Genomic DNA, 72,089 nt, shown 5'->3' with positions numbered 1-72,089 from the left:
ATGAATTGATAAGATAAGAAGTTGGTTGAAAAAAGAAAGAACAGCAATTAAAAAAAAAAAGGCGGGGAGAGAATGTGATCAGGCAGGAGACTAGAACAAAGCCATACACTAGAGATTTAGGGTATATTTTGGTCTGTTAGAAGAAACTATATCCCAAAATTTTAAAGAGATAACAACTTATATATATATATATATATAACAACTTATATATATATATATGTTAACTACTATGAAGGGACAGAATATGACTCTAAAAATATAAAATAAAAAAGATTTTTAAAAAAGGGATTGATAAGATGTCGCTTGAAAAAGGGGAAAAGAAAAATTCAAAAAAAAAAAGAAAGAAAAGAAAATTTAAAAAATTAACTTTGAAAGACTAACGAATCTGGAGGAATAAAGCCATGAATTATATTTGCTGTATTCCCCAGTTCTGGGGTTCTGCCATTCTCATTGATCAGTAAACTTGGTCTTTGCTGGATGTTCTTGCTGATCTTCTGGGGGATGGGCCTGTTGCTGTGGTTCTCAAATATCTTTGCTGGAGGCGGTATTGCCCTGCCCTTGCTGGGTCTGGGCTAAGTAATCTGCTCGGGTTTGCTCTCCGGAGCTTTTGTTCCCTACAAGCTTTCCACACACCTTTGTAAGATGAGAGTGAAAATGGCGGCCTCCCAATCTCTGCCCAGGAGGAGCTGAGAACTCGGGACCCCACTCTTCAGTGTGCCCCCAGAGAAACGGAGGCAGTCACTCCTGTCTCCCCAGTCTCTAGCTGCACTCCGTGCTCACCCAGCCTGTGACCAAGCATTTCTCTCTCTGGTACACAACACCATTTGGAGTCTCCAAACCCAGCAGATCCCTGCAGTGCGCTCCGTTGCCGCTCCTCCTGGGGGAGGAAGGGGAGTCTCCCTGGATCTGCTGCTTGTTGGGCCCCTGCTGGAAGTAGAATGGTCTGACTATGCCAAGGATCATGGTTTATGGGAACCCCAACCTGAGAGCCCACTCCGCAGCTCCATGTCTGCAGCCAGCTTCCCTGCTCCGATACCTGGGAGGTCTCCCGCACTCAGGCACCCCCTGTCTTTCTGTGACCCCAAGGGTCCTGAGACCATACCGTCCCAGTGAGTGTTCCTCCCCTTGCTTAGCCACTAGAATGACGTCCCTCAGCAGAGCAGACTTTTAGAAGTTCCAATTTTGTGCTCCACTGCTCTATCACTTGCCAGTAGCGCCTGATGGAGGCCCCCTCCCCCACCATCTATCTTCCTGAATATCGCCTCAGATTCACTTCTCCACACATCCTACCTTCCAGAAAGTGATTGCTTTCCTGTTCAGAGATTTGCTGCTATTGTTTCTTCCATCTCCTGCTGAGTTTGTAGATATTCAGAATGGTTTGATCCCTATGTAGCTGAATTCCTGGGACTAGACCTATTTAACATTTTTTAATGTTGACACATTATATGGATCTGTAATAAAGGAAGGAAAACATTCTCTACATTCATTTATCAGACATTTAGTGGGGTTGCCAAGATATCACTCTCATAATGAAAGAGCTGACCTTAGGAAAAGGGTACCATCTAGCTCCATACACACAGCATCTGCTCCTAAAGAAACAACAAAAAATCTTAGCTCTCTCAGTGAATATCACATGAGGAAACCTCACAAAACCTGTACTAAGACAGTACATGGAATAAATTATTTTTTGTTTCATGTCAGATCACTTGGTACAACTAGCCAAATATATTTTATAAATAAATGTGTTTCTGTTAAAACCCTAATGATTTTTCACAGACGGACTGACAGTATCATACCTACCCTCCTCTGCAGATAGGTCAATTGTTCATCAAAATTCACCACCAAATTATTAGGCAAATTATTTTTCCACCACATGCAAGGTTTGTGAATGTCTGGTATACTAAACTTGTAATGCTAAAGATATTTGAAGAGATCCATGTTGTGATGATCTTCTATGATTGTTAATTATGCCATTATAAAACATTCACTCTTAAAAATTACTGTGATTAACATCCACATTTCCATGAATGATTGCATCAGTGATTTTCATTTGAAAGGACTCTCTTTCAATGACTGATCTTTACTTGGAAAAATATAATAGAAGATGATAACTAGTTCAATGTTAATTGAGTATAATGTGGTTAACATGATTAAATAATTGTAGTAAATGGAAGCAGTGCAGGAGTGCAGAGGTAACATTTTAATGAGGCAAAATTGCTGAATTCCAGCCATGGACTAGCTTTGTGACCTTGGGCAAATCATTTTCTTTTTCTGTGTATCAAATCCTTCTACTGTGAAATGGGGCAGTTTTTTTTTAATATAAAGTTGACATAAACATCAAATGAATGGTAGATGTGGCAGCATCTCAGATGCAAATGACATGATCCATTAGGATTTGATAAGGACATAATAAAGAGACTATTTGCAAAGGCAAGAAGGGCAGGGACCAGGAATCATGGATTTTTACCATCTGGAGGCATGAGGGGGGGAATGAGTACTAGCACCCAAAGACAGAAGGAGCTGTGGGGAAAGAGTGAATTGTTAGAAGCTCTGACCTTCCTTGGAAGGATACAGCTAGTCCCTGGTGAACACTCCTGTCCTCTGCTCATGCCAGTACTCCCCAGGGATTGAATTTTACAGGCAGCCAGAGGCCAAGAGACCCAGCAATATGGCCCCCGTAGGTCAATCTCCCAGGACAAGAGCAGGATGCAGAAGGGAAAGAGTAAAGTTAGGGGAGCAAATGGAAGATATCTAGGGCAAATGAGGTATGCAAAAATACCTTGAAAATATTAACCACCAGAAAATATTAACCACTAGCTAGAATTCAATGATAGAAGCTAGAAATTCTGAATTATCTCGTTTCCTCTCCTACTGTGTAACTTTAGATAAAGTTCTGCCATGCCTCGGTTCTCCCCTAAAAAGAAAAGGGGAGAGGGGCACCTGGGTGACTCAACTGGCTAACCATCTGACTCTTGATTTTGGCTTGGGTCATGATCTCAGGGTTGTGAGATCAAGCCCTGCATTGGGTCCTGCACTGGGCATGGAGCCTGCTTAAGATCCTCTCTCTCGGGACACTTGGGTGGCTCAGGGGCTTAAGCATCTGCCTTCAGCTCAGGTCATGATCCCAGGGTCCAGGGAGCCTGCTTCTCTCTCTCCCTCTGCCTGCTGCTCTCCTTGCTTGTTCTCTCTCTCTCTCTGTCAAATAAATAAATAAAACCTTAAAAAAAAAAGATTCTCTCTCTCCCTTTCCCCCCACCCCTCCTACACCCCTCTTTCTCTCTCTCATAAAAAATAATTTTAAAAGGAGAAAAAGAGATAAATAATATGAATGAATGAAAGAAGGAATGAAGCTTTGAGGAAATGTAAGCCCATGCTTACATTTCATTGACATTCAGTCATATGGCCTCATCTAACTTCAGACACTGAGAAATGAAGTCCAGCTGTACGCCCAGAAGGAAATGGAAGCCTGGGCTCTTGAATGTGCAGTGTTATCTCGGTCACAGTGGCTTTTAGAGCTTTCTGCATATCTTCTGTGTAACAGAGAAGAAAAGTACTGAAGAATGATAGACACAACCTTTAAAAAATATCTAAGGGTCTTCTAGATTAAAAAGTTCAGTAGTCCAAACAACAGCAACATTTATCTAATAACTGGGATGACATGCTCTTCAGATCCTTGGTGGAGATATGAATGTGTGTTGTGTACACATATACTGAGTGCTCAGCAATGCACAAAAATAAGATGGGGCTTTATCTTTGGAGAAACCAAAATGCATTTAGTGACATGCCGGGAAGCTGCAAAAGAGCCCTTCCCCCACCCCAAAATCTATTATTACACAGTGACTCAACTGCTATTGAGACGTTTTAAATCTCCTAATAGTAACTGCATTATAGAAACATTAGACTGTTCTTCAGTATTACTAACTGATCATTGAATTTGGTTTTACAACTGTAATAAATTTGTTTTAACAAAATAATCTACTCTCCTCATCCAGAATCACAGGAGATATGCATATAATATACTAGATATCCCTACCATGTCTTTATCAAATAAAAAATCATAAAGCAATGAAGGTATTAGTACCCTATAAATTTATCTTTGTCATCTTTTTATATCCTTTTTTAGTCCATTTACATGAGTTAGTCTGAATTATCAAATATGCATCTCCCAAAGTTTAGAATAGTTTACCAAACTGTCTGCCAGTATAATGTGCTAAAAATGGTGTAGCACCAAATTTGATTTGAAATCCATAGGTGTCTGTCTTGGCTCTCCCATTTACTGGCTCTATGTTAAGGAAGTAACTTGGTAAAGACAGCAACTTAATGAAGATAAGTATTATTATTGTTACAGTTATGCTCTTCTTAATGCCTAGTTTAGTTTTAATAATCAGATATGACATTGAAAATATAAGTAACTTCAGCCTAGAATGGTAGCATTATATTAAACACAAAAGGGCCTAATTTCTTAATTTTTTCAACAATTATTTATTAATCCCTACTAAAATATGGAACTTTATATACAGAAGTTCTATGTTAAAATATTAGTTCTATGTTAAAATGTGTAACATAAACTCAATTGTTTCTCATGATGCTTAGCTGGAAAAAAAGCAAGAAATATACTTTTAAAACTTTGGCTCCTGTCTTTTTCTCCCACATAAACACAATGAATGTACAATAATTTTTAAAAGTTAAGGCATTTATCAAAAGTAAAAGATATGAAAAACTGTCATGAGTTGCTTTTAAAACAACTACAAAGGAATACGTTGTGATATTTATAAATTTCTGGTACAGCCATCCTAAAAACAAGAACTGCTTCTGAATCAAGATATGTTTGAGCTTTATGTACAAATAGTACTAAAGGATGATGGTGGTGGTGGTGGTGGTGGTGGTGGTGGTGGTGGTGGTGGTGGTGGTGGTGGTGATGATGATGATGATGATAATAATAATTTAACAACCAGGGCGCCTGGGTGGCTCAGTTGGTTAAGCCGACTGCTTTCGGCTCAGGTCATGATCCAGGAATCCTGGGATCGAGTCCCGCATCGGGCTCCCAGCTCAGCGGGGAGCCTGCTTCTCCCTCTGATCCTCTCCCTTCTCATGCTGTTTCTCTCTCTCTCAAATAAATAAAAATCTTTAAAAAAAAAAACAAAAAAACAAAACTAAAATGTAATTTAACAACCATTGAGAATGTCTCTATGGCAAGTGCATAAGTGATCTGAGGTCACATAATTGCACTCAATTAACTCTCACCACATCTTGATGTGAGGTCCCCATTTGGGAGATAATAAAGTTGAGGTTCAACATGGGTAATTTCATTGTGCTTGCTTATTTATCTTTAGAGTTCTTAGATAAAATAGCCACATTTGGGGAGACTTTTAGGTATACAATGTTTCCAAGAAAAAAATGCATTTGATTCAAAAGTGTTATTTTATTCATCTGTGTTGAAAAATCAAAGCCTATCATATTAGAAGGTTCTTGATCTTTAGCGTCAGAGAGATCTAAAAAATAACCCAGTTCCACTCCTTACTAGCTGTGTCATTTATGGCAAGTGAAAAAATATTTCTGAACCTGTTTTCTCAACTGCAGAATAAGATAATAAAATAATGAATTCTTTTCTGGGGGAATCAAGATATTACATACAAAGAGTAATACTCAAGAAACGGAGGATGGTATTATTTACAACAGCATTGAGGCCAGGTATAATGGAGATAAAGAAGAACTCCTTAATTCCTTGCTCTTCATAATTTTTCCAATCATGTGAGATAGACTGATGTACCAAGAATACAGTTAAAATCCACAACTGAGGAAGAAACACTTTTACAGAAGCAGAGTGTACAATGAGAGCACAATACAGGAAAAATTAATTCTGACTTGCTAAGGTTTTTGTTTAATAATTTTGTTGTAGTAAATCAACTAAACTAGTTGGTAAATGATCCAAGTACTTAGTCATAACATTTTATGATGAAAGTCATCTACAGATTTCAATATATACCCATGGTTATTCGACAGAGTTAAAAATAATTTCATATATTCAGAGACATTAGGGCTAAGAGGGAATTACATTTCAATGTGTCCAGTATCCCAATGTTCAGACAGTAAATATGAAGACAGGATAAATAAAGTTTTTTGCAAAAGTTTGCCAAGTGAGTTATAACTCTTTTTATAACTTCTCAAGCCCAGATTGGACAGCATTGAGTCAAATAAGGTTTTCAAAAGAGAGCAAGAGATGAGAAGTTCAGGCACAACTGTCCCACCTGGTTTAAACCAATATAGGCCAAGGAAGGTAACACAAGACTGAAGGCTTAAATATAAATTATTTCTGTAATAGAAATAAAATTCCATATATCAAAACTGAAATGCACCTATTGTAACAGGCAAATCAATAATTCCTCTTCAATAGCAATTTGCCTTACTTACTTGACTCTACATTCCATAAACCATGGAAACATTTTTCTGTGATTCCATTAGCAATAAATTACATTTGAGCAGGTGAAATCATGTAATTGGGTTTTTTAGATTGTTGAAAAAGCTGATGTTTTATACTTAAAGACTAAACAATAAACAAGAAGAAAATAACACCTTCCTTTCTGTGCACTGCCATTAGGGATCTAGTTTATCCCTAAGGGAGTCAGAGAAAGAAAAAGTCCCCTATCAAGTGACAAACCATGGGCATTTCATAAATTGGAAATAATTCCCATACTGATATGCTGTTTATTTTACTTCCAAATTATTCCACAGTTCCATGCTCTTTTTACATTTATATTAAATTCATTATATAGACAAAGACCATAGGCTAAATTTTTGGCCATTTTTTTCCCAAGGAACTTATCTTCAAGAGCAAATGCATATAATACCCTACTGACTCTTCTTTGAAATTCATAGTTACATGGAAGCATTGTTAAATGGTTTACTGGAACTACAAAATTTTAGCACTTATTTATTTTACCAAAGGAGGATTATTTTATGGAAAGTTTATCATTATTGATTCCATATATTATTATTAGACATGCTAGTGTTTCTCTTTCTAATCTTCCCTTCCTCAAACCCAAATGGTGGTCATATTTGGGGTGTTCTATTAACTGAGTTTTTGTCACCCTATCCACATGTATGCAAGAGTTCAGATGAAGATTTTTAAGTGTTTGTATTTCATTCTGCAAGAATCTATAACTTTATTAACTTTTATAAGTAAATAATCAAGAGGAAAATGTAATAGAATGCTACCATGTTATAGTAAAGTAGTTAAACCACTTTAATCTAAAAGCTGCTATGACTAAAAGTAGATATTAGAGACTTAAAAATGAAGGTAGAACTAAAATACTTGAGATCCTAGTGCTTGCCATTTGTTTCTCCTTTAAATGAACATAAACTCCTCGCCACAGTGAATTACTCTCTTTTCAACATTCGATGAGGTTATGAAAGTTAAAAATTCACCTTCAGATATCACAACTCTACCTTACAAAATGAATAAAGATATTTCATTAACAAAAGAAATAACTTGTTCTCTCAAATTACCATTTGTGTGTATGTGTGTGTATGTGTGTGCACAAACGTGCACGTGCATAAAGGCAATATACAAGAGAGTTTCATATTAAAAATTGAATTTCATAGTTTTCTCCTTTGTGTTTAAAACTCTGTCATAGACTAATGAACTTACTTACTCTAAAATATCTACTCAGCCACTGGAGAATAAGGGGGAAGACAGGGAAATTTTCTTTTCAATATAAATATTTCTAGTTATGGCCAGGAACAGCTAATATTCTTTCTTTAAACTGTTAAAAAATTATTTAATAAAATAATCCCTTATAATATAACTTGTCATCAATAACCAAATTTTAAATGTATAAGATACAATCACAATATTTTGACCCAAATAATTCTGCATAAAATGACTTCCTTGTTAGATTAATGTCAGCATTTCTCAGTAATTGGATTCAAATCCAATTGTTCCCCTCTTTAGTGTCCTTTATTATGCTTAGCATCCTTCTGGGCATGTAGTGGAGAAATAATGCATTGGAAGCCTTTTTCTTTCTGTCTAACACTGCCTCTTGCAATAAGAATTAGTTGACAGCAATGTGAAGATCTCATGGTGTCGGCCATAGCGGGGAAAATGATCCAGGCATCTTGAATGTCTTTAGAAACCGTGTACACTCACATGGATTTGGGCTGTTTTATTCAAACAATTCACTCCAGAACTAAGGAAGTCATATGTTTCTCTGAACCAAAGGATTACATAGGAAGCAATAAGTCAAGAAATAGTTAATGTATTTTTCTACTCTGTGCAAAGGATTGTGGCAGTGTTGGAGGGATAATATGAAGTGTAAAATCTTCTGAGTCAGAAGTATAAGAGCAGAGGGGACAGACACAAGTCCCCTCCACAGCTCTCCTGAGCATTTAGACAAAACACTACATTTCTTTAAGTTTAGGTAAAATTAAAATTCCAGACCTGACTCCCTCTGCCCTCAAGGAATTTACAATCTGGTTAACACAGATGTGATTTCAAATTAATATAATTCAAGGTAAAGCATAATAAGGCTAATATGAGTGCCGTTACTATGTCATTGCACAGGAAGGGCCTAAAATTGTTGGTCATCCTGTGGACACATCCTTTACCTCTATTTTCTGAGGTAGTAACATTCTGTGGTGTAACTACAGATTTTTATTTAACATTATAAAATTATTTATTGAACACCAGCAGGGTGCTAGACAGGTTTCTTGGGGACAGGGTAAAGAATACACACACACACACACACACACACACACACGAGTGTCTGTATACAAAAATCTCTGATTTCATGGAGCATGTAGTCTGTTGAGAGGAATCAATAATCAATAAAGCAATCAAATAATACAGAAATAACTAAGTGAAACAGATAACAAGTTAGATGATGTGATGAAAAGTGCTATGGATAAAAACAATGTATGCAGAGGGAGACGGGGAGTACTGTGGGAAAGCGGAGGTGGCTTTGCTGTGGCCATTTCAAATACCAACACTTTTACTCTCAAGGAAACCGCTGTATTTATATGGAAAGGGTACATGATACAATTCAAAAGCATGATTTTGGCTTGGTCAGCATCAGAGGGACCTGTTTGATGGCTGTTGCAATATTCCAAGTTTATGACAGTAGAGATGTGAGACGTAGTGGGGATATTTTGAAAGTAAAGTCACCAGAATTACTGATAGATTAAATGAGGGGAATAGGGAGAGGGAGGAGTCAAAAATTACTATATGGTCTATTGGAAGCTGCAGTTGCCATTATGACTATAGAGTAGCAGGATTTGAGCATTGAGATCAGAAGCAAGGCTTTGGAAATCTTGAGTGTCAGGTTAGAACATGAAAATCTTCCTGCTCAAGCTATACGTAGCCTCATCCAGTTCTCTTTTCAGCAGTGTTGTTTGAATGAACTGGGAATGTGTCAATGCCCTCAAGAGGGAAGAAGGCCATTCCTCATTCTGCATGTGCATGAGTAGCTTAGGCCTTGTCTCTTTACACCTTGCACTGTGTTTCAATGATAATAAACAACTAGAAAGTCTGTGTGCTCTATGTTACAAGTTCAGTGATCATATAGGACACAATTGTTCAACAATGATTCACTGAGATACCTAATGTGTCCAACAGTGATTTTGACACAGTACTTACATGTCAAATTCCTGCATATCCAAATCTTCAGAATTAGTTTTCTTATAACTCTCTTGACTTAAAAAGCTTCCCTCACACACATAACTACTTATTTATTGTTCTTTATGAAATCTTTTATGAAAATTATATTTTTTAGTGTATACACTCTAATTCTTAATTCCTTAGAATGAATTTGTCATTCTATATTAAATGGATACTAAATCAATGTTATTCATTTGGAGATAATGTTGATTAATACTTAGGGAGCTTCGGGCGCCTGGGTGGCTCAGATGGTTAAGCGTCTGCCTTTGGCTCAGGTCATGATCCCAGGGTCCTGGAATCGAGTCCCGCATCGGGCTCCCTGCTCCTTGGGAGCCTGCTTCTCCCTCTGCCTCTCTCTCTCTCTCTGTCTCTCATGAATAAATAAATAAAATCTTTAAAAAAAATACTTAGGGAGCTTCATATTATGCAAAATAAATGTCCCTGAGGAGCAGGTTGTTAATGAAATAAATTTGAGGAAACTTGCCAAGTCTGGAACATCATCAGAGTAACCCTAAGATTCCCACATACCTGCCAGCCAGTGCCCAGCTATACCTCCATGAAATTCTGTCACAGTGATTCTAGGATGGTTCCTATGATCTACTCTTCATATACACTTTCCCATATATTCTGATCAGCCAAATACAGGAAATTCTAAGCAAAGAACCGCTTTAATGCCCCTAAAAATAGCCATGGTTGCATGATATGAAATGGACAAGTAAGAAAATTAAATAAAATGTATTCTGTTGAAATCACTATGCTTAGAGAGGCTTAAAAAAACTAGTGTCTTTTGTTCCATATATCAGACTTTATTTGATATGAAAAATCAATATAACTCAATTTATAATCTATATGTAATTAGGTCTCACCATGGATGTTTTTTTAGTCTTTTGTAGGCTATTTTTTAAACCACATATCACTTTTTGGTGGAAAAAGATGATTATTTAGCCTTACATATTTGCACACAAATGTTAATGTTCATAGTGCATCCATTCCCCGAAGCGTGGGAAGGAAAGGATTTGGAATCTGCAACATTGCCTACAGTTCATTTAATTATGATTGCATATTTGGTTAGGGACAAAGTAAATTCTGTGAAGCATTAAAATCAAACATCCCTTTAATTAAACTGGAAAAGAGACTGACTTCGTCTTAAATATTGTTTATTTTTATTAATAGAATGAGAATACTATGTCTCCAAAGAAGGTATCATAATTTCTGTGAACTAAAGATACTTCTATCCAGCTGCATTGTCTGTAAGCTTGAGTTTGACCCAAGTCTCATTCAGTTTAATATTTTCTGAACAATGGCTTTTATAGCAGGAAATGCTTTATTATTATTTTATTATTATTTATTATTGTTACTGATATTTTATGCAGTAATTTGCACACTTGCAGATGGTACAAATGGACTTTACCCAAATCATGAAGGATTTAGGACAATTCACAACCTTCAAAATGATTGGCCCATTCTTAAGCTCAATAGACTAAACAAGTTCTGCTCATATGAGAGAAACTGTACAGCTGCCTCTCAAATTAATTAAAGCAAAACTCACAAAGCGTTATCTCACTGATAACTTCACTGTGTTTTTAAATTTTTTGGTAATTTATAGTAAGAAATCCATTTCACTCTGAATCACTACTTACATACCTCCCCAATCCTAGCTAACTCTCATAGTGAAAGCACTCATCTGTCCCAGTAAATATTTGAATTGGCTATCCATATGTAATATTTACATTATAAAGAAGCTTTTTACAAAGAAACTTTTTGGGCATAAAGAAATACTTCAATTAGTGTCAAATATACTACATACTTAAGAAAAGTCTAAGTAACTATTAGCAAAAGCATCTCTCTGTAAAATGGCAATTTCCCCCACAAAGCCTATTACAGAGTATGTTATGTATGTAGCATGGTGGGTCATTTTCACTGTGGTAATGAATTACCCCTACAATGTGTTCCATGTGATTGAACTGTTTGAACTCATGTATTTACAGACAAAATTAGACATATCTTTTTGTTGATTCATTGGTACAGATTTGTATGGACTGTAAAGAGGTAATTGTTTCTAGTTAGAGGGTATCTGTGACTACTGGTCATCCTTTATTTTGAAGTTTCTTTTGTTCTTTCACAAAAATAAAAATCTGAAAGAAAAAAGACTAATTGAAACAAAATTTAAATTGTACCCAAATATAAACAGCATAGGCAAATGCAAAGGTAAAGAAGAAAGCATTAAAAAGACTAGTATATGTAGGGTTTGTCCCCAGGTGTCAGTTTTTATTCCCTCAGTTTATTTTATTCCTTACCTCAAGCTTTCTATTCCCCTTCTCCCTTCCCACTTTTCTCCAGATTTCTCTAACATCCTAGAAAAACTACTGGATTCATTTTTTTAAATAAAAGGTTTATCTTGTATCTAAAAAAAAAAGTTACAGAATTCAAATTTGCAAAGATAAATGAAGATAGAATGAAGTATTCATCATGAGGTCCATTAAAAACAAACTACTTTTAAATGGAGATTTGATTTATATGCAATTTCAAAGCCTACTCCTGATGCATAAAGTGGAATATAACTCTATCTTCATCAAACTGGCACCTGCTGAGGCTAGCTCAGTAAAATAACTAACCAGAAATATCTTGGCAACCCAAAAATACACTCAACTAATTATTTGCTTTCACCTGTTTTCAATACAAGACTCTCAGGTAATCACAATACAGTGCTATCAGTAAGAAAGCCTTGTGGAAGCCAATAATACTCTCTCCCCGTGTGTGTGTGTGTGTGTGTGTGTGTGTGTGTGTGTGTGTGTGGTGTGTGTTTATATATACAATATATACATATATATTTATACACATATACATGTAAATTAAAATGGTCTCTTTCACTTTAGGCTAAGTCTGAATAAGAGAACAATAAATATATGAATGAGTCATGAGGATTTACTATGCAGTATTCCTACTTTGGTTCCCAGATATTGATTTTTCTGGAATTTACTAGAAGGCTTTGTCCCCATAAAGAATACCTGACCAATGTATTGCTTGAATTGTAAACCATCAAGTTAGCAAAACATAAAACAGAAAGATGGAACTTCTGAAGAATTGAAATGATTCTGTTCACATGATTTCTTGGAACTCCAGTCATTTGGAATCCAGAAAGTCATCTGGTGAAAGTCTTTAATTTTTATTGAAAATTTTGATGTTTCATTGTAAAGTAAGAAGTGTTCAGGTTTTTATTTTAATATATAGTCATTACGCTTTAGTATTTGTCATTAAACCAGTTTTCTATATTTAGAGTAAAATTCCAAGATCTGGACTTACTCCTATCAAAGCATACATTCTTCTAAAATTATCTATATCATTCATGCTTTTCCCCAGCCAGCCTGCAAATATCTTCAGTGCCAGATTATTATTTTCTAGCAGTGTATGTGGAGCACTTAAGATACACAAGCACATAATAATAATTAAAATGGTAGTATATAACATTAAGAGCCTACTATGTGCCACACACCCTTTTAAGTACTTAATGTACCTTAAATCCTACTTATGCTCAGATGTTATTATTATTATTCAATATCAGAAATGAATAAACTAAAACAGAGAGAAATTATGTAACTTGTCCAGAGTTAAACAACTGGAAAAGCTGATATTCTAAACTAGAGAGTCTGCACTCCTCTAAACACTGTTATAGTGCTTTGAATACAAATAAATCCAAAAAAAATTTGCTGATTGCACAAATAAATGCAGCTTTGATATGAATGCAGAATTCAGTCACACAGTAGACCTTGGTTATATAGTAGAAGGGAAAAGAATATGGCTATCTTCTTCTTTTTCTTTTTTCGTAAAATATGTTGCGTTATTTGTTTCAGAAGTACAGATCTGTGATTCAACAGTCTTGCACAATTCACAGCGATCACCGTAGCACATACCCTCCCCAATGTCTATCACCCAGCCATGATAACAGGAGAGGAAGAAAAGGGGAGTATGTCAGAGGGGGAGACGAACCATGAGAGATGATGGACTCTGAAAAACAAACTGAGGGTTCTAGAGGGGAGGAGGGTGGGGGGATGGGTTAGCCTGGTGATGGGTATTGAGGAGGGCACGTTCTGCATGGAGCACTGGGTGTTATGAACAAACAATGAATCATGGAACACTGCACCAAAAACTAATGATGTAATATATGGTGATTAACATAACAATAAAAAAGAATAAGTTAAAAAAAAAGAATATGGCTAATAACTAATCCAAAAAATTGATCTTGAGATAGGTGTTTATTATGTATATAATATCTCCTACTTTTTTGGGAGTGTTACATCCACCTTTTGGGGAGTGGAATATTATCCATAGTGATGTATAAAATTTTAAAATCCTATCAGTAATTGAAAGACATACTAGCTCTCAGGAGCTGAAAGCAGTAGGACTTCCTATGATTCTATTGGAGGAATGAGGGTGAGGAATGATAAACAAGGAATTAATTAAATATGTAAATATGGGAAATCAATTAATTAAGTTCCAAGATTGAATATATAAGTCCGGTTAAATAAAGTTTTGTGTTAGAACTATTTGTAAGAGCAATAGCCTCACTAACTTTGGTTGATGTGGACATGTGTCAAAGCATTAAATAAAGCTGTTATAGAAATTTCTCAAGGAGACTCTTACTGTCTACCTGCTAAATATTCATTTAGTGTGACTTCCTTAATACCTTCCAGCATTAGAGAAATGCTGTTATGTTTAATATTTTTTAAAACTGAAGATTCATAATTTTTTAAATGATGCTCAGACCACAATGAAATAATGCTGTTTTCCTTAAGGTGTGGATCTTGCTAACTTCTCTGTCCTGATATGTGTAATGAGTGACCCACAGAACATAACTGCTGCTATAATTTAATTAGTCTTTTCTTTACGTGAACCCTAAGGTCCTTTTCATCTACTTATACCAAGTTATTCAAATCCTTTGGTAGGCATAATCTCATCCCGTGCATTATATACATTAACAGCCAAAAAATCATATAATATTCAGAAATTTTATGTATGTTTTTAAAAAGCAAGTGCCTGTAAGGTTATACTCAGAAACCTGAGATCTGTTTGTGCTAACTAGATGCCTGAATATGTTAGAATTTCCAAATAATTGCACCATTTGACATCAAAATAAATAAGATAATGGGCCATGAGGCCATTGCACATGCATATGTAACCAAATGCACGTTTTAAAGAACATGCATTCGAATGTGGATACTTAACAAGTAATTCTGAATTAGAACCCCCAAATCATCCATTTACTAATAATTAGACAGTGTGTGCATGTTTGTTTATGTATGGATAGGGAAGGCCAACAGGCCAGTGAGCTGAAATATGTTGAATTATAAATACATTTCATATTCAGAAAAGCCTCTTAATGATGGTCCTCATTTGTGAGTTTCATATAAAATTGAAATAGTCAAAGCATCCTGGTCAAGTACATGCTTTAAGCTGATGATGCAGCATCTATTATGTCCATGAAGTAAAAGCATCTAGGGTTAAATAAACACATACAAAATATTTTCATGCCCACATATTTCAAATATTGATGAGTTGTGTATTCATTTTATATCTGGTTTAAAATAGGCAGCCAATTTAGAATGTGTCAAGGTGAATGGAGAGCTTGAGACACATTGTTGACCAGATATTCTGGCAGGACCAAATTCTGGCAAACTTAGGAGGCAGATGAAATTTAACCAACATGCTTTCTCTTGCTAACTTTCCATCCTCAAGGCATCCCCTCTAGTTGTCTTCATTGGTTTATTTCCTCCAAGCTTATTTTCTTTACTCTCTCTTGAGGTGATCTTATCCAAAAGCTTGAGTAAATACTGATAATTGTTAAATGTACATCTCCAGCCTTAACCACACCCCTTAGGTCAAATGTGGAAGCCCATTCATTTATCCAACTTATTCAGTCAAATGGCATAAAGAGAGCTAAATTTGTCAGGTCTGAAACACAAGTTTTAATTGCTCTTCATTAAAATGGAATAGACACCCATACCATTGATTGCTCAATCCAAACTTTCCAGTTAGATTTACCAAAGATACGTCTCTTATCCAAAGACCTATTACATTCAATCTATCTGCAAATCCTTTCAGTTATACCGTCCAAATATATTTTTCATGAATTCACTTCTCTTCATCCTTTGACTACCCACCTATTTAATTCCACCATTATCTCTCACTGCATGCTACCAGGTTAACCAACTATTCAGCTCTATTCATATATTATGACCCATTGACCAGTGTCCATTCTGATTGATTGATGACTTTTCTGATTGACAGGTGTAAGAGGCTATAGAAGCTAATTAGTGTTTTGAATCTCATTCCTGTCTAATTGTTTTCCCTGATTCCTTTCTTGTTACTGCAAACTATTTTTCTACATCACTGATGAAAGCATCATCTATTTAAATCAAATAATGGCTCATATCACTCTTCTGCTTAAAACCCCACAAAGGCTTCCCCTTGCTTATAGAATAAAACCCCAGCTCCTAGCTTTGGTTTAAGAGCTCTTTGTAATTTTGTACTGCTTATATTGCAGATCTCATCTCTTACTATTCCCTCATTTGCAGTGCTCCAGACACAATAGCCTTCTTTCTATGCCTGGAACACTTCAAAGTCTTATCTTACACCAACTTTCCCTTCTGCCATGGCCATTCTCTCCTTTCTGGTCACTTGACTAACTCCCTCATTCTTCAGGTCTCAGCTTAAATGTCACCTCCTCAGAGAAGCTTCTACAACAGCCTTCCCCAGTCAACCTTTATTTGATTATTTTCTTTATGTTTTATTGCTGTTAAAACAGTTTATTTGTTCTTCACTATTTGTATCATCCCTTGAGGATGCATGTTCTACAAAGACATGCCACTTTGTTTCTGCAGTATACCTGTGTCTACTGCTTAGAATGTACTACAGGCTCAGTAAATATTTGTTGACTATTTGTCAGGAATTCTCAACTGGGGAGTATGTTTTCTAATGAATTTATTTACCAAGTATTTCCTGAGCACTCACTGTGTGCACAGTATTTTGCTAGGTGTTGGGAAACTGAAATGAAAGAAAAATTCCTGCCCTAAGGGCTCTCAAAGACTAATGGGGAGATAGCTTGTTCACCAAACAATGACAGCACTGTGATGGAAATCCTAGTTAGACATAAGCGCAGGTGTTGTGGGAAGAAAGTTCAACTACACCTGAATACTACAGTGGGATAGCAGGTATGAGAAAGGAATGCATGAGGCAATTCCTGCTGTGAGCCTTGATGGCCAAATAGGAATGGCCCTAATGGTATGATTCCTCCCCTGGCAGCAAGGTGCTCTCACAATAGGCAGTTTGATTGGAGAATCTAAAGTCAGGCAGGGATTTGTGACACCCTCTGACCGTGCGATCATGCTGCTTAGAAGCAGCCCACTTTGTCAAAGTAAGAAGCCAGTTCTGCTAATGATAGCTGCCACACTGTGGAGAAATCCAGATTTGGGTACGTCATTGGCCAGTATTGGTTTATGTGTCTCTTTTCCTGTTAAACTGTGGGAGGCTTAAGGGAGCCTGGCACACAGAAGGAAGTAGAGGAAGTGCTGAATGGGTAGACAGGAGGGAAGGAAGAAGGAAGGGAGGAAGAGAGGGCTGAAGCCAGGAAGCAGGGAAACAAGGAAAGAGGAGAAACCAGTACAACAATTTGTTGTTGTAAGGAGTTAACAAAATAGTGACAGAGATTTTTCAGGGTTTGGATTATTTTCTGCTATCAAGTATGTCCAGTGCTTGGCAACTTTACATTTTTAAAATCTGTGTAAAACAGGGAAAATTGCCCAGATTTCTGACTTCTTTTGGTTTTTCTCCTATAACATTTTTGATGCAAACATAAAGCCTTATAAACTGGCAGATAATGCAACAAGGCTGAATGGAAACTGGCTGGCTTCAACTTTATTATTTGAGGTCAGAAAGAAATGAGGCTTGAAATAGCAGCCAGCAGGTCTGAACTCACCAGGAATCAAATGAATCAGATTTGGTATGAGCTGAATTGTTTGGTTTTGTTAGTTCTTTTTACTAAATACAACAACAACAAAAAAACAGTTTTAGAGCAGAGATTCTATAATTGCTTTTTTTTTCAGTCTTATAATTGTCTTGAAAACAGTTATGGCCATTTTGTCATTCTGCTCTGGGCTAAATTTCAGTCTGCATTTGACCAACCATATTAGAAATGCATCAATAAATATATTGATTATATGTGGTATTTCCTGCATCAGTCTTAGGAGTGTCATTTAGAGAAAGCCAGAGATTCTTATTTTAGCACATGTGTATATACATACAATCTTTTTTTAAAGATTTTATTTTTTATTTGAGAGCGAGAGAACCCAAGTTGGGGGGAGGGGCAGAGGAAGAGGGAGAAACAGACTCCTTGCTAAGCAGGGAACCCCACATGGGGTTCAATCCCAGGACCCTGGGATCATGACCTCAGCCAAAGGCAGACACTTAACCAACTGAACCATCCAAGCACCCCAACATACGATCTTATTACCATGTGTATATAACATTTAATGAGGATTAATTAAAAAGCCTACCTCTTTTTTCCAGAAATTCTCAAAGTATCTGTTGCTATCTAATGCCTCTCCCAAGAAAATGTCTACTGTTGAATCAAAGGCATCTATGCCATAGTGCATCATGTAGGATGCACACTGAAGTTGATATGGCCCAATGGCTTTGCTTCCTAAGTATAGATATGCAGGTAGGATCTTATTTTCTCCCTGTTTGCCACATGCTTTGTTTACTAGCCATAGTTCCCTAGGCAATATTGGTAGTTCCCTCCCCCAACCCCGCCTTTTAGACAAAATGCCTACATAAGCCAATAGCTGTCTATTGGTCAATTTACTTTTTCCAAGGTGTGCTTTAGCTTAGATATATTCCATTTCTTCTACTTGACTCATTTTACATCACTATGCCCCACATCACCACCACCCGTTCAGTGTGGTTGACTATGATTCATGATTCATTGTCCTGATTCATTGATTACTGTTGAACCCTTGTCAGAATGATGTTTGTTTTGTCCTAAATTTGCATTTGATAACTTTTAGAGTATACACTTCAAAAATATTATATTCCTTTTATTCTGGAAATATTCCATAGGATAATTTGAGATAAAGCAAGCTGTAGCCTTTTGTTGTGAAGCAACCTAGGTTTTACTCTAGAAACCGTAATTGCTTTCGAAACTCATTTTGTTAAGAAACGATGTGTTCCATTTTTATCAGTCTATAGAGTGGTTACTTAACTAACAACATGTGGCTCTCCTGACGTCTCTGGAAAAAAATTTGTCCTTCAGGACTTCTTTGATTCTATGTAACTGAGGCAGCAGAGTTCCATGTTGGCTTTCTAATCTGGACTACAATAAGGCTCATGACTTTATACAGCATGTAGCCAGCAGTCTCCTTCAAATTGGTAGTCAATAAATGACTTTACTGAGTAGTTAAATGAATGATACTATTTATGCCATGCTACATAGTACAGACAGCGTGAAATCATGTCTGCATAATTGCCCCTAAATCTTACTATAAATGAAAATATTAGTGTCTCAGTTTTTTTTAAATGTCAGAATCTTTTTCACTAAAAATGGAGGATTCTCCTGCATGAACAGAGCAGTCTTGCTTTGACTCTCATCTCTCCTTCTTTCCATGGATCTCAGCCTTGCTAAACAAAAAAAAAGTGAATTGAAGTGTCTTAGAGAGCAGACACTATATAATGCCACTGTCCACATGTTGCCTCCTCTGAAGGTCTGTTTCTTTTAAAATAAATGGCAGTAACTATATTAATAGTGTTATGCTATCCTTTCTATACAAAGATTATTTTTATCACCATCAAGAATGAGGTTGAGTTTGTGTTGTTTATCCAGGTAAGGGAGATGAGTTTTTTCCAGAGTTGTTAATAATCTTGTACATTATCCCATGCACTGGCAGAAACATTGTTTGGGAGTATGGGAGCAGCCTATGTCTGTGAAACAGAATGTAGCTAAACAGGAAACACAGAATTTTAATCCCCAGTTCTCTGGACAGCTGAGCCAAATAACCATATGTTCTCTTGACGTACACTCTAGCAAGTATCATAGTATTTCAAGATGGGAAAGAACTTAGAATCCATCAAGCTTAAAATCCTTTTAAACATGTAGTTAAAACTAGGTTTGCTGTGCAGAAGAGTCCCAAATAAAACCCAGCATAGAGATATGACTAAAAGGGAAATAACAGGATAGTGCCTCTTGATGGTTTAAGCTTTCAACTAACTCAGTTCATAAATTTACTATATTTACTTAATAATTTTTGTTAAGTATGAAGAGTCTTCAATGAAACACTTATCATTGATTTTTGTAATTATGTAGATAAAAGTGAAAAAATAAAAAAGTCTTATAATTGTAAAAGGCTAATGTAACCTCATAAAGACTTATCTTTCCAAAGGAGTAGACTCTGTATAGTGTTGCCTCTCTTTATCAACAAAGCTAGAAATAATATCTGACAGGTAATGATACTCCTCTGTAACATATCATTTCTTTGTAAGAGCTCAGAAAACCAAATGTCACTGAGTGACATATGAAATCTGTAAGTGTTAATAGTGAAGGCACTTTTCAAGCATCTATTTTTTTTTTTCTGAAAGACATGATTAGTATAAGTTCTGTGGTAGACTGGAAATAGGTGTCTCCCTTAACAAACTTCTGGGAACATTAAATAAGTGCCAATAGTGACTATTTTGTTATTCATCAAACATCTCTTGAGTTTATAGACTTCAAGAATCTTTAGCATAATTTATGGGTTGGATAATAAATATTGTTCTGTATGTGAATCAAAAAATATCTGGCTAAGTTCTTTATTTGGATAGAAATTTTCAAATAAGTAAAAATATCGATCACATTTTCATACATCTTTGCTGTACAAGGTCTGTGCCATTTTATTTGTATTTGATTTACCACAAGAAAAATAATCCTGACTTCTTAATAAATGTTTGAACTTAAAAATTTGATTCCTAAAGGTGTTATATAACTTCCATAAGGTTTGTTTTCCTCATCGATAGAAGCAAATAATAATAGCATCTACCTCACAGCATTATTATGACAACTAAATGAAATAATTCATAGAGGTGCTTAATATAGTGTGTGACACTTAATAAACAACCAGCAAGTACTAGCTTTTAGTTATATTTTAGATTCAAGCAAGAGAGAATTTTTAACAATGACACAAACCATCTTGGAAGTATTTAGGCTTAGAAGTCACTATTTATTGAAACATTGTAGATGGGATCCTTGGAAAGTTTGGCCTAGATCAGTATGTCCCAAATCTGTTTCAGAAGAGAATTGTTGAAGGCAATTTTAAGCTACAAATATGAGTGCTATTCTAAGCCTAGTCTATCAGACGCTCCAGAACTGAGGCCTGAGAATCTGGATTTTTACCACCCTCTCCAAATGGTTTGCTTTCATGATTGAGAACTACTTGTCTAGATAACTTCTAAAATACTACACTATTTGGATATTCTGCAAATCAATGTCTAAATCTAAAGAGACAGTTTTTATAATAAATGGAACATGCACAGCTTTCATATTTGACAGCTTTTTATACTGCCCCAAATCTCAGACATGTATATATAAATGAATAATAATTTATGCTAATGAGACACATTGCCTGAGTGCTGCTGAGTTCATTGGAGGATGGTTGTTAGAGCTTTCTAAAGTACCACATGTACCTGATGTATATCATCGTGGTCTCCTTGCAATTACTGATTCAGCACTTCCTAAGCTGATGGTCCCTGGAACACTGTTCTGCAAAACGTTTTTAAGAAGCCACATAAATGACATTTTTCTTCAAATAAATTTGGAGAACAGTTTTCTTCAGTCTAGTACTTCTCTATCCCATGACTTATCAAAGCCTTCAATATGTCATTGTGGATTGTAACTCTCTAGAAGAGGGGTATAATCCGGCACATCACAAGCTATTTAGATCATGGGTTCTTTATGGGCTGTCTACGTACTGGCATTCTTAAAAACTGTTTTACAGAACAATTTGGAAAATGCTATGACTTCAACCAATATGTGCCAAACACAAATTTAAAATGTTGAATAGTTTGAGGTAGAAAACATGACAGAGACTGATTCAGTAGTCATTTAATCTTGAAAAGGAAATATGTTACAGGGAATATTTTTTGAGATTCTGAACCTATATTGGATTTTAGTATGAAGATCTTCAACTTTGTTCTGAAATAGAGCTTCTTATAAATAAATTATAATCCAAAGAGTTATCACTTCACTATATTTACTCAAATTTCTGAGACATTGGTGGAGAAACTAGTCTTTGGTATTGTTAAAAGGCAGCACGTGGAGACTATACCAGTTAGTTTTAGAAAGACAATTAATTAATTGGTTTACACAGTAATTTATAGTCCAACAACAAGCTCAGTAAACCCATAAAGTAATAAACAGGCATAATAAGATAAACTAAAAAATGTTGAACCAATCCATTTCACTTCTACAGAGAATCCAGGATGCCATACTAAAGAGCAATACTGGTTTGGCGGGGTATTTTTTTGTGTTAATGAAGAAAAGATTACAGATCTATCCATTAACTTGAGTGTCTTGGTCTTTCCATGTGACATAGAAATATGTGAACCTTAGGGCGCCTGGGTGGCTCAGTTGGTTAAGCGACTGCCTTCGGCTCAGGTCATGATCCTGGAGTCCCGGGATCGAGTCCCGCATTGGGCTCCCTGCTCAGCGGGGAGTCTGCTTCTCCCTCTGACCCTCTTCCCTCTCGTGCTCTCTATCTCTCATTCTCTCTCTCTCAAATAAATAAATAAAATCTTTAAAAAAAAAAGAAATATGTGAACCTTAATATCTTTTTAGATGAATCCATGACCACAGTTTTAGGCCCACTAACTTTCTTTTGTAGTCATGGGATTAAAAAAAAAAGTGTCATTTCATGTGCATAACGTTTGTCACAAGTAATGGGAGTGTTGGGTTTGTATTTTATAAAAAAATAAAGTGCTCTCATAATTTACTTTATGGTAGAATGAGCCTGTCATCCTTCACTGATCATATGGAATTATGAAAAAAAAAGTAAAAAGGGCACAGTATATTGAGCTCACACTTTACTAATCACCTTACTTGTTCAATCATCAACTGCTCATGCTTGCAGATAACTTCTAGGCCATGAGCACAACCCTGTCATTTCAACAGAGGGAGGCTGTATCTATATGCATTTATGAACTTTTTTCTCAATCTTTTTCAAAAGGTGGGACAGGATGGGCAGAGCTTGAAGATTCTAGTCCCTTTGCATCGCACAGGCTAGTAGAGATAGTTGTTTAGATTCTTGACATAGAGAATAAAAACGGACATTTCTAGAAGATAGATAGGAAGCCATGGCATAACTAAAAAGTTGCTGGGTACTAAATCACTGTGTGGACAGTGTGAAATTGGGCAGGATTTTTCTATTCCAACTTTAACTTCTGCAGAAAATGGTCAGTCAAGTGGGGCTAAATGGATTATAGCTGTTCACTCAACCTGTGAATCCTTGTAGTTTGGGGATCAAGCTCATCATGTATTCTCAGGAAGTCACTCGGTCATGCTAATAAATGAGGAAGTATTTTTATTATCATATAATTTCTGCTAAAAACCTACTTAAATACTTTCATGATGCCATTCAGCTTTCAAATCCTGCAAAGTCGCTGTTGAAGGCTGTAACAATTATTGTTTGGGTTCTGCAATGACCAGAAGACCCAAGTGTGGATGATTCTATAGTCTAAGCACCAGAAGCAGATTTGGCCTGAGGCTCATAAGCTTTGTACTTCAGCCCTTGTCTTGTGTGGTCCTATCTAAGGGCTTGCACCTAAAGTTGTGATTTTAAAAAATTATTTTTCTGACAAAAGGGATCCCCGACATTGTATAAAGTTCAGATGTTACAAAACCTGGATCCACCCTTTCTTGTTCCTTTCTTTTCTTTATCTCTACCATTACATATATTCAAGGTAATCCATCAGTCTAGATGTTCAGGGGACAAATGGACAATGGGACAAATGACAGCCTTATAATTTCTGAAAATACTATGACCCATGACATTACAATTAGTATCAAGCTGTAAAAGTTTTTTTTCTGACATATTAATTAAGAAAAAGCTTCTCAAGTTCACTTTATTCTAGGAAAGTGTAGGGATCCATTCTTTTATTTATTTATCTATTTATTCAGGACACTTTTATTCAGTAACTGTGTTGTAACATGATTTTAGGTAGATACAGAGATAAAGTGTAATTGAATAAGAAGATACTTGCTCCTCAATTTGTTCACCAGCTCTGCCCTGGGGATGAGCAAGGAAAGTACTTAGTGAAATTCTCAAGTATAACGTATTTAAAAATAGCTTATGTGCAAGTATTTTGTGGGGTGTTGCCAATTTATGTTCATATCTCATTTGGATCACTTTATTATGCTTAAGTACAATACATATTATAAGTTATTAAAAATGGCAAATTATTAAGTATAACAAGATGTTAATGAAAGGAGTAAGGCACAATGGAGCTACGTTTTACAAATCTGACACTCCTTTTATACTCAAGAATTAAATACTTGAATATAAGTTGTGTGCACCCTGAAAAAAATTTCCTGAACTCTCATTTGAAAATACATACTCAATTTAGATCAGATTCCACTTGCTTAAAACATACTAAAACTTCACAAAGAACAAAAAGTGCTTCCAAGTTTCTATTCGGTGCCCAGGCATTGTCTTTCTCCAAGAGTCACCTTCCTTTAATATATCTGGGAAGGAGAAATTTAAGCCCATGTCCATCCACTTGCTCCCATGTCGGGCTCTTCTCCACCACTCTGATCACCCCTCAGGGACGCTACTTTATCTGACATACATGTAATGAATTCTTGCCACGGATCAGGCATTGCACGAAGTGCTGGAGAACCAATAGTGAGCAAACTATGCTTCTGGGTTAATTATATAATCACCAACACAGATTACAAACTAGCAAGTGCAAGGTATTAAGATATGATTGAAGAATCTCATCCTCTGGGTATAGGGGAGCATTTTCTGTGCAAATAACATTTAAAGTGAAATCAGAAAGGTGACTTGAATATAATCACCCGTTAAAATAAATAAGAAAAAGCGTTTTAGTTGCATCAGACCTTGCTAAAATGTGTTGAAATATGCAAATAGTTATTCTCAAAATATAGGATTGTTTCCTAGACCAAAGAGGAAAATCTCCCAAATGAAACCCTCTACACATACCCCAATTTCTTACTTTCTTCCCTCCCTGAGGACATTCTTTTTCAATCCTCACTACCAGCATATCTTCTCCCTTCAGGGAGTCAGCAAAACAGAATAACGACCAGCAATGCATTTACCAAAGTCTAAAAGTTATTTAGCCTGAAGTAGTATTACAGACTACAAGTAAGGGAGGTGATGTTTCTATACCCCAGCCTAAGACATCAACTTGAGCTCGGTTTGGTCACTCTAAATCTGGCAGTCTGTAAAGTTTACCCACTGGCATGAGACAGAGATATACCATTTCATAAATACATAGTCTCCTAAGAATAACGCTGACCCTTGAGCTCAGTAGAGTTTCAATTCAAATTCAGGGAGAATATGTTTCCCTAAAAGTCCCATAATAGGCATAGGGGCCTCCACTCAGAGTAGAGGCAGTGTTTTATGTAGTCATTCACCTTTTAGATTGTGCCCAAGGCATAAAAACTGGGACTCATGTTAAAGCCATCCCCCACACACCAATGCCAACCATCTACCTAGCCATAGAAAAATGAAGCAAAAACTTTACATTGATTTTCCTTTATAGTTTGGAGCAGGTAAAATTCTTAATCAGGGGATGCCTTGCTATCTTTGTAGTTGGAAAGAAGGCAGGTGAAGCCTCTTTTACCCCCAGCAATGAATGATTAGGAGTTGCTCTTACACCCTACACTTATATTGTGGATTGGGGTTTGCCAATTATATCAATATTCCCACTGATGATGTGGTTAAGAAAAATATTTAGCCAAGATGAAATTGACTTATTCTTCTCCCTTTAGTCAAATATTTTGGGATGGTGCCTACCTATAGGACCAAATGTTCCCATTGAGGTTTTCTATCTCCCACAAGCCCTGAATAGGATTCTCCCTGTGTAAAAGGCCTTTCCCAGGCTGAGTGTTATAGATGATCCTTATCATTTTACAACTCAGCACATTCATTGTTTCATTATGGAGCCATCAAGTAACAGGGCCCACAAGCAAACACAAATGCAGTCATCTCAACTGTTTGACCATCAATACCCATCCCTGTGGGCACCCAAAGCACTCTGTAGAAACTGAGTGAACGGCATGAAACCTTACAGGCAACACGATTGGCCTATGGTCTGCTTGTTTGGTTTGCACTGACTAAGCTTAGAATGATAGTTTTTGTGTTTGACAATAGAGTATGGTTTACAGCTCTCCTGTTTGCTTTTTTACAACAATCCTCACCATTTTACTCTACTTGCCTGAAACAGCCCATTCATGAAATACATTGTGAACCTGGGAAAGAAATCTGCTAGCTCCTACCCTGAATGGTCCTTTCTTCTCACATCCTCTTGCTCTAAATATCAGACCCTCTTTTGGTGAATGCTAAGTCAGTTGATACCTAATCATAGCATATGGCCATCTGTAAAGAAAACAGGCTTTTTAAAATTTTTCCTCTCTTGGATAGAATTCTTCAAAGTGAAAGATTTGCTACATTGCTTTTTAATATGTTTGGGAAATACTGGCTATTTCCTGGTGGTATCCTGGCAGCGACAATAAGAATTTTGTAGTATCATTTTACATGTCATCCCTAACACTGTTAGAGATCATGAGTCATAATTTACAACACTTTAAAATCACATATCTTATAGGTAGTCTCAGAAATCTATTCAACTATTAATTCCATAAATTTGGGACTGGAGTTCTAGATGTCACTGCTTCAAAAACATCCTTCCCCCCCCCACTACATTTTCTTTCTTTTAGTGCTATAGGAAGCTTCTCAGCTTCCCCTGGTTTTCTGGCCTTAGAACAACTCCATCAAGCCTTACTGTAATACTGGAAGTTCCCTCAGGACAAGATTTCCCTCTTTTACTGTAGTTATTGTATATTTGTTAGTACCTTGTGTGTGGTCACTGCGCATTAAATATCCAATGACTATGATTTAGGCATCAAATGGAGAGACAGTGCAATGAGAATTCCACATACATAAAGGGAAGTTACAGGAGTCCAGACAGGGGGAGTTTGTCTTCCGGTAGGTAATCTTATCAGAGAGAAAAAATACATTTATTTTTTCCTCATCGAAAGTTTGTGATCCAAACACTGCTGAAGCAATTCAAGAGGTACAAAACATATTTGCTATGGTCTCATGGATTTTATCGGATTTTAAGTTTTCTCATTGGGAAGAAGATTCAGAATGCTGATTTCCTCATAATTTCTTTCACAATTTTATTAAGACTAAAATTCTATGTGATTTTAAGCCTGTGCATTTATTCTCTTTCTTAAAAGCTTTTCATTTTGCCATCTGATGAATATTGGAAGCGAGTGGATTATCTGGATAAAGAGAATTAGTTGAGGTTTGCATCAGTCAAGAGAGTAAAGCCACGAGAGGCTTTGAAGGGAGTGCCTTACAATATAAATGGTCTTAATCTCCCGCAAGCATTGACTTTCCAGAAAGAGAATTTTCTCAAGACTAGTGTTTTTAATCAGCTAGATCTGCAACAAGATTGAAAGTAATGCTGGTGATAATGGGAGCAGCTTGTGCAGGAGAAAAAGCAGCAAGCAGTCAATGATCTGATTCATTAGGAATGTTACAAGTTGGAGAGGAGGGGGAAATTAAGAAGTCTCTCAGATCCCCTAACTACTTCTACCTCTAAAACAGCCATCTGAAGACATCCCCACCTGAAGTGAAAATGTACCATTTGGAGAGGAACGAGTTATTAGCTGGAGGAGGGTGCCCAGAGAGATGTTGGAAATGTAGACAGAGCTTTAACAGTCCCAGTGTTTCCATTTTTCATGCCAAAAAGGATCAGTGCCAGATACAAAACAGGTGGAATTATTCTAGCATGGCTTTGAAGGCAGAAGGGAGAATGGCATATGTGTTTTACCTGAGATAGTAGGATAGCAGTCAAAGCAGATAAGGTTACAGCAATATGAGAAGAGAAATGGCTCTGGCCACAAATTGTTGGAGTCTCAGCAACGGTGGTCTGGGCCCCTGTCCTTATACTTTTTTTTTTTTTTTTTCCCCCAGAAGAGAGAGGAAAGTGCTTCTGAAGTGCTTGTCTCCAGGGAGGGGAGGGAGGTGGGTTTTTTGGTTTGTTTTCATCTTTAGTAGCATGCAATTAAAGAAGGAGAAAAAGTAAAGGAAACAAATGCCTCTAAAATTATTTCAGTTATATTTTCTTGAGTTTCTGTGATTTTTCAAATGTTTTCCTCAAGTGTTTCTACAAAGAGGAAAATAATTTTCAGTGGGAAAGAGGAACACATAACCAAAATCATTTCACCTCCTACATGCAATTTGCCTTGAAAAATTTGTGGTGCATACATACACATTTTGCCACACACCCTGGGGCAAAATTGTTACACCAATACTATTCTACCCAGGGCACTTGTTAACAGATGTAAAGTGTGATCTGATAGTCACTACTTTTGGCAACATGCAAAGCATAAGTTGAGCTTTCAGGAAGAAATTGGTTTAGCATCTCAATATGGAGTGCCTTACGTGCTCAAAGGATGTGTTCCCACCACTGCCTTTTGTCACATCTATAATCACTTCTAGAACTAGGACTTTACTGTACAACCTGGACTCCCACCGGGAAGGGAGTGACTGGAAGGTCCCTGCTTTAAAAACAGGCTCAAAGGATTTCATGAAATGATTATTAGCCAGCTACACTGAAAACCAGAATGTACTGAGGACTTTACCAAATACTGAGAGAAATTATATTAAATAAAATAAATAAGTTATTTCCTCTGAGTGTAGTACTTTTCTCCTTTTCTCTTTGTCTGATGAATTTCTACATTTCCTTTGAAACTCTTGACCTGGATAACTGGGTAACACACTTTATCTTCTGATTTTCCCTGCTGGACTGTAAGTTCCATGAGGATATGACATCTCTGTCTCCATGTATGCCCAGTACCTAGCATGGGGTTGGGTGGAGCTTTTCAATATAGGGCCACCTAGTAAATATTTTGGACTTTGTGAATCATACAGTCTCTGTTACAACTACTAACTTGGTCATAGCAAACGAGAAGTCAAAGACAATATTTTTAAAAATGAGTGTAGCTATATTTTAATAAAAACTTGCTTACAAAAGCAAGCCATGACCTGGATATACTCTGCAGTCTATAGTTTGCTGACTGGCCTAATACAAAATCTGGCACAAAATAGTGGCTCAGCAAGAAGGTCTTTCAATAGTGCAGACTGAGTTGATGGTGGTCTGTGAGGGTGGAGAGGAGGATGGATTGGAGCTACTTGGTGATTGGATGAGTGGTGATTTGATATGAGGGGTGGGCAAGGAGATGATAAATTTAAGTTTCTGTCTTATAAAGTTGGCATTAAAGAGAAGACATTTAAGTTATAAATAGTGGAACTGGGTATGTTAGCTGAAGTGGGGAGGGAGGGATGAGTTATATTTGGAGATACTGAATAGGAAAAATAATGTAATATATTCTATAACAATGGCTCTTAGACTTTAGTGTGCATCAGAATCAGCCAGAATGCTTATAGAAAACAAATTCCTGGGTTTACCTCCAGAGTTTCTGATTTGGTGGGGGGACAATAATTTGCATTTCTATAATGTTTCCAGATGATGTTGTAGATGCTATAGAGGCCACCTTTTGAGAACAACTGTACTAAAGAGATGTGCCAGGGTATGTTTTGCATGTCATCACTATTGAGAGTGAATGAAATAGAGAAAGGGTCAGGGACAGGATTTAAGGATATCATAGATGTAAAAATTTAGAGCCCTTTGAGACTAGAGAAAAATTTGTTTCATCTTCCCATGCCAGACACCTTTCTGTAATGAGGAGTCATGATGTCATCCCTGCCCTCATCCCAACCTTCAATCCCATAGTGTCTCCTTGGATCTCCTGATATGGTACCAAGCTCATTTGGTCCAGTCCTATCAGACCCAGATTATATTGCTTTTCCTCTGTTTCTATGGCCTCCATAAAAATGGCCCTCTCATCTTCAATCTACTTAGCAATTTTCAACATTTGAGCCTTCTTTCCCTCTTGCTTAATGTTCCTGGCACATTCCTAGACTTTCCTACTAGATTGAGAAGGCCACCATCTCTAGTCAGAATCAAAAAAAAGAGACATTGCTATTAAACAATCCAATTCCCACTGATTAGCAAAAAAGATAAAGAAAAATATTGGAAAGATGGCAAGCAAGAGGAATATCAGAGGAGGCCTCAAATCTCTGGAACTTCAATCTTTGGTTAATATTAATTAATATTAATAAAATATTAATATTGTTGAGAAACCTCTTGTAAACCTTTCAACTACTAAAATTAGAGAGATTTCTGGGGTGTAGACTTTCTCTGTTTTCTTTTTTTGTAGCTCTTCCTCTTTTCTCTGTATTGTTACTATTTTGGTTATAAGTTAACAATTAAAACAATAGCCAGTATCCATTGAATGCTTACTTCTAAGTGCAAGTACTATTAATGTACATTTTCTTATTTTATTTTCACAACCACCACTGAGGTAAGTGTTTGTATCTCCATTTCAGAGAGATTTAGAGAGGCTAATTAACTCACTTATGATCAAATGGTTAATAGGCAACTATAAGAGAATTTAAGCCAGGACCTGAATGACACCAAGCCTAGTCTCTTGACCAATCTTCAGCTTCCCAGATTTCCTTTCTCCATCCTGCATGCATCAAAAAAAAAAAAAAAAAGTACAGTTGCTGCATTTTTAAGGACTTCACTGCTAATCTGTACATGGATGTAGATAAGGTATAAAAAGCTTAGCAAAGGGGTGCCTGGGTGGCTCAGTCAGTTGAGCCACTGCCTTCCGCTCAGGTCATGATCTTGGGGTCCTGGGATCAGGCCCCACATCGGGCTCCCTGCTCCACGGGAAGACTGCTTCTCCCTCTTCCACTCCCCCTGCTTGTGTTCCCTCTCTCACTCTCTCCCTCTTTGTCAAATAAATAAATAGAATCTTAAAAAATAGAAGCTTAGCAAGGTTTCAAAGTTGAAAAGCTATTTTAACATTTTCAAGATATTGATCCACAACTGGATACAATCTTATAGATATAGACATCCAGTTGAAAGACTTCCCTCATCATTTATTGCTAAGGAAGGAGTCACCAAACCTTCCCCATCTTACTCCAACATCATTATTGTTCTTGCCTTCAAGAGAGGAACAGGCTGACTACTGCATAAAAGAAGAGTCCCTTTTTTAATACTTTGCAAGGACAAGCAGGTGGTAAAGGAGAAACTTACTTTGGTTTGATGAGATGCCAGTCACACATATCTCTAAGTGGAGATGCCAGTTACAAGGATAACTTTGAACACTTAGATGCATGCTCACCCTTAAATATTTATTAGCATTCCAGTGGTGTGAGTAATATTCATACCAGAGGGCCTCAGCAATCATATAGCTCTTCCTCTATGAGAACACTAAGCAGAGACCGTCACAGCTCCCCTGGTTTTTGTAGTCCCCTTACAGTTAAGCAATGTGATATAAGGAGAAATAGTATGTGTCACTTATGAGCAAAGCACTTAAGATCCAATAGACGGCCTTCTAACTGTCTTTTACATGGACTTGGAAGACACATAGGCCAAGTATTGCAAATGGCATAACCATAAGATAAAAGCAGCCTGGATTCCTGAGTCACCACATGGAAGAGAGCTATCCTGGACTGTCCCTTAGCCTTGGGTGGACTCCATATGAGTGAGAAATAATATTGTTGTTGTTTTTACTGTGGATTATTTGTTACTGGACCACAGCATTATTTATCTAAACTATTGCCAGTGATTTTATTTGTACTAATTTATTTACTCTGGACTGGATCAAATGAAGGGTTCTGTTGGTTCCACAATATATCTTCACTCTTAGTTGAAAAAAAACCATGGCTAAGTCCAGAGCAGAAAATAAAAACAAAAAGTAAGAAGGAAAAAAAATCAAGAAATACCATTCAGAGTAGAGAATGCTTAATTCATATAGACAAATGCAAAGAACATAGATTTTAAATGAACACCTATAATTCAAGAAAACCATGATTCTAACAGCTTAAAAACAGTATTGGATAATATAAGTCCTAAGGGCTTAGAGAAGTGTTTTTACATTGCTTACTAAATGGTTTTCTTAATTTAAAGACATGAGGAAGAAGCATGGCAACATTAGAATAAAGGAAAAAAGCAATAATGTTGGAAATTTTGAGGGAGAAAAGTGGTTTGAACATTTGTCACACATAAAATGTAAAAGGAAGAGCATTTAAACTAGATTTTTCTCTGAAATATACACAGCTTAGGCTTTCAAAGAACAAATAAAGGCATGTAAGCTGAAGAGGGTAGACTAAAGTAGAGTGCATTTTAACCATCAATCTTGGGGTGACAGAGATCTGAACAACTGTAGTTAAGTGTGGATCATAAATAACGTGTTACCATCTCTGCAGCCAAAGACAAATAGCTTGCTCACCAGTAAGAAATTTAGGAGAATTTGTGGATGAAAACTTTCCAACCTAAGGGACAAGGACAAATAAGCTCATATATAAATAGCTGGCAGCCCCATTCTGTCTCCTATTCGACTCCTCCTATTTTACCATTCTCCTATAGGTGTATCTGTACGTGTGTGCATGCAAACATGCACTCATGTATGTGCTCATACGCACAAGCTCCTGCTGCTTACTGGTCTAAAGCAATTGGTCATTTATAATTAGTAGGTGTTTTATGGTAAATAAATGTTCTTAACCAACTGAGCCACCCAGGCTCCCTATGGTAATAAAAGTTCTAAGTGTAGAGGCAAGTAAGAGTTTTAGGTCTCCTCCTATAACTAGGTTACATGAAAATGAGGCTTTAACAGAAGGAATTTGGTCACACATACTAACATTTACTGGTAAAAAAGTGCAACTTATTCTGTAAGTTCCTTTTAGTGGTTTGACCCTACCTATGTGAAAGATTTGCTTGAGGAAAATGCAAAAATCTGTTATCAGTAGGATTCAGCATGGTGACAAATATGCTCAGAATCACTGGGTATACCCTAGACCAGTTCAGATTCTGGCCACTTCCAAAAGGTATAGGTAACCTGGTCTCTAGATTCTTACACCCCATTCCTGCAAGGGCAAGAAAGTCTGCCTAATATTTCTTGCACCCTTATCAATAACAAAAAATAATTCATAATACACATTATGCTAATCTGATGCTAATCAGACATAAGAATATTAGCAATAAAGATAGCTGGAGTGCATATCTTTGGAATGTGGGCTTCTGATTAGAAGATTTAAAATGCTAGCTATCCCTGGAGTATGTTCTCTCAATTAGGCCAACTGACCTCCCATAGGGTGTAGATTAAATTAATACAAGATGCACATGTATATCACACTGCCTATGAAGAAATATTGTCAAGGATAAAAGAAGCACTACATAAACATTTCAATCCATGGGGATGGATAAGCCATAGATTTCAGGACAAATAAGGAGAACAATTATCACATACTGATATAAATATATTATATATATATACATATACGTGTGTGTATAAGTATTTAAACCACCTACTAAAGAGTTTGCTCAATTACTTGAATTATTTTGGTAAATGACAAATCTATTAAAGAGGTAGGACTCTGCAAATAACACTTTTTTTCCTTGTTATTGTCAATGGAAGATAGGTTGAGTGAAGATAAATACCCTCATTGACTATCTTTTATGAGAGCTTTTTGTGGTGTCGTGGTTAGGCATGTGACCTCCAGAGTCAGATGGTCTGGTTGAAACCTTTGTTCTTCCGTCTATTAATTGTGACATTAAACATATTATGTAATGATGATTTATAGTCTCAAAATGGGGATGATAACTCTTATGGATGCTGTGAAGATTAAATAAATAAGATTAAAGATAAATAAATAAATAAGAAAGATTAAATAGCATGCTTAAAGTACTTAGAAGAATCTCTAAGATAGTAAGTAGTGCATACCTGTTGTTATTTTTATAACTGATATTTTTATTATAACTTTAGCATCCAAATTCTGTATACTTTCCTGCACTACAGATGTGATTTGAGAAATATCAAGATAATAATAACTATTTCATAAGATTTTGTGTAGATTAAGTGACATAATGTGTTTGAAGCCCTGGAATACATCAGTGACCCACTAAGCAATAGCAGTCATGATGTTCAGTAATGTTTCACACAGAACTGAGTTTTTGCAGTTGCTATGTTCAATCCCTGGAAATTCTTCTGGGCATCCCAGCCTTTTCTGAAGGGCAATGTCCTAGAGGAAAGCACAAAAACTCTAGACCCTGAAGATCTACAGAGACTCTGCCTTAGGAACCTGCATGCCTTCCCCTGTTTCCCCTATCCTTCATGTACCAGAAAGAACACTGGGTGGAGAGAGGGATTATGCATCCATCATTGGGGTGGGGGGGTGAGGCAAAAGTGCAGATCCTGTTCTTCAGCATTGAAAATGGTGAAAGTCTTAAATACTGAAAGTCAGAGATGTAAAATTTAAACTCTAAAATAGTACTGATACTTAAGCAGAGCCACATCAATTTCACTTTAGTTGAATGGATTTGAAAAGCTAAACTGATAATCCTGTGAACATTTTCAATGTGTAGCTCTCTCATTTAGTATGTTTAATCCACTCTCCTAGGTCATTATACAAGTGTTTTGTTTTATGCCATGGGAAATTCTGATCTTAGCTGATGAGGTACTCAGTCACCTATAATCTTGTGAGAGCCACAAATGATGATAATTACAATTTATGAAGTAACCTAGAACGAAAAACACAATATGCTGAGTTTGAGCTGAGGTAATTGTATTTTTACTTCAGATCAGCAGAAAATTCAAAAAAAGGTAACACCATTTGAGCACTATTTCCAATTTCATCTTCTCAATTGTATTAACTACAATCATTAAGGAATTGCTGAAGAAAAGATAAGAGCTCTGCAAGTTGACTTAGAGCATCTGCATAGAAAAGAGAGAATAAACAACGTACAATCAGTAAAAAGCTATGGAAGAGGCAAAGAAGGTTTAGTGTGTTGGAAACAATATTGAATTGCTACTGAAGAACTTTGAAATTTAACAAGGTCACCTCTAAAGATCTGGGTGACCTTGAACTTCCCACTTCTCCTCTCTGGGCCTCTTTTTCCTCATTGGTTAAATCTGAGAATCCAAATGGGTTACCACTAAAATGTCTATCATTCTTGAAATTCTGTGAGTATAGAATATGTAAGCTATTATTACTTTAGTATGAATAAATATTACATGTATTATCTGAGGCTATAGGCAATGAGTGATTTTTTCTTTAAATGTCTTAAACAGATTAGTTTCTCTGAAGTCTTCATTGTACTTTCTGTCTTACCAAGGCATCTTTCATCTTCCATGGTGTCCTGGGATTCCCTTCTGGTATCTCACACATATCACAGGGAGTCCGCTATTAGTTTTTTTGTCCCACAGCTATTATAAGTATTTGCTGTTCAGGAATCATGTCTAATTTGCCTATTTCTTCTGTGCTTAAGAAAGGCATGGCCTTTAATGTGGAATGACAGAATAAACAAAGGAATGACTAAGTGAATAAATGACTGAGTGAATGGTTTGATATCAATGAGACAGAAAGTAAGTAAAGAGACCTCAAGTACCAAACCGTTCAATGCAATTCACCATTAGAATGTGTCTTCAAGCTCCTATTTCATGAGGTCCTCACAAGATACTCCCCAAAATGGTTCTTACAGCACTTGTTTCGGCTGACAGTAGTCACATTCCATGAAAATGACAGTGGGCTTGAGTATCTTTAGAAATAACTGTTTTGCAAAACTAATTACCATCAAACAGCCATCACAAAACACCTACCTGAGTAGGAATGGAGTAAATATATAAACCAAAACTTCCTCATTTATCTTGGGGGTTGGTAGGCAATGGGCCATTGGCCCAATGTGCTTCACCACCTGTTTTTGTAGAGCCTGTGAGCTAAGAATGGTCTTTACAGTGGCCACAATAGCCAAACTATGGAAAGAGCCAAGATGTCCATGGGCAGATGAATGGATAAAGAAGATGTGGTATATATATATACATACATATACATACACACACACACACACACACACATATACACACACTGGAATATTATGCAGCCATCAAAAGGAATGAAATCTTGCCATTTGCAATGATGTGGATGGAACTGAAGGGTATTATGCTGAGTGAAATAAGTCAATCAGAGAAAGACATGTGTCAGATGATCTCACTGATATAAGGAATTCTTAATCTCAGGAAACAAACTGAGGGTGGCTGGAGTGGTGGAATGTGGGAGGGATGGGGTGGCTGAGTGATAGACATTGGGGAGGGTATGTGCTATGGTGAGCACTGTGAATTGTGTAAGACTGTTGAATCACAGACCTGTACCTCTGAAACAAATAATACATTATATGTTAAAAAAAAAAAAAAAAAAAGAAGATAGTAGGAAGGGAAAGATGAGGGGGAAATCGGAGGGGGAGAGGAACTATGAGAGACTATGGACTCTGAGAAACAAACAAAGGGTTCTAAAGGGGAAGGTGGTGGGGGGATGGGTTAGCCTGGTGATGGCTATTAAAGAGGGCACATTCTGCATGGAGCACTGGGTGTTATAGGCAAACAATGAATCATGGAACATTACATCAAAAACTAATGATGTAAGGTATGGTGATTAACATAACATAATAACATTTAAAAAAGTAAAAAAAAAAAGAATGGTTTTTACATTTTTTTAATGTTTGGGGGAAATTTTTTAAAGAATAATATTCATGGCACATGAAAACTATATGAATTTCAACCTTCATTGCCCATAAATTCAGTTTTATCAGAACACAGACATGCTCATTCATTTGTTATTGTCTGGCTGGCTTGACGTCACAACAGCAGAGTGAGAACTTATGACAGAGACTGTATGACCTGCAAGCCTGAAATATTTACTGTTTATCCCTTTACAAAAAAATTGCTAAGTTTTATTCTATCTGATGTTCAAAGTTCCTTTTGTCCTATCAAAACCAAATTGCAGTGATGGCTTTGTGTTTAGGAGAGCTGCTTCATCTTCAAATGGAAAGTTTCAGTACCTGCAAAACTTGGAGAAGGTTTATATTGTCATTTCTTTGTTTCTTTATTTCTTATTTTATGGAAATAGGATACTTTAAAGAAGAGATTTAGTATAATCAAAGTTTTTTTCACATTATTTTTATGAAATTTAAACCAAGAACTATTGTGAGCAATTAGCTTCTTTAAAATAATACATTTTCATTTAACTTAAATTCATCACAAATTTATTTATTTATTCCACATTTTCTCTTAACCCAAATGACTTATCAATATTTTTTCATTCGATTTCAAGCAGGGGTCTGATAAATCTTTTTTTTTAAGCTTTTATTTATTTATTTGACAGAGAGAGACACAGCGAGAGAGGGAACACAAGCAGAGGGAGTGGGAGAGGGAGAAGCAGGCTTCCCGCTGAGCAGGGAGCCTGATGCAGGGCTCGATCCCAGCACCCTGGGATCATAACCTGAGCCAAAGGCAGACGCTTAATGACTGATCCATCCAGGAGCCCCTGATAAATCTTTTTCAAAAGACATTTGCTTGAAAGAATTTATAAAGTATCATTGAGCTGTCCATAAAGTTAGCATGGTGAAGCACAAAAAAAAAACTCTTCTTCAATGAAATTAAATGATAAAAAGACTTCCCTTAAGCCCTTTCTCTCAAATTCTGTCTGAGGGTTAATTGTTAGAAAATAATAATGACTAGGGCGCCTGGGTGGCTCAGTTGGTTAAGCGACTGCCTTCAGCTCAGGTCATGATCCTGGAGTCCCAGGATCGAGTCCCACATCGGGCTCCCCGCTCAGCGGGGAGTCTGCTTCTCCCTCTGACCCGCCCCCCTCTCATGCTCTCTCTCTCTCATTCTCTCTCTCAAATAAATAAATAAAATCTTTTAAAAAAATAAAAAATAAAAAATAATAATGACTAGCTGAGATTAGAAAATTATCTAACCCCACCAAATAAAAAGTCTAGAAAATCACAAATTTTGTTTTTGTAGCTATTTCATTTGTGACATTTTTACTTTTTATCAAAATGCTGTTCCCCAAATTGAGAAAAAGTCTCCACCAGATTGATTTACTAAATATGCTAATTTGTTCCATGGGAGCAAATCATTTCTAAGTAACTTCCATATATGATCACATTGTAAAACTGCTGTACTCAGTATATTTAAGAAAATGTTTTTCCACATAGGCTAAATTATTTATGTAATAAGTAACCATGGTGGGAAAGCAAATCTTTCAGTTCCAAATCAATGAGAGGATGAGTTGTTATCTTGCTGATTGATGGTGATTAGGCTCTTGGAGCAGATCTGGCCTACATGCTGGTGAATGCCAAATGGCTGAAGGCCACCTCCTTCTATACTCCTTTGCTGGCAGTTATCTTTCAATGAATTGGAAGAAGCCACAGTTCCAGCAGCATGATTTTGGTTCAGTTGCTCAAATTGGCCATTTTCTTCTGCTTAGATCATTGCCCCTACCAGGTACTACCTGTTGGTGGTCGTATTATATAATGTTATATATCAATTTTACTTCATTAAAAAAATAGAAGCACATCATGACTTCCTCTTTCTTGCTTTTTTATCTGGGTGACAGTAAATATTCTATCATTAGACTCTCTTAAAAATAAAAAGCTATTAAAAATAGAGTAGCAGCTCTACCCTAGATATTTGTAAAACATATGCAATAAAACCCCAGCTGTGATCTTCAATAATTTTGTATAAGACTAGGAAAATATTTAAATATAAAAGGAGGTTCTATATGCTTGCCTTTTAGACATGGATAAGTATATTGTCTTGGCAGATGGTTATGATAAGTATTAAATCAAATCGACCCCCAAACGGTTGTGGGCTTTGTTGTTGTTTGCTTGTTTGTCTTTCAAATACCATGCAAGTCAATGCAAGTCATAGCCTTGTCATGCCAGGGAGTGTCAGTATTTAGCTCATATCAAATTACTCAGAATAGGAGCCTTAGGAAAAAATATTGAAAAATTTCCTAATCTTAGAATTCTGGAATAATTGAAACTGGAGTTTCTATATGTACAGTCAAGGAATAATTTCTTCCCACATTAAAGATTTAAAGTAAAAAACATTCTCACTTACTGTATATGTGGGTTAATCATATGGTTGTTTAGGAATAACTGAGTAGAGTAACATGCATAAGTGACAGATGCATATCATGTCTTTAGCTTCTCAAGTTGTTTGTGGATAATAGCATGGTTTTAATGCTTCAGAAATTTTTTTAATCAGGTGCTACAAAAGATAATAATTCCTATATTAATTTCCCTAATTTATAAATGTCAGTCATGACAATCTTGTGCAGACACTTTGGTTTCATCATCACACCCTGCTCTGCTGCCCCTTTAATGCATCAAGAATATCTTAAGAATCTTCTTCCATCCTTATTCTTAATTTCATGGGAGGGGGGATACTAATCGTATGTGCACAGGTGTATTTTTATAGAGCTGCCAGCAAATCCTTCTGCTCATTCAAGAACATCATCTGTCTGTAATTAATGTTCTATCTGTCTTCTTGAAATAAAGAAATAAGGACCTACCTACTATCCCAAATTTCACCCAGCAGTTGAATTCACTAGGATCAATTTAAGCTCAGGTCTTTCTGATACTTCATAAGATACTTCATTATGACTACAATACTAGTTGTTTATTTGCTGAACATAATTATTGTTTATTTGTTGAAGCTCTTGCTGTCTTGCTCTCTCTATCTCTCTTTTTCTCCCTCTTTCTCTCTCTCTTCTTTATATTGGTCAATTAGTTCAAATTCCATATTAACTTCCTGTATGCTCTATGATTTTTAAACATTGCCTATTTTAGTCTTTTTAGATAACCAAGTATAATAAAAATTAACAAAATAAACATGTATTCATATCAAGGAGTCTATATGTATGTGAAATCAAATTAATGAATTGTAAATTCTTAATGAAATTACTGTGGGTGATTATACACACAGTGCAAATAAGAATTTGGAAATCCAAATTGGAAATATGAGATTAGGAACTATACATTATGTCACTGTGAGTTAACTATGGATTCTTATATCTAAGACTGACAAAACATAATATGAAAGAGGGAATGGACCTGGATGCAGGTCTCTGGATGCAGAACAGAAACATTCCCTTCAGAATGTGGCTGCCATTTTCCCTGGACTTTTTACTTTATCTGTAAAGATGCTAATAGTATCCATTTTTGCTGTCAAATTTTCCTTTGTTCTGCTCATTTCATTTATTTGGTACAAACAAATAAATGTGGTGATCATCCGCCTAAGCAATGTTCTGTTTATCTGCTTATTCTAATAGGATCCTAAATTTTCTGGGTCATGTCATCCCATCCCAACATAAAAAAAAGGAGTTGTGAAAATGGTATTGCTTCTCTAAAAACAGTGGTGGTTGAAGTAAACCCAGCTATTTACAAAACTCTGTGTCACTAGGGATACATTTTCAAGGCTCTTTTCAGAAATCAGTATATCTTAGGACATCATGCTCTTCCCCATAAATTCGGGTGCCAAAATGGAAGAGCTACAGGGTTGCAGGCATATTTGGGAGCAGATGGTAATATCTACTGCTGTGTCCAAATAGGCTGGTGGGCATATTTATCTGATATGTTTTTGAGCTATGATAAGAAGCCAACCATCTCTCTTTATTCACCACCAAGGAATACACTTTCAAGTAAAGATAACCCTTTCTGTAGAGCCTGCTTGCCAGTTAAAAATAAATACACCTGCTGAATTTTTGTGTTTCTTCAATTATAGTCATCACAAAAAGAATAATTTTTATGGCTTGTTTAATGTTTTCTTTTAAAAGTATTTCTTTAAAGTACTTGTGTATAAATAAGACCATTGCTTATTAACATTATATGCTAATTGGAACACATTTTACCCTGAGTTGCTTAAAATATAGACTTTTTCAAATTTGCAGTGCGTCCTAACCCTTCAGTATAGCTCTCTCCAACTCTAATTAATTCGCATTGCAAAAGAAATGAGTTTGATCTCAGCTGTAGAAGTCACAGTGACTTATCCTTTCAATGAGGTGATAATTGGTGTCTGGTTAATTCTATTCATAGAAACCATGGGCCATAAAAAAATAATCTTCTCTTTTATTACACAGCATGAAGCTTCCAGTAGCACCTATGCTGTTTCCTGGTATGAAATAGTTTTATTCTTAAACCATAATTCACAACTGTGGAAATGCATCTTTTAAGCAAATACCTATCTCCCGCTTAATAGTTACTCAAGAAGACATTGTCATGTTGCTTTGCATGTGGTCACATGGGCTTTAACACAGAAGAAGATTATGTTATTTACCTCCATAAACACAAGGCCTAACAGGGCAGAAGTTAAGGTATCTCCTTACAAAAACAAAAACATATACTATCCATTGACATTTTTTCAACATAAAGATGATTGGTGATATGCAAGGTATTTTTACATGGGTGTGTAACATTTTGAAACTATGAAAAACTGTACATACTCCCGCTGTATATATTTGTAAATTATGAAGAAAAGAAGAAAATTATTAATCGTGAACCAGCACCAAAGTGAAGAGCTAAAATATCACCACTATGATTGCATTTATTTGGGTGTTACTCCTTACCTCTTCTATCACCTGCCCCCAACAAATATGTGCATGACCTGCTTTGTGTTTATCATTGTTTTGGCTTTTATGAAGTTTTATCACATGTTTACACACACAAAGACATACACAACTCCTTTTCATTAAAATATCATCATACCCAGTATATCTCTCACTTTCTTTTTCCTCTCAATATATGGTTCTGAGAATTACCCACACCTTTTTATGAAACCACAGTTTGTTCTTTTTCACTATTACATAAATCCTCTGTACTATGAATATTTGTATCCATTATTTTGTCTCTACACATCTCAGCTGTTTCCAGCTTTTTAATAACATAGACAATAACACCATAAACATATTTGTATATTTCTCCTGGAGAACATGTTTAAAAGTCTCAGTAGGAGTGGAATTGGTGACTTGTAAGATGTTCAAATTATTAACTCTATGAAATATGTCTAAATTTATTTCCAAAAATTTATCAATTTATATTTTCTCTCATGATATGTAGGATCCACATACTTGCAAAGAGGTTATAAATCATTGGGCTATCATAAACATAGTTGTTAGGATAATTATTTTATCATTAGTAACTTTGCTGATGTTATTACAAGTATACAGAATTATAATAATAAATGTAAATAATAACTAAGATAAATTATGATGACACTGATAATAATAAATACATTTATGGGGCAAAAGAACAGAAATCAGGAACAGTAAACAAGAGAGGACGTCACCATTTGGAGGAAAAGAAAGAAATGCAATGTGCAGACAAAAAAATCACCCTGATGAGTGCCTTTGGGACATAAATGGATAAAGAGTATTTGTTAATTTTTTAATAATTGCATAACATCTACATAAACACATTTTCTTTGAGTTATGTAAATATATTGATATCTGTTAAAATGATTAAATCATTTAATCATTTCTGATAAATTAAACCCCTTGACCACTGGAGAGTCACTTCCCAACTGCAGTTCTCTCTCTAGTTAGATATTAAGACTTTAGTAGGCAACTCTCAGAACTTATATATGTATGTATATATATAATATATAATTATATTGTATGTATATTGCATATAATTATAAATATATACACACAGAATATTGTGGATGTTTTTATAAACATGGTTTTACACCAGAAGTTTGCATTTCTTGAATTTGCTTTCTTTCCTCAAATAAATGTCCAGAAAATCTTCCCTCCTAAGTATGTATAGCTTGACTTCATTTCATATAAACAATGGATGTCCTATAATTTAGCCATTATAGTTACATGATTATATTATAAGACATTAAATAGTCATTCCATATAAATGATAGATGTTGTATAATTTAGCCAGAATAGTTATCCTATGTGTGTATTTAGGTTGAAACAATGTTACAATAAATATCCTAGTGTGCCTTTATGCCTTTGAGAGAAGATGGTTCTAAATTAGATATTTAGAAATAAAATGTCCTGACCCAATTGCATATACATTTGAATGTTAATAGTTACAGCCAAATGTTTCTTTAAAAAGCTAGAACTGTGAAGGTCTGACATTTTACTCTACATTCAAGCTATTAATTGAGCCTGCCACAATTTCATAGATGCTGGCAGAAGATACAACACTCTTGGGTCAGAGACAAAAGACTTTATTAATCACAGTAGTAGCAGTAGCCATTTTCTTAGGCAGATTTCCCAAATCCAAATTCCCACAGGGACATGTGAAGAGGGTCTGGTGATACCTGAACATGTAGTGTGTTATGTGAGAGAAACATTGACCTTAGGGAACCTGACTCTTTTATGGTGGTCAGTAAGCATGCCTGTCCTGTGATCCAGAGGAAAAGATTGCCTTTATTGGGGTGAATACTATAGAAACATTATCTTTACTTGTTAAGGAGGTACAATATCTATCTTCCAAAGATAGATCCAAAGCTTTTCAGTATATAAACACCCTTGAAAAGATAGTTTGTAACACAGTCATGGCTGCTACTTACAAGATATACAGAAACACAAAATATCATTTCCCAACAATTTCCTTCAGAGAGGCTTTGCACTTGCTTCCATTAGGAACTATGGTGGTTACTAACCTGTGAGTATTTTAAATCCTTTCCAGGTTAATTCAGGAGTATCAAGTTCAGTACTCCTTAACTTTTGCTGCAGGATCCAATCCAAATCTCCTAATTACAGTGCTGATACAGCATTTGCTTTTAGAATAAATATTTTCTTTCCCAAATACATAGCCACCATGGCAGGAATCAAGAAAATATAACACCTGTTTTCTGCAAATCTCAGAGAACATATCTTTTATGTATAAGGATCAGCTACCACTCATACCCAGCTAATTTTTGCCCTGTATATGTGCAAACCAGGTGTTGCCTTATATTCTGATGTTTCAAGAGAAGGGAGAAATCTATATTTTGATGGGAAAACACCCAATTTTCAAATGCTGGTGAATTAATTGTAATTGATTAATAATATTTTCAGTAATGTGTGATGCAACAGAGAAACTATAGGGGATAATTATATATTTTATATTTTGGAGCTCATTGGTAACATGCCAATTATGGCCCCATTCACAAAGATTTCATGGCATTTTATATACCTCCCCTACTATATAACACATCACATTGATTCATGATTGTTTTTTCAATTTAGATAAAATTTATTTATTGTCTTGGAGGAAATTAAACTGAAGCCTTTGGGAGTAATCTTTTGTACTAAACAACTGAACCCCAGTGGCTCAGTCAGTTAAGCGTCTGCCTTCGGCTCAGGTCATGGTCCTAGGGTCCTGGGATCAAGCCCCACATCAGGCTCCCTGTTCAGGGGTGGGGATCTGCTCCCTCTGCCCCTCCTCTCTGCTTGTGTTCTCTCTCTCTCTCAAATAAATAAATAAATAAAAACCTTTTAAAAAAATAAAACTAAAAATAAACAGAAATCATTATTTCGTCATCTGACAAGTACAATTTATATGTTATGTAGTTTTCTACCAGCTAACATCCTCAAAAACATCAGGGTAAGTGAAAAAAAGGCAAACATCAAGGAACATACAGTGTATGGTTATGTTTATATGCAATAGATAAATGAAGTACCGTAGTGGTTACCTAGACAAGAGGCAGAATTCCTTATACTAATAATCATATTAATATAAATATACTATTACCCACCTTAAAAAAAACAAAGTTGACATCCAGGTGAGACTTGCAGAAAGCCTCATGGCACACAAGAATGTCTAATCAGTGTTTGAAAATCATTGTCGAAACTTTTATTTTAACCATTATGTCACATTCCATAGTTCAAAAAGGTCCATAATTGTCTCTCGGGAGTTCTAAAGACTTTCCCCTGCAGGAGGTCACATGGAGAAGGATCTCGGAATCTTCTGGTTGTCTGTACTAGCACCGTTCTTAACCACAAAGAAACACAGGAGACTTCCTTGGGTCTTGCTTATGACCAGATATATATTTTTTTATTATATTACAAAGTGTGTTGATTTTATAGATAAGTTTGGGGAGAATCAACATCTTAAAAATAGAAATATCTCTCAGTTTTGTATGTCAACCTTGTATTTTACAGCCATAAACTTATTCAACACTTATTCAACTAGCTTTTTTTTTTAAATATAGATTTCTTCAGATTTTCTATGTAGACAGTCACGCTGTCTGTGAATAAAGATCAGTTTATTTCTTCCTTTCTATCTGGGGGCCTCTTTTTTAAATTTTATTATTACACAAAATAAGACTTAAATAGAAGTGGTAAGAACAGACATCCTTACCTTGTTTCTAATTAGAGGAAGAAGGCCTTCAGTCTTTGAACATTAAGTGTGAAGTTAGCTACAGGCTTTTGGTAAATTCCATCTATTGGCAAAGATATTACTTTCTATGCCTAGTTTGCTGCAGGTGTTTTTATACTATGAATGAATGTTGATATCAATTTCTGGCTTATTTTCAAATCTTGAACCACTCTTGCATTCTTCAGAAAATCCCCATTTGGTTAGGATGTGTTTTCACATCAATACATTGCTGGATTTGATTTGCTATTATTTTTTTGAGGATGTTTACATATATGATCATGAGAGATATTGGTTTGTAATTTTCTTTTCCTGTGATATCTTTATCTGATTTTAGTATTAGCATAATGCTAGCCTCATAAAGTGAGCTGGCAAGTATTCCCTATTCTCCTATATTTTGGAAGAATTTGTGTGGAATTGTTTTATTGTTAAGTGATTGAATTTACTGAGGAACACATCTAGACCTGGAGTTTTCTTTGTTGGAAGGTTTTAAATTCTCATTTAATTTCTTTAATTGGCATAGGATTATTCAGGCCATTTGTTTCTCCTGAGTGAGCCTTGATACTTTGTGTCCTAAAAAGAACTAGTTCATTTTATCTAAGCTGTTGAATTTATGGTCATTAGGTTGATATTCCCCTTATTATCCTTTTAATGTATATAAGATTGGAGATCATGTCCCCCTTTTAATTCTTGATTTTGTGCCTTCTTCCCACCTCCTCCTTTGATCAGTCTGGATAGAGGTTTATCAACTTTATTGATCTGTTTTATAAGTGTCTTTTGGTTTTACTGAATTCTTTATTTTTTTCTACTTTCCATATTATTTATTTCTGCTCTTACCTTTATTATTTTCTTCCTTTTGCTTGTTCTTCTCTTTCTAGGTTCTTAAGATGTAAGCTAAGCTTAGGTAATTAACTTGAGACTTTCTTCATTTCTAATATAATCATTCAATGCTATAAATTTCCCACTACATACTTCTATAACTACATCCCACAAATTTTGATATGTTGTTTTATTTTCATTTTTATTCAGTTCAAAATGCTTCTAATTTCCCTTGTGACTTCTTGTTTATCAATGGCTTGCTTATAACTGTTACAAACAGTTACAAACAACTGTTAACTGTGTTATTTAATTATAAATACTGGGAAATTTTTTGGATTTTTCAAATTACTGATTTCTATTTTTTTATTTAACAATCCTGCTGTCTCCATTCCCCCTTTTTTTAAACTTTATTTTATTATGTTATGTTAATCACCACATATTACATCATCAGTTTTTGATGGGAGTGTTCCAGGATTCATTATTTGCATAATACCCAGTGCTCCATTCAATACATGCCCTCTTTAATACCCATCACCAGGCTAACCCATCCCCCCACGCCTTCCCCTCTAGAACCCCCCAGTTTGTTTCTCAGAGTCCATAATCTCTCATGGTTCGTCCTCCACTCCGATTTCCACCCCTTCATTTTTCCCTTCCTATGATCTTCTTTTTTTTTTTTTAACATATAATGTATTATTTGTTTCAGAGGTACAGGTCTGTGATTCAACAGTCTTACACAATTCACAGCACTTACCATAGCACATACCCTCCCCAATGTCTGTCATCCAGCCACTGCATCCCTCCCACACTCCACCACTCCAGTAACTCTCAGTTTGATTCCTGAGATTAAGAATTCCTCATATCAGTGAGATCATATGATACATGTCTGTCTCTGGTTGACTTATTTCACTTAGCATAATAGACTCCAGTTCCATCCATGTCGTTGCAAAAGGCAAGATTTCATTTTTTATGGCTGCATAATATTCCACTGTGTGTGTGTGTGTGTGTGTGTGTGTGTGTGTGTGTGTGTGTGTGTGTGTGTATACCATTTCTTCTTAATCCATTCATCTGTTGATGGATATCTTGGCTCTATCCATAGTTTGGCTACTGTGGACATTGCTGCTATAAACATTGGGGCACATGTACCCCTTCAGATCACTTCTTTTACATCTTTGGGGTAAATACCCAGTAGTGCAATTGCTGGGTCATACAGTAGCTCTATTTTCACCTTTTTGAGGAACATCCATACTGTTTTTCAGAGTGGCTAAACCAGCTGACATTCCCACCAACACATAGGAGGATTTCCCTTTCCCCACATCCTCGCCAACATCTGTCATTTCCTGACTTGTTAAATTTAGCCATTCTGACTGGTGTGAGGTGGTATCTCATTGAGGTTTTGATTTGGATTTCCCTGATGCCAAGTGATGTTGAGTACTTTTTCATCTGTCTGTTGATCATTTGAGTGTCTTCTTTGGAAAAATGTCTGTTCATGTCTTCTACACATTTCTTGACTGCATTACTTGTTCTTTGGGTGTTGAGTTTGAGCAGTTTTTATAGATTCTGGATATTAGCCCTTTATCTGATATGTAATTTGCAAATATCTTCTCCCACTCTGTCAGTTGTCTTTTGGTTTTGTTGACTGTTTCCTTTGCTGTGCAAAAGCTTTTTATCTTGATGAGGTCCCAATAGTTCATTTTTGCCCTTGCTTCCCTTGCCTTTGGTGATGTTTCTAGGAAGAAGTTGCTGCGGCCGAGGTCGAAGAGTTTGCTGCCTGTGTTCTTCTATAGGATTTTGATGGATTCCTGTCTCACATTGAGGTCTTTCAACCATTTTGAGTCTTTTTTTGTGTGTGGTGTAAGGAAATGGTGCTGTATCATTCTTCTGCTTGTGGCTGTCCAATTTCCCCACACCATTGGTTGAGGAGACGATCTTTTTTCCATTGGATATTTTTTCCTATCTTGTCAAAAATGAGTGGACCATAGAGTTGAGGATCGATTTCTGGGCTATTCTGTTCCATTGATCTATGTGTCTATTTTTGTGACAGTACCATACTGTATTGATGATTACAGCTTTGTAATAGAGCTTGAAGTCTGGAATTGTGATGCCCAACGGCTTTGTTTTTCTTTTTAACATTCCTCTGGCTATTCCGGATATTTTCTGGTTCCATACAAATTTTAGGAATATTTGTTCCATTTATTTGAAAAAGTTGATGGTATTTTGATAGAGATGGCTTTAAATGTGTAGATTGCTCTAGAGAGCATTGACATATTCACAGTATTTGTTCTCCCAATCCATGAGCATGGAACATTTTCCCATTTCTTTGTGTCTTCCTCAATGTATTTCATGAATATTTTATAGTTTTCTGAGGACAGATTCTTTGCCTCCTTGGTTAGATTTATTTCGAGATATCTTATGATTTTGGGTGCAATTGTAAATGGGATTGACTCCACAATTTCTCTTTCTTCTGTCTTGTTGGTGTATAGGAATGCCACTGATTTCTGTGCATTGTGTATCCTGCCAATTTAATGAATTCCTGTATGAGTTCTAGAAGTTTTGGGGTAGAGTCTTTTGGGTTTTCCACATGAAGTATCATATCATCTATAAAGAGTGAGAGTTTGACTTTTTCTGTGCCAATTCGGATGCATTTTATTTCTTTTTGTCGTCTGATTGCTGTGGCTAGGACTTCTAGTACTATGCTGAATAGCAGTGGTGATAGTGGACATTCCTGCTGCGTTCCTGAACTTAGGGGAAAAGCTCTCAGTCTTTCCCCATTGAGATGATATTCGCTGTGGGTTTTTCATAGATGGCTTTTATGATCTTGAGGTATGTACACTCGATCCCTATACTCTGAAGAGTTTTGATCAAGAAATGATGCTGTACACTGTCAAATGCTTTTTCTGCATCTATTGAGAGGATCATATGGTTCTTGTTCTTTCTTTTATTAATGTATTGTATCACAATGATTGATTTGTTGATGTTGAACCAACCTTGCAGACCAGGGATAAATCCCACTTGGTCGTGGTGAATAATCCTTTTAATGTACTGTGGGATCCTACTGGCTAGTATTTTGGTGAGATTTTTGCATCCATGTTCATCAAAGATATTGGTCGGTAATTTTCCTTTTTGATGGGGTGTTTGTCTGGTTTGGGAATCAGGTAGTGGTGGCCTCATGAGTTTGGAAGTTTTCCTCCCATTTCTATTTTTTGGAACAGTTTCAGAAGAATAGGTATTGATTCTTCTTGAAATGTTTTGTAGAATTCCCCTGAGAAGCCATCTGGCCCTGGGCTTTTGTCTGTTGGGAGATTTTGGATGACTGCTTCAATTTCCTTAGTGGTTATAGGTCTATTCAGGTTTTCTATTACTTTCTGGTTCAGTTTTGGTAGTTGATACATCTCTAGGAATGCATCCATTTCTTCCAGATTACCTAATTTGCTGGCATAGAGTTGCCAATAATATGTCCTTATAATTATTTGTATTTCTTTATTGTTGGTTGTGATCTCTCCTCTTTCATTCATGATTTCACTTATTTAGGTCATTTCTCTTTTCTTTTTGAGAAGTCTGGCCAGGGGTTTATCAATTTTGTTAATTCCTTCAAAGAACCAGCTCCTAGTTTCGTTGATCTGTTCTACTGTACTTTTGGTTTCTATTTCATTGATTTCTGCTCTGATCTTTATTATTTCTCATTTCCTGTTGCGTTTAGGCTTTATTTGCTGTTCTTTCTCCAGGTCCTTTAGGTGTAGGGTTAGGTTGTGTATTTGAGACCTTTCTTGTTTCTTGAGAAAGGCTTGTATTGCTATATACTTTCCTCTTAGGCCTGCATTTGCTGCATCCCAAAGATTTTGAACACTTGTGTTCTCATTTTCATTTGTTTCCATGATTTTTTTAAATTCTTCTTTAATTTCCGGGTTGACCCATTCATTCTTTAGTAGGATGCTCTTTAGCCTCCATGTAATTGAGTTCTTTCCTCCTTTGTTCTTATTATTGAGTGCTAGTTTCAAAGCATTGTGGTCTGAAAATATGCAGGGAATGATCCCAATCTTTTGGTACCAGTTGAGACCTGATTTGTGACCTAGGATGTGAACAATTCTGGAGAATGTTCCATGGCCACTCGAGAAGAATGTGTATACTGTTGCTTTGGGATGGAATGTTCTGAATATATCTGTGAAGTCCATTTGGCCCAGTGTGTCATTTAAAGTCTTTATGTCCTTGTTGATCTTTTGCTGAGATGATCTGTCCATTTCAGTGAGGGGGGTGTTAAAGTCCCCTACTATTATTGTATTGTTGTTGGTGTGTTTCTTTGCTTTTGTTATTAATTGGCTTATATAATTGGCTGCTCCCATGTTAGAGGCATAGATATTTATAATTGTTAGATCTTCTTGCTGGATAGACCCTTTAAGTAGGATATAGTGTCCTTCCTCATCTCCTATTATAGTCTTTGGTTTAAAATCAAATTTGTGAAATCAAATTTTAAAATCAAATATCACCCCAGCTTTCTTTTGGTGTTCATCAGCATCGTAAATTGTTTTCCACCCCCTCACTTTCAATCTGGGGGTATCCTTGGGTCTAAAATGAGTCGTTTGCAGACAGCATATCAATGGGTCTTGTTTTTTTATCCAATCTGATACCCTGTGTCTTTTGATTGGGGAATTTAGCCCATTTACATTCTGGGTAACTGTTAAAAGATATAAATTTAGTGCCATTGTATTGCCTGTAAGGTTACTGCTATTGTGTATTGTCTGTGTTCATTTCTGGTCTGTTACTTTTAGGCTCTCTCTTTGCTTAGAGGACCCCTTTCAGTATTTTTGTAGTGCTGGTTTCATGTTTGCAATTTCCATTAGTTTGTGTTTGTCCTGGAAGCTTTTTATCTCTCCTTCTATTTTCAAAGACAGCCTACCTGGATATAGTATTCTGGCTGCATATTTTTCTCATTTAGTGCTCCGAATATATCATGACAGTCCTTTCTGGCCTGCCATGGCTCTGTGGATAGGTCTGTTGCCAATCTAATGTTTCTACCATTATAGGTTACAGAACTCTTTTTCTGAGCTGCTTTCAGGATTTTCTCTTTGTCTGTGAGAATTGTAAGTTTTACTATTAGATGTCGGTTTGTTGACCTATTTTTATTGATATTGAGGGGGGTTCTCTGTGCCTCCTGGATTTTGATGCCTGTTTCTTTCCCCAAATTAGGGAAATTCTCTGCTATAATTTGCTCCAATATACCTTCTGCCCCTCTCTCTCTTTCTTCTTTTCCTGGGATCTCAATTATTCTAATGTTGTTTCATCTTATGGTATCACTTATCTCTCAAATTCTACCCTCATGATCCAATAGTTGTTTATCTCTCTTTTTCTCAGCTTCTTCATTTTCCATCATTTGGTCTTCTATATCACTAATCGTCTCTTCTGCCTCATTTATCCTAGCACTTAGAGCCTCCATTTTTGATTGCACCTCATTAATAGCCTTTTTGATTTCAACTTGGTTAGATTTTAGTTCTTTTCTTTCTCCAGAAAGGGTTTCTCTAATATCTTCCATGCTTTTTTCAAGCCCAGCTAGTATCTTTGAAATCGTCATTCTGAACTCTAGTTCCAACTTCATACTAATGTCAGTATTGATTAGGTCCCTGACATTTGGTACTGCCTCTTGTTCTTTTTTTTTTTTTGAGGTGATTTTTTCCATTTTGTCATTTTGTCCAGAGGAGAATAGATGAATGAGAGAACAAAATGCTAACAGGGTAACAATGACCCCAGAAAATTATACACTAAACAAATCAGAAGAGACCTGAAACTGGGGGAAAAGAAAGGGAAAGAAAGAAAAAAAAGAAAAAGAAAAAGATAAAAAAACAAACAAACCAACAAGAAACAGAATATGATCAGATATGATCAGACTGGTGCATAGATCTGTGCCACACACTAGATTTTGGGTGTATTTTGGTCTGTTAGAAGAAAGTGCCTCCCAAAATTTTAAAGAAAGAAAAGTTTATATATGTACAAAAATAAGGGTAAATACAGTGAAGGGATGGAATATGACTGTGAAGATGAAAATTATAAAAGATTTTATAAAAGGAATTGATAAGATAAGAAGTTGGTTGAAAAAAGAAAGAAGAGGATTTAACAAAAAACAAAAAAAGGGAGAGAATGTGATCAGGTAGGAGACTAGAACAAAGCCATACACTAGAGATTTAGGATATATTTTGGTCTGGTAGAAGAAACTGTATCCCAAAATTTTAAAGAGAGAACAACTTATATATATATACCAAAATTAAGGTTAACTACTATGAAGGGATAGAATATGACTCTGAAAATGAAAAATAAAAAAGATTTTTTAAAAAAGGGATTGATAAGTTGTTGGTTGAAAAAGGGAAAAAGAAAAAAATCAAAGAAAGAAAAAGAAAAAGAAAAAAATGAAAAAAATTAACTGTGAAAGACTAAAGAATCATGGGGAAAAAAGCCATGAATTCAATGTGCAGTATTTCCCTAGTGCTGGAGTTCTGCTGTTCTCATTGATCATGATCGGTAAACTTGGTCTTAGCTGGCTGTTCTTGTTGATCTTCTGGGGGAAGGGCCTGTTGCAGTGGTTCTCAAATGTCTTTGCTGGAGGTGGAATTGCCCTGCCCTTTCCGGGTCCAGGCTAGGTAATCTGCTGGGGTTTGCTCTTGGGAGCTTTTGTTCCCTGCAAGCTTTCCATACATCTTTGGAGGACAAAAGAGAAAATGTTGGCCTCCCAATCTCCGCCACAGAGGAGCCAAGAACTCAGGGCCCCACTCCTCAGTGAGACCCCAGAGAAAAGGAGTCAATCTCTCCTGTTCCCTGGTCTCCAGCCGCACTCCATGCTCACCTGGCCTATGACTGAGCATTTTTATCTCTGACACACAGCCCTGTTTGGAGTCTCCAAAACCAACAGATTCCTGTGGTGTGCTCCCGCGCCACTTCTCCCAGGGAGAAAAGGGAGTCTCCCCAGATCTGCTGCTTGTTGGGTCCCTGCTGTAAGTGCAGTGGCCTGACTATGCCGCAGATCAGGGTTTATGGCAACCCCAAGCTGAGAGCCCTCTCCTTGGCTCCCTCTCTGCAGCCCGCTTCCCTGCTCTGATACCTGGGAACTCTGCTGTACTAAGGCGCCCTGGTCTTCCTGTGACCCCTACGGTCCTGAGACCACACTGTCCAGTGAAGTTTCCACCCCCCGCTTGGCCACTAGAGCAACGTCCCTCAGCAGAGCTGAATTCTAAAAGTTTTGATTTTGTGCTCTGCTGCTCTATCACTTGCCCATAGCTGGCTGATGGAGGCTCCCTCCCCCTGAGGTCTATCTTCCCGAATATTGCCTCGGGTTCACTTCCCCACACATTCTACCTTCCAGAAAGTGGTCGCTTTTCTGTTCAGATTTGCTGCTATTCTTTTCTTCAATCTCCTGTTGAGTTTGTAGGTGTTCAGAATGATTTGATCCCTTTCCAGCTGAATTCCTGGGACCAGACAAAATTTAGGTCTCCTAATCCTCCGCCATCTTGTTCTTCCCCCTGATGTCTACTTTAATAAGTTATGGAAAGAAAACATTATTTATGTAATTTCTTTTATTTTACATTTTTCAGGTTTATTTTATGGCCCATGATATAGTCTATTATGGTGAATATTCTTTATGCAATTAAAAATAATAGGTGTTCTGTGCTTGTTGGATGGAGTGTTTTATTTGTACCAATTAAGTCAAGTTAGTTAATAGTGTTACTCAGACCTCCTACAACTTACTGATTTTCTACCTCATTTTTCTATCATTTGTTAAGCAAAGAACATCAAAGTTTTCAGTTAAGATTGCAGATTTATTTATCTTATCTCCTTTCAGTTCCACTAGTTTTTGCTGCATGTATTTTGAAGCTCTGGTGTTAGGTGCTTACACATGTAAGATTGTTATGTCTTTCTGGTGATTTGACCCACTTTTCACTGTGGAATGTTTCTCTTCATCCCTGTTCAGAAGCATACATTGTCTGATACCAAAATAGCCCACTTCAACTTTCTTTTGGTTGGTACTTACAGAAAATACCTTTTCTTACACTTTTACTTGTAACCTAGCTATGTCCTTTTATTTACAGTGGGTTTCTTTTCAATAGCATTTTAACCCAATCTGAAAATTTTTGTATTTTAATTGGTGTGTTTAGAACATTTATATTTGATGAAATAATTGATATGGTTGGAGATCATCATAATTTTTAATTTGTGTCTCTAAATTCTTAAGTATTAACCATCTTTATATTTAAAGCACACTGCACACTATGCAAACTCAGTGGATGTTTATTAAGTTCATATTTCTTTCAGATCCATTGTCTTTTTCCCTGTACTATAGATTTGTTCTAAATATCATATCTCTAATATTTCCAAATCATAGCTTTCTTCATATAAGTTATAAGTGAAGAAAATAGCTATTATGCTTAGTTTCTAAATCACATTTTCTTATGAATATATTTCACATACCCATGCAGATTAAAAGTAATATAGTAGCTGCTGAATATCAATCAGTGAATATTAGATCACTTATCATTCATCTACTTATTACATGCTGTACTTTTGATAATTATGAGTCCATTGAAACAGGAAGAAAAAAAGGAATAAATTTATACATGCCTTGCTGCAGAAATCAGTAGCAGCATATGGTCATGAATAAAGTATCACCATTTCAGTATCTGTGTCTGCTTTAGTTCTCAGTAGTATTATCTGTAGAGAAGACCTTTGCTTTACAACAGAGAATACTCTTAGCATTTGAAAAAGCATTATTTCTGAGAAGTAGAAGTACATGATAGTGGTTTAACATTAGCATGTTTATAACAATAGTGAGCTTCGTGTTTTGTTTTCATTCAAAACACTATTAACCTTCCCCCCTGGAAAATAAAAGTTTAATTTAGGAGCAAATGTTCTACAGAGGCATTACTTTCTCAATGGAGGAGAATCCCAAAGGTGAACAGAGAGATAAGAAGGTTGCAGAGATAATCAGTAACCAGTGTATAATCCTGGCAGATAGACTGTGACATTAGAGAGATAAGGGGGAAAAATAATATTTTAATTTAGTGATCTTGGTGTGTCTTATTCCCACACCCCACACAACAACCAATTGATTCTTAAGCATGACGGTAAATAATATATAGACTAATCCCGAAAGTAAGCAATATCTGATTTGCCCCAAACCTCAGGAAGCTCAGTGTTCCAGGGTATCATACACTACGCCATTAGCTTGTTCTATTAGGTTTTGTTTAGTTTTTTTTGTGAATGAGAATTTGCGCAGTGTTTGTTACTGTTTGCTTTATATTTAAGTCACTCTCCATGACTACTCATTTACTTACTCCCCAATGGCGTATTTGGAACTGTCCTAGGTGCTGATAGGACTCTTGGTCTGCAAAAGCAGCTTTGGTTGGGGCGCCTGGGTGGCTCAGTTGGTTAAGCGACTGCCTTTGGCTCGGGTCATGATCCTGGAGTCCCGGGATCGAGTCCCACATCGGGCTCCCTGCTCAGCAGGGAGTCTGCTTCTCCCTCTGACCCTCTTCCCTCTCGTGCTCCTATCTCTCGTTCTCTCTCTCTCTCATAAATAAATAAAATTAAAAAAAAAAAGCAGTTTTGGTTTTTTTTTTTAAGATTTTATTTGTTTGACAGAGAGAGATACAGCGAGAGAGGGAACACAAGCGGGGGAGTGGGAGAGGGAGAAGCAGGCTTCCCACCAAGCAGAGAGCCCGATGTGGGGCCCGATCCCGGGACCCCGGGACCATGACCTGAGCCAAAGGCAGACGCATAATGACTGAGCCACCCAGGTGCCCCGAGAACCATTTTTAATTATAGTGGGACAATTGCCCATATTAAAGTTACCAAGAATGCTTCCAAGACTATTGAAGTCTAGGAAATAATTTGCAATAGTAAAAATGTATTTTTTTATTAATAAAACTTTAATCAGAACCAGAATCTTACCATGATTGGAGATCTACCAGAAATGCAGAACTCCAGAAAGATGTGCCAATATTAGTAAGAAAAAAATTTTTGATTTCTCAGTGTTGTCAATGGAATAAGATATCATCCAAAACTCATTAAGAGTTATTTCAAATGTGCAGTAACTCAATTGGAAGGATGCAACTTTAAATTAGTGATGTTTTGAGCAAAGGTATAGCCTTGTTCAAGAGCCATCATTAGTATTACCCCACTTCAGAATACTGAAATGTTTTTCAAGTTTGTATAAAAGTGCCAGGCTGCCCAATATTATTGTTTTATCTGAAGCTGCTGTCTGTCAACCAAAACTCAGGCTTAAAAAATCACAATTACATCCAGTCCAGACTTAAGTAATATTGACATCTTCACTAATCTACCTGGGCATGATTAGAAATGTGTGATATTTAACAAGCCATTATCAAGAAGAAGGAGGAGGAGGAGAAGAAGAAAAAGAAGAAGAAGAAGAAGAAGAAGAAGAAGAAGAAGAAGAAGAAGAAGCAGCCACCATTATTCATGTGGTCCAGTCCCAGAATGATTTTGTGACTAAAGACATACAGTTCATAATCGAAAACAATTTGAGGATCCTGACACTGGGCAGCGCCCAGTGAAGTGGTTGCAGCTGCCTTGGGTAATGGCAGGGGCAGTGGCTTTGGGTCTTAAGTCATAGATGGATGGATAGTTCCAGGTGCTGGGAGTGGACTGAGCCATTTAGGGCTCCTACATCTTGGTGTCCCGCAGGAGGACGAGGAAGAAGAGAAGTGGGACTCTACAGGGTATCCTCCTTACCTTCTTGGAAGAAGATTCTCTTCTTAACAACTGCAAGGATATTGTGGAACTATGGTTGGAAAGTCAGAATGTTCTTACCAAAGTGAAAAAAAAAAAAGATGAGATACAGGCCATTGCCACCTAAATTTAGAAGCAGGCACAGATTGTGGTGAAGCCCAGGATGGGGAGAAGCAGAGAAAAGCTGCACTCCTGGCTTAGTATGCTGGTGTGACAGATGCAGAAGATGAGAAGAATGAGAAGGATGATTCAGGTGCCACCACAATGAAACTTGGTTCTGATAAATCTCTATTCTTAAACACCAATGTGGAAGATGTCCTCAATGCCAGAAAACTGGAGTAAGACCCGCTTTGGGATGAGTCCCAAAGAAGGAAGGAACAGGACAGGCTGCAGAGGGAGAGAGACAAACTATCTAAGCAGGAATGCAAGGAAAAGGAAAAAGAAAAGGGCACAAAGAGGGAAGTGGAAGCGATAACTTTGGTCCACTGTTTTTTTTCTCTTCATGGAGTTGATCAAAGGGAGAACTGATTGTGCACAAGTATATTTAAGAGAAATGAGGGAACAAACAAAATTATTTCCCAAGGCATTTCCCTCTGTTTACATGGTCCAAAGGAAAATCACAAACACTTCTAATTACAAAATGTGCCATGTCTTTGTGGTGTGGATAGTCAGATTATTGTAGTTGATGTCTGTACCAAAGATCTGGAATGGGGGCAATTTTTGTATTTTAACTGAAGTCCTGGCTCCTTTTGGCTACTTCAAAAGATAAATAGCAGAAATATTCAGAAAGGTGGCAGTTACAGTTTTCATCTTGAAGGAGCAGAATCATGACCACTCCTTTCCTGAGTTGAAATGTGGGAGTATAAAGTACTTTGAAAGTAGTATTCACCCCTTAATGTATTGTTTTATGGATGAAATAGAAAGTTTATGAAGAGCCTACCTGGATCCAGATACTATGTTAACATGGCAATGAACTATGAAAATGGAAGAAACTATGTGGTAGATGTTCTAGATTTGAGAATTTTTTTGTTGTTGTTAAGTTTCAGCCCATGGGAGGAAAAGAAGTATCTTTTTAAGTAGAGATAGTTAAATATTTTTCCTCATCTAGGCTATGATTTTGAAGAATGATGTGTATTGGGTGGAAGGATATCATTGTTAGCTAGATCCATTTTTATAACCATGAGTTCTTTTGACTGTTAGTAGAGATTTTATTCCTGATCTGCCCTTAAACATGAATATAAAGAACTGATAATTACAGGTTGAGAGAAACTGCAGGAACCATGTGTTTAAGAAAGAAACACTGGAAATCTCTGCGAACACAAAGATATTTAAGAGTGTACAGTGTGGGTGCTCAACAAATTTATTTAATGAGTGAATGGAAAATGAACAGGAAAAATGAGCAGGAACTCTCTCCATTTCTACTTTTGTCACACGCCACATTCATTTGTAAATAAGGCTTTTCTCTACTTCAGGCAGCAGACTGTCAAAAAGTCTGAAGGGAGCAATCTCCCAGACAAGTCAGAAAATAGGTATTTTATCCCTGAGGTTGGCAAACTACTGCAGGCAAGCAAATTTGGCCCCATCTGTTTTTGTATGGTGCAAGTCAACAATGGATTTTGCATTTTTAAAAGGTTGTAAAAGAACAGCTATGTGACAGGGTGCCTTGGTGGCTCAGTTGGTTAAGTGACTGCCTTCAGCTCAGGTCATGATCCTGGAGTCCCGGGATCGAGTCCCGCGTCAGGCCGCCTGCTCGGCGGGGAGTCTGCTTCTCCCTCTGACCTTCCCCCCTCTCATGTGCTCTCTGTCTCTCTCATTCTCTCTCTCTTTCAAATAAATAAATAAATCTAAAAAAAAAAAAGAACAGTTATGTGACAGAGATCTTTTGTGACCTGTGAAACCTAAAATATTTACTATCTGGCCCTTTGGAGAAAAAGTTTGCTGACATCTTTTCACATCATTAACTATGAGATTAGCAAACATTTTTACCTTTGTGCAGAAGATAAAAAGAAGCATGGTTAAGGAAAAGATATGTCACCTCTATACACTCCTATAACCGTGGTATTACATTTTTAAAAAGTAACCACCTTTTAAAAGATAAAATATTTAAATCACAAAAATAAACCAAAAGCAAAAAAATCAAACTTTTCTCTTTGCAATTTTCAGACACAGTGAAAAGAATAAATATGTTACAACATCACTGTTCCCCTTCTGCTATTCTTTCTATTCTATTCTATTCTATTCTATTCTATTCTATTCTATTCTATTCTATTCTAATTATTCTATTCTATTTTATTCTGTTATGTTATAGATATTGCCTCATTTCTCACTTTGGAACCTTTCACAAAAATATTTTATTCATCCCTGGCAAGTATGTCCATCTTATCCTCCTACCTCCACCCTTTTCTATTTACTCCATATTATAAAATCTCAAAATCATCAATCAAGCAAGGTTGGGGAAGAGAACTTAAGTAGGCAAAGCAGGATTCCTGTTAGAAGGAGAGGAGGGGAAATTCTCGTAATCTTAATAGAAGAGTAATTTTGGTTTTGCTACATGGGATTTCTAGGCCTTTGCATACTAAAAGTCAGTAGAGACTTAATCTGAAAGGATCTCCATGAAGCATTTGTTCCAACTCACAAATGAGAAACTTTGGTCATATAGTTTAAGTGATCTGCCCCTAATGACAGTAATATTCAAGATGTATCTGGGAAACAGTTGTCCCAGCTATGTACTTATTATCTGAACACTGCACTGCCTGTCTTTATCTCTAGCAGAAGTCAGGAAACTATGACCCTTGGGCCAAATTTGGCCCACTGCCTGTTTTTGTCGATAAAGTTTTATTGGAACACAGTCACACTCATTTGTTTACCTATTTTCTGTGGCTGTTTTTTTTAAGATTTTATTTATTTATTCATGAGAGACAGAGAGAGAGAGAGAGAGAAGCAGGCTCCCAAGGAGCAGGGAGCCCGATGCGGGACTCGATCCCAGGACCCTGGGACCATGACCTGAGCCGAAGGCAGACACTTAACCATCTGAGCCACCCAGGCACCCTTCTGTGACTGTTTTTACGGTATAACAGCAGAATTGAGAAGTTGTGACAGAGACTATAAGGCTCACAAAGTCTAAAATATTTATTATTTGATCATTTACAGAAGGTTCCTTTTCAAAAAAGATATCTATTAACTTGTGTCAGGTTCTTCAAGACAGAGATAACCCTCATCCTTCCCCCCTTCACACACACAGACACATGAATACAGCCACAGTGTAAGGTTCTGCTGACTCCTCTGGTAAGTCACAACTGATCTGGGAAAGGCCTGCCCTTTACTAAGGGGTAAAAATAAGAGTAATATTGAATGAAAACTGTTGGAGGTCTTTTGAAATAGCTCAAATTTATTGATTGCTTATCTTTTTCTTGGCACTGTTTTAAATATTTCACAGTATTAACTCATGTAATATTCACACAAAACATATATCATTATCTGCTATTAACTCATTATAGTTGAGAAAACTGAGACTAGAAAGACTAAATAATATGCTTAAAGCAACACACCTATGAAGTGGCAGTCAAGTTTTAAATACAGAGACTGTCTCTAGAGCCCACAGGCTTAAATTTTAAGTGGGTTGGGGCGCCTGGGTGACTCAGTTGGTTAAGCGACTTCCTTCGGCTCAGGTCATGATCCTGGAGTCCCCGCAACGAGACCCTGCTCGGCGGGGGGTCTGCTTCTCCCTCTGACCCTCTGACCCTCTTCCCTCTCATGCTCTCTGTCTTTCATTCTGTCTCTCAAATAAATAAATAAGATCTTAAAAAAAAATTTAAGTGGGTTAGCATCTCCAGAAATAGTAAGAAAATCTGCCTTTTTGCAACTGCAGTAAGTGAAGCAAAACTGCATGTGGATAGCCAGTGTTGATTTAGGATAATCTGAGATAATGTTTGTAAAGCATAAATGTCCATTTAAGCATTTGTTCAACATATATTTCTTGGCCACCGACTGCATGCCCAGAACCCATTTTATTAAGTGAAGATAGTCCCTTCTTTGACAGCACTTACAATTTGGCAGGGATTTGCTTTCTAGAAGGTTCAAGATAAAAGTAAAGGCAACAACAATCAAGAGTCAAGTGGGCATGAGGACTTTATGTTCTGACAGTAGACAATTATGGTAAATAAAGAGCAGGTGTTTTGGTTAAATGAAAGGAATGAGAGCATTATAGCCAGAAAGCAATGAATTTCACTTGCAAGCTTGACCTTGTAGAAGTTACTGCAAACTCCCTGAGCCTCACCTTTTAAAAATTACTTATTTATTTATTTATTTATTTATTTATTTATTTATTTATTTATTTAATCTATTTTTTTGATGTAATGTTCCATGATTCATTGTTTGTGTATAACATCCAGTGCTCCATTCAATACGTGCCCTCTTTAATACCACATCACCAGGCTAACCCAGCCCCCTACCCCCTTCCCCTCTAGAACCCTCAGTTTGTTCCTCAGAGTCCACAGTCTCTCATGGTTCATCTCCCCCTCCAATTTCCCTCCTTCATTTTTCCCTTCCTACTATCTTTTTTTTTTAACACGTAACGTATTATCAGAGAAAGACAGGTATCATATAATCTCACTGATATGAGGACTTCTTAATCTCAGGAAACAAACTGAGGGTTGCTGGAGTGGTGAGGGGTGGGAGGGATGGGGTGGCTGTGTGATAGACATTGGGGAGGGTATGTGTTATGGCAAGCGCTATGAATTGTGTAAGACTGATGAATCACAGACCTGTATCTCTGAAACAAATAATACATTTTTAGTTAATTTTTATAGTTTAGAATATTTACTTCCCAGAGTTTTTCATAAGGAATAAGTGAGATCATATATGTGATGAATTCTAGGGTAATGGCAGCAACTTAGCTAGCATTCAACCTTTTATTAAGTTTCTCTTATCTTTCTTTAAAACATTTTTCTATAATTTCTCATATTTCAGTCCTGGCTCTGAATTCTTCCTCTTTGAAATGCCATGCACATTTCTTCATGGGAAGACATTCTCCCTGACCACACAGGGTTACAGCAGGTGCATTCAGGAATATATCACAATTATCCTCATTCTTGGATATGTCTAAAGATTATTGAAAAATTATTAATCATGGACTGTCTGTACCTACATATATATTCATTATTTGTGATTTATCTTCTCCTTTATGCACATTCTATTTCTGACAATATATTGCAAACCCTTCAGGGCCAAGCACCTTGCTTTGGTACTCATTAGGGCATTTTGTAGATATTTTTCATGTTTGTGGTAATGAAATATTTTAGACTATTTCAGAAAGAGACAGAAACTCACTAAGCTCATGTTAAATAATGGATATTAGAAGACTATAATGGAGAAATAACAGAGAGATAAATCCAAGGAGTAGATGCATGGCCAATTCAGAGATCATGGAAGTCAGGGTTTTAGCTTTTCCAGGAATTTGCAGCTCTGATATAATTAGAAAAATAAGCCTGCCATTCTCTCTGTATATCCCTTCAGCCACGATGACTGTATTTCATTATTTCTCTTTTCTGTGTCATGGTGTTTATTCAGAGCTTTTGCTGCCCCATTGTTCCTACATATTATCTTTCCTCTATATCTCTTCTTGCTTCAGCTTGCTACCGTAAACTTTCTGTTTGTTTGTTTCACTGGGTCAAATCCCCCAAAGAAAGTTTGTAACTAGCTTAACCGATCACTTTTGTTCATAGCTGGATAAGCCTTTTCCCAAAGCCACATAGGGTGTCATTGTTTAGCTCACAAATTGTCAATCATGGAATAGTTTGCCTATCCTTAGTCATTTCATCTGTGGTCAAGGGATGGGGTTCTATTGATATACAGAATTTGGCCACTTACTTTTTTTTTTAAGAACAGTGTAAAACCACATTCCATAACTGGGGTAGGAGGTGAGGACAGAGGGACTATGGCTTAAATATAACATACCCTTGGAAAGGCAGTTAAGGATTGAGTATGCATTTTGGTGCTTATAATGATTTATGAAGGTCATAATAATCTAATGGGAGAGACAAAAGCAAATCATATATAGAGAGCCATGTGGCACAGAAATCAGTCTTTAGGCTCCTAGACTTTCTTGAGGAAAAACAACTTTTTCCTTTGTTTCCCTTGTAACTTGCCAAATATGTGGGACATAAAATACTATTGATATGTATTTGCTGAATGAGTAATGAATGGCATGGATTCTTGATTGAGCTGAGAATTTCAATGTTAAAACAACCATTACATGATGTTTTCATTCTCTATTGTTCTGAGTGGCTGGTATGAGCCAGCAAGATGTTCAATGCCAATAGATTTAGAATATTTTTTTAAGACTTCTTAAGTGGACAGTGTGTGGAGGCATACTTTAGTTCACTTGGCTCCACTCTGGAAGTGATCCTGATTTAAAAAGAAAATTTAAATACCAGTTATTAGTGTCAGTCAGTTAATCATTAACAACATCACCTTGACGATGTAATCAATTTCTTATATAACAGCACACAACTATGTGTAGGCTGCATTCATATTTGCTTTTGCAAAACTAGCCCAAATTGTTTCCACTGGTCTAGAAAAACAAACCCCAAGCATCTGCCAAAAAGTAAGCAGCTTGTAGTTGGAATCAAGTAACTGACAATCCTTTCTGGGGGCAATTTTGGTCTGAGCAGATTACCTCCCTATATTCAAAAGGTTGAAACTAGTATAGAATTTGGGAAAGTCTGGTAGCCCACAATATATGAAATATTTAAAACTTTTGGACACTCTGTCTTATGGCAATGCAGGAAAGAGATGTGTTTGACCTTAAATCCCTGTATATAGCAATGAGGCAACAAACAGACAATTAAGAAGAAAAATCTGAAGGCTAAATGTCAAAAATGAGAGTGTTAACCCTGAGTTGTGACATTTTAAAAATGTCCTTGACTCACATTGAAGTGCAATTGCTAATGTAGCCATTTATTTGTCTATTTATAAAGAGAAAAAAGCCCTGAGATTTCTAAAATGTTTAGAAGTGGATCTTATTCTCTCTGAAAATAACAACAAGCTGTTATTTCCAACCTAAGGGTCAAAGCTAGGAAGAGGTGTCCATTAGTACCCATCAAAGTTTACACATGCATAGTGCATGTCTTAAAGCAAGAATTAGGACACTATTTTTTTTTAACCTTAACTAATACTAAAAAACTCTGAGACATAGGAAATAATCAGTATAAAATATTTGTTCTTAGTGGCAAGAGTATTTATTCTTGCAATCCTACCTATGTGCCTGTAAAATAATTTAAAAGATATGTTTATGTTCCATCTCTCTTCTCAGTTTTGATCATTAGCACAATGCCATTATAATAGGAGAAAGTCCTTTTATCTAAGTGTTGATCAAAAACTCACAAGTACTTCTCAGACTTCTAAATAGCCACAGTAATTTTGTTTTTTAATTAAATAACTATAATATTACTACTGACTCATACACTTTAATCAATACCTCCTTTTTAATATTTGATGCATTAGGAAGCCGAGGAACTTTAAAAAAACAATATTTTTGGAGAAAAAAAATCATCTTGCCCCGTATATGCTCGAGATGTCTCATTAAATGTGTCTTCCATCCTTTATTCTTAAAACACACACACACACACACATACACACACACACACACACACACACACGTGAGATAGTGTCTAAAAAATAAATAAGAGAAAGTACAATGTTGATATTTTGATGTAGAGATCTTTTTGGATGGCTCTTTTGATGAGAGATCAAAACAACAGTCCTTGAACTATGATTCTAACTAACTTTCCTCTTTTGTAGAGTGGCCTACTTCAAAATCTTGCCCACATTTTGCTATACATGTGTCATTTGGAGTATACTTTTATTACTACCATTGTGAAGGACAAAGGCCAAAGCATTACCTATGCTTAAAAATAACACTCTCAGAGTCTGTTCATTTTTAGTCCTTGAAAATTTCTAGATATTATACACGTTGACTTTGGCTCCCAGAAATGTGTGTCAATAGAAACACTTTTCTTTTGTAAAGAAAGAAATGTGGTATACTAGCACTTAAATCATAAAACATCAACACTTAACCCAAAGAGGCACAGAGCTTTGTGATTAAGTGGGAGTATCTGGAGTCACACTGCAAGAGTCTAATGCCAAGTCTTCTACTTAAAGCTGTATAACCTTGGGAACTCACCTATCCCTGTCCATACCTTATTTTACCAATCTCTAAAAAGGGGATAATAACGTGATAGTATATCCCTTTTAGAGTTGTGAAGAGTCTATTCAAGGGAAGTAATTCAAACAACATGTGGTACATAGTAGCAAGCTATATTTACAGTGAAATTAGTATTCACGTATAGCTTTTCTTCACTTTACTAGGCATAATTTTACATTATTTTTGCATATATTTTAAAATATTTTTAACAACTTATTCTGGACTAGAGTGGAAACATGGTAAATTGGGGAGGAAAATCTGGACTTCAGAGTCAAAGAGATTGGGAATAATTCTGTCAATCATGTCTTACACCTTGTGTGAATTCTGACAAGTTACATCAACTCTCTAGACATGAATTTCCTATTCTTTAAAGTTGGATTCATATATTGAAAAATAAATAATATAACGAATTCAGGAGTCTAGCCTAGTAATAAATGCTCAAAAGATAAACTAATGAACTGGATGAAATCCCACCTCCCCCCCAAAGTATACCTTTGTCTACAACTGCAACATAAGGACTGAATTTTGGTGGAAGGTAATCTAATACTCCCTAGAGTGTATACATACTGTGATGTTCCATCTCCAGATTTTGTCACTAATGGGTTTCCCTCAGCTGTCTAGAGCTGCTTGCCAAAGGTTAGGTCCCCTCCCAGGGAAGATGTGACCTATAACTGGCTGACTGGAGGGATTTGAAGGCCTTGCTCCCTGACATAATTTGGGGCAGCTCTGAAGAGCCATCCTGGCTCCAGAGCTCAGTGTAATCAGCTGAGCCCTCTCTTACAACCACAGTGCAGACAGCTTCTCCCTCTGCCCGGTTTGCCTTCCACCCTTCCTTAAAGGTGTATCTTCTGAGAATACTCCACAATAACCCTTCTACTCAACTCTGCCCAGAGACTGCTTCCAGAGAACACAGTCTAAGATCCTCACTAGTTTGAAAGGTTTTAAAGCAAGGAAACATGAACCAAATATGTCTTTCTTTTCTATCATGCCACAGCAATGGATGAATTAAAAGTGAAGCTGCTTTAAGAACTTGGTCAGCCCTTTTGGAAGGCACAGCATGCATAATCGTAAACATATGAAAGCACACTCACATTCAACACTAATTTTTTACTATAAAATTTAGGGAAAGAAATGTCATGAATTTGCTTTTGAAATTATTTGGCTATGTGTTATTGACATAATTTATGATTGGCTCTGTTTTTTGACATTTTGTGGACTTAGAAATTCTTGAAAAGTGAAAAAATTTATCCACTAAACTGTTTTCAAATGTAATAAATCTTTTATGAATACTAAACTTAATAATTAATGAAGTGACCTAATGTTATGCAGATGTTAATTAAACATTTATTCATTTTGATATTGTGGTTTCCTTTTTTGGGTTCTAGAACCAGTGAGTTTGATTTTAAAGACTCATATTTTACATGGAAATCTTTGAAAATCTCATAGGCTATTAAAAACTTCAAGTCCTTGAATATATTTGAGCAGAAATCCAGTATATTTTTTATAGAAAGAAAAACATAAATTTTTCTCTTTTCTTACTAATTCTCTCTAGATTAAAGCCAGATGGACACATCCTCCACAGTTTGCACCAGCGTTCACTCAAGCTTGAGAGAAAGGAGTAAAGGAGAGAGAGCTGGGGGGAAGAGGGTGGTGGGTATACTATGAGAACACAAAATTAACTCAGGTTAAGCATGGGTCATTTCTTCTCACTTTTCCAAAGAATTTTCCATTTTCTTCAGCTTTATCGTATATGTGTAGTCATATCTATGTCTGTAACTGTGACATGGTTAGTCCAATAAAGTGATGTTTCACATAGCTCCCTAACCATGGCTTGTTAAAAGTAGGGCATAGATATGCACGTATACTCACAAAACTTTGTGTGACACTGTCCTCTACTAGTCTCAGAAAGCTGGCTCTTTAAACCAGTTTTTAACCCCTAAGTTACACATAAAGAATAATCGACTCATGTACATACGTGTGTATGCTTTAATCAAGAGCAGCCAACCACATTTTATATTCAGTTTGCTCAATCATAATATCACCAGTCAGAAATGGAAAAGACTTACTGCATTAGGAAATTAAGACCATCAAGTTTATTCAAGATCATGTCAGCCATTTGATTCAGTCCTACTCTGTTTCTAGAAATCATGGAGAAATATGCACCCATAATATTTTTTCCTTAACAAGACAACCTTTGTTCTATATTATCAATATATTTGAGAAGGTATGTAATAGGACAATATAATATTTTAACCCAAAATTGCCCTAAACTAAATTTCACTATTAATTCCTCAAAATTCACTCTAAATTTGACCTAAAATTGATTATTTTAGATATATTTATTTATATGTTAAAATTAAATAAAATATTAACCAGATTAAATATATATAATCATTCATGTCTTCATGTAATCAACTCTATTGATCTATATTTCAGTCAACACTAATTCTACCAGATGTACATAAAACATATGGACAAATGGAAAGAACCAATTAAACCTCAATTTATGATCACTTTGTGGAATTCTACAAGAACCCCTTTATCAATCCAAAAAACTGCTGCATATTGAAAGTGAGTATTCCACCAAAATGTCCTCTTATGTGAATCGGTCCTGAAGTGTTTTCAGTATTAATGACCATTTTTACACATTATTTCTTACTCTTCTTATATCTTGTGCTGGTCTTCCTCTTTTTTCAGTTTTTCTTTATGTAAATTTAGTATTTCAGCTATCAGCAGGTTTATAATACTGAAAGAATAACAAAACCCAGGAAGAAGCTGTGTTAGGAAATGTAGCCATCATTTCACAATCAAAGAAATTATGTTAATGTCTTAAGAGTTACTTAACCTCTCTCAGCTTCAGTTTCCTTATTTATAAATTATGTATATTTCCAGGGTGATTTTAAGGGTATAAATGGTTCATATGTAAGGAGGTCTTAGGTGTGTCAGGCACTGTGCAAGACATCATAGATTATCTCACTTAATTCTCACAAATTCTCTGGAAGGCAGTACTATAATCAGTCCAAGTGAGGAATTGATGATATTAAGATTACACAGCGAGGGTACCTACTGTTATATTCAGTAAATTATATGTTAAGTATGGGCTATCATGCCCAAAATAACCAATGAGGTTTTCTTAATGGATTTTGAAGAATTAGAACTGACTTTTAGCTTACTTGGTATATGTGTTAGTTGCAGTTCTCCAGAGAAATAGAACCAATAGGATATACATAGAATGAGAGGCAGAGATTTATTTTAAGGAATTGACACACATTTCAGTGAGTTTCTGGGAGCTGGCATATCTAAAATCCACAGGACAAGTCAGCAGCCTGGAGATTCAGATAAGAGTTGCTGTTGTAAATCTTGAGCCTGAAACTGAAAAGTCAGGCAGAATTTCTATGTTGCAATCTGGAAGCAGAATTCCTTCTTTGGGAGATTCTGTTTTTGCTCTTAAGGCCTTCGAATAAGTGGATGAGGTCCATCCACATTATGGAGGACAAACTGTTTTACTTAAATTCAACTGGTGGTACATGTTAATCTCCTTTAAAAAATACCTTTCCAATAACATCAAGACTAGTGTTTGACCAAACAACTGGACACTGTAGTCAAGCCAAGTGGGCACATAAAATTAAAAATCACAGTGTATTTTATTTAAAAAGTACTATAGTGTCCTATACATACAGTCTCAGAGATATTATTCAAAGATATCTGACTGAAGAGTCTATAAGTGTATGACTGTTAAATAATTAGAACACATGTGAAAATGTCTTGCACAGTTTTTGGCACAAAATGGGAAGTAAATAAATCTTGCTTGAATCTGAATCCAATATATATATACATAAATATATATTCAGCTAGCTAGCTAGCTAGCTACTTAGTTAGATCCACACTAACACATCATAATGACCCAAAGTCCATAAGTCCATAGTTTACCTTTGGGTTAACTTTTGGTGTTACACACTGTATGGGTTTGGACAAATGTATAATGACATATCCATCATAATAATATCATATAGAGTATTTTCACTGCCCTAAAATCCTCTGTGATCTCCTGTTCATTCCCCACATATTCACTCCTGGCAATCACTGATCTTTGTATTGTCTCTATGCTATAGTTGGAATCATAAACTATGCAGTTTTCTCAGATTGACTTTTTTTTTTACCTAATAACATGTATCTGAGGTTTGCTCAAGTCTTTTCTTGGCTTCATGCTAATTTATTTTCAGTGTTAAATAATATTCCATTATCTAGATGTACCACAGTTGATGTATTCATTCACTTACTGAAGGATATCTTGGTTGCTTCTAAGATGTTGCAATTACAAATAAAGCTGATATAAACATCTATGTCTAGGTTTTGTGTATGCATGTATTTTAAACTCCTTTGGATAAATACCAAGGAGCACAATTGCTGGATCATATGGTAAGAGTATGTGTAGTGTTGTAGGAAACTGACAAACACTTTTCAAAAGTAACTGCACCATTTTGCATTCTGAGTTCCTGTTGTTCCACATCCTCACCAGGATTTGGTATTGTCAGTGTTTCAGATTTGGCCCATTCTTAAAGGTGTATAATGGTATCTCACTGTTTCAATTCACATTTCCTTGTAGACATGTCATGTAGAGCATTTCTTCATGTGCTCATTTGCCATCTGTATATCTTCTTTGGTGAGGTATCTGTTAGAGTTTTTGACCCATTTTTAAATAAGATTTTCTTATTAATTTTAAAATTTATTTTTATATTTTGGAATAAATTCCTTTATCACATTTGTGTCTTTTGCAAATACTTTCTCCCAGTTTGTGGCTTGCCTTCTAATTCTCTTGATCTTGTGTTTAGCAGGGGATAAGCTTATAATTTTGATAAAGCCCAGTTCATTGATTATTTTTTTCCTGGTTCATACTTTGGTATTATATTGAAAAAGGTGATCATCTAGATTTTCTCCTATGTTATCTTCTAAGAGTTTTGTAGTTTTACATTCTATATTCAGGTCTATGATCCATTCTGAGTTAATTTTTGTAAATGATATAAGGTCTATATCTAGATTCTTTTCTTTTTTTGTATGCAGGTATTCAGTTCTTCTAGCACCATTTATTGATGAGACTATCTTTGCCCTGTTGCATAACTTTCTTATGCCTTCTTTTCCACCAAATGTCCATCTATATTTTGCTTCAGTTTTTGTGTGAATCAATATGGAAAAGAAAGTAAAATCCAAAGTAAAATCCAACTCCATATAGTAATATAATATAGTGTTTCAAAGTGTGGGCTCAGTAACTTAAGATCACTTTGGAAAATTATGTAAGCCCTCATAGCCTAAAATCCCTCCTCTGTAAAATGGAGATAATCATATTAACACAAATCATTGGACTGTAATGAAGATTCAATGATATAATCCACACTGAGTATAGAGAATTGTGTCTAGTGAATAGGTGCTACCTTGTAAATGAAGAGTTTTTTTTTTTTAAAGAATATAATTAATTAATAGGGAATGAAAAGACAACATATATTTCCAGTTCACTCCTTAAGAAAAACATCTTAATCCAGAAAGGCAATAAGCAGCCTGAAAGAAATAGCAAAGAATGTCAATGCTCTTTACAATGGTTTTTAAAACTTCTACCTACAAGAATAGCTTTCAAATGACAGTATATAGTTTGGTATGAGTCTGTGACAATGTTTTGTCTGTTGTAGTTGAAAGCAAATGGGAAAATTAAAGAGTTAGTGAGTGAGTGTGTATGTGTATATGTAAGTTTCAAACACTTCTTTCTTGAGAAAGATTCTTTTTTATTCTGAAATAATGCCCATACTATACCTTTTGGTGTTATACTGTTTTTTTTTTTTAATGATAAAATTATTAGATACTAGTTGATGGTTTTGAAATGTTATTATGTTATAAAATCAAAGGTTGATACTACTATGTCTGTCTGCAAAATATATTTTAAAATTATTTTGGTTTGTGAAATCAGATGTCAGGGAACCACTGCCTTAGGACATAATCACTTATTTAGTCTATCCAAAGCTCTGAGATAAAGGTGCAGCAATGTTGAGAAATGAATGCAATACAGGAAACAAGACTACAAAGGAGTGGACCATTTCTATGTGTTATACCCAAATAGGTTAAAAACATTTTTCTTTCAGTAGAAATGAAAGACTCTAACTTCAAGCACAATAGGTGTTTCGTTTGTCCGTCTATCTGTAAATGGCAGAATAACAAATTGCCACACAATTAGCAGCTTCAAACAACACATACTAATATCTCAGAGTTTCTGTGAGTCACAAGTTGAGGTTTGTCTTAGTTGGGTTCTGTCTTCAAGATCTTACAAGGTTACAATTAGAACATTGTTTGGGATCTGTTTTCAACCGTAGGTTTGCCTTGGGGAGAATTTATTTCCAATCTCATTCCGGTTGTCAAAATTCTGTGTGTGTGTGTGCATGCGTGTGTGTGTGTGTGTGTGTGTGTGTGTGTGTGTGTGTGTGTGTGTGAGACTGAGGGCCCCTGCTTTTTGCTGTTGGTTGTAGGCTGGAGACCAACCACAGGTGCAAGAGACCATCCATAGTTTCCAGGGGCCACCTGCAGCGTCTTGCCACTTGTGCTTCCTTAGTGTGGCTGCTTACTTCATCAAGCCAGCCAGGAAAATCTCTCCTGTTTGTAGTCTGACCTCAGAGTGGGGCCTAGTCCTTCTTTTAAGGGTTTTTGCCAGATTAAGTCAGGCCTCTCAGGAGGTCTTTTGATTAACTCAAAACCAATACATTTAGAACATAAATTGCACTGCAATATCTCTTCATCTTTGCCATATTCTATTTTTCAAAAACAAGTCACATGTCTTCACTCAAAAGGTAGAGGATTGATTATACAAAGCATGAACATTAGTGATGCAGAGAGATGGGAAATGGCCATCAGGGTCACCCTAGGTTCTGTCTACTACAGAAAGGATTAAATGTGTTTTCCCAAACCCTTTACAGGCAGCACTATTTGTGTAGGGAAACAAGCATATAAGCACTAAGTACTACAAGTACTAAGGTAGTTTGATTATTAGCTTTATCTCTTTCACTTATTAGTGCTTAAACTGCACTGGTTGCTAAGGACATTAAGTATCTCACCTACAAAATAAAGATAAATACAAACCTTGAACTAAACAATTTCTGAGGTTTC

The 72,089-nt window shown here is 36.2% G+C and overlaps 1 pseudogene; it reads left to right on the top strand.

The window, feature by feature from the left end:
* The first annotated feature begins 17,032 nt into the window (after positions 1-17,032).
* LOC114212430 (coiled-coil domain-containing protein 43 pseudogene) lies at positions 17,033-57,218 on the top strand (annotated as a pseudogene).
* Positions 57,219-72,089: the final 14,871 nt, after the last annotated feature.

This window comes from Eumetopias jubatus, unplaced genomic scaffold, assembly GCF_037043125.1.
Source record: "Eumetopias jubatus isolate StellerSeaLion01/CBP00866 unplaced genomic scaffold, mEumJub1_p1.0 scaffold_15, whole genome shotgun sequence".
NCBI lineage: Eukaryota > Metazoa > Chordata > Mammalia > Carnivora > Otariidae > Eumetopias > Eumetopias jubatus.
Note: the sequence above shows the minus strand (reverse complement) of the source record. Positions and strands in the feature narration are given on the sequence as shown.